Here is a 72089-nt window from a genome sequence, read left to right as displayed (position 1 = left end):
GGGAGCCCTGCCCCTCCTTATATATGTTGAAGGGGCGGTTTACATGACTAGTCCTAGTTGGATTAGGATTACTCTATTACAAGTGAAATCCTAGTCTTGCTTCCTTTGTAGGAGAATATTCCTTATGTCTTCCTCTTAAACCGGCCCACCATTAACATGAACCGGCCTTCTGGGCCTTGGGCCTTGTCATCCGTCTGATTCGCCCGCCGGGTCACCAGTGAGTCATAATGACTAGGCGGGTTGCTTGTAAACCGCCAGGTCAGGGCGGGTCGCCAGTGAATCGCCAAGTGTAAGCGGGGTCTCAAATAAACCGCCAAGTCCGGCCGGGTTATACTTCCAGCCGGTTTACGCCGCGGGGTATATCTCCGACATTAGCCCCCAGTTCAATTTGGATTTATCCATGTTAAACCGATCCTGTAAAACAAACACAAGAACAAATTTGACAGAATATGCTCCGGGTTAAGAATTCTTGTAATCCGGCACCTGATCATCCTTAATTCCTTGTCATTTCCTTCTTGTAGAAAATCTAGGTCAATAAACCAGCTTCATACTCAATTTGCTGACATTGGTTTCTCACAGAGAAATATTGTGAAGAATAATCCACTTGAGTCGGCTTCCAAAGCGCCGGTTTAAAAAATATTGGTCTTCAAATACTCATCTGATATTCAGCCGGCTTGAAGATGTAAAACTTACCGGTTTATCATTACCAAAATTGCCGAGTTATATAACAGACGATGCTGGGTCATAATTGTTGTTGACACCGGGTCATGTAATTGATCTTCCTGATTTGCTCAAAACTGATAATTTGAAGATGTTCCTCCTTATATATGCATAATACCTGTAGCCCCCAAGTCTTAAGAGGAGAACATAGTGATAGCTTAAGACTTGCTCCAATATAAGTGTTGCAACCTTTGAAGAAATCCGGTTTGTTCATCTCAATCATTAGTCATAAACTGAATATTCCACACATGTAGCCCCCAAGTACCGGGTTGTCATGCTTGCAGCAACCTGAGACTTGTAATTGTCTTATGCTCAACCAGTGTAGCCCCCAAGGGCCGGGTCATTATGCAATAAGGAGCAGGGACTTTATAAATATGATCATGCAGATTTTAACAGCAACGTGTAGCCTCCAAGGGCCGGCTCATTAAGACAATATTGAGATGGGACTTTATATATACTTCTTGGAAAAGAACATCATATGATGTAACCCCCATCATGGGGCTTGAACCCACGTCCACAAGGTTAAGAACTTTGTGCTTTACCAACTGAGCAGTGGACCCTTCAATATAATGGATTAAGACTTGTGTACCTTGAATTGTTGACAGGAGCAATTGGTAGCCCCAAGGGCCGGTTCATTATGATGTGATGAGCCGGGTCTTCAATAAGGCCAATAAAAATGACTTTGCATTAGCCCCCAAGTGTCATGGTGCATGCTTGCAGCGAGATGAGACTTGCATATTTGATATAATATCAACTTGAATAATGTAGCCCCCAAGTGCCGGGTCGTAAGCCTGCAGTGACTCAGGACTATTCCCTTCATTGTAGAGTAAATCATATCCATTGATAAAATAATAGCCATTGCTCTAAAGCGACTTTGAAAACCTCAGTCATAATACTGGTTATTGATAACCATAGTAGAAATCCAGCCATGTTGGCTATTAAAGATTTGAATAATATACCCAATGATTTATAAGCGCATGATTCCAATGGCGCAATCCAAATATATACTGGCGACTTATAGTCGAAAGCCAGGCCGGGTTAATAAACACAGGATAAATTATCATCATACTGGCGACTTATAGTCGAAAGCCAGGCCGGGTTAATAAACACCGGTGATTTATAATCATACTTTATTCAACCTGTTTCTGCATACAACAAGTTTAAAGTGTCCGGGCGGTTTTCCGCCGGACGGGTCATAATGCCCAACATATAACCCGGGTTTATAACCAAGGCTGCACTTAAGAATAATCAAATATGAAATATATCATACCTTTGACATTGAATCACATCGTTGGTTTACCAACTTTTTATAGTAAGAGTGATAACCCCAATCTTGAGTAATGATAACTCCTTCCATATTGTGCCGGTTTATGATAAAACCGTACCGGGTTGTGATAAACACCGGATTAACCATATATAATACTGGCGACTTATAGTCGAAACCAGACCGGGCTGATAGTCTCCGGATTGTAACTTGATCATGCACTGACAACTTGTAATTGACAACTTAACCGGATTGATGAACACCGGTTTGAAAACATCACAAATCTTGTCAAAAGAAAGAAAAGCTTAGCAAAAGGCAAATAAAAACCGTTGTAGTCGAGGCTTTTCACGGGCTGCCATGCCCTAAATTCGATAGCAAAGAATCCCCAAGCAACATTGTGAGCTGTGCTCAGTGGGTGCCTATGTTTGAGCTGTTGTTTTACAATACTCTCTTTGGCCCCGGATTAATGTGGCTTTGAGCCGATCAAGAGGTGTGACTGTGGTTCGGATAAGACCAAGCCCCCAAGTGATGCTGTGGCATTGCGCCGATCAAGAGGTGTCGCTATGGTTCGGGTACGACCAAGCCCCCAAGTGATGCTGTGGCATTGCGCCGATCAAGAGGTGTAGCTATGGTTCGGATACGACCAAGCCCCCAAGTGATGCTGTGGCATTGCGTCGATCAAGAGGTGTAGCTATGGTTCGGATACGACCAAGCGCCCAAGTGATGCTGTGGCATTGCGTCGATCAAGAGGTGTAGCTATGGTTCGGATACGACCAAGCCCCCAAGTGATGTTGTGGCATTGCGCCGATCAAGAGGTGTGACTGTGGTTCGGATACGACCAAGCCCCCAAGTGATGTTGTGGCATTGCGCCGATCAAGAGGTGTAGCTATGGTTCGGATACGACCAAGCCCCCAAGTGATATTGTAGAAAGCTTTGATAAGCTAAATCAAGGGGTAAACCGGACGCCGCTTTATGAACAGAAACCCCCATGTAACCACACATGATAAGCCAATAAGGCAGGATACCCATGTTTGAACCGCGCATCATGGCTGCAGGTCCTCTTCGGCAACCTTTAACTTTTTGCAAGAGATAAATTCTTCTTGAACCGGGATTTTGAACCGGATATTGAGGGCTTCAAAGCTTTGTGGGAGGCACCTTTCCCTTGAACCGGATTTTAAACCGGAAACTTCATTTTCAGCCGGAAATTTTCTGACGGCTTTTAAACTCGAACTTGCGAGAAGTTAATTCCTTTCTGAATCGGACATTCTTAAACCGAATTTGAGAGCTTCAGAGCTTTGTGGGAGACAGATCTCCCTTGAACCGGATTGTAAACCAGATATTTGAGAGCTTCAGCGAGACTGACTTCCCTTGAACCGGATTTTAAACCGGAATCCTTCTGATGACCCGAAACTTCTTCATTGAGCCGGGATTTTGTAACTGTCATATACTTTCTAAGCCGGAAATTTTCTGACGGCCTTTAAATTTTCATCAATATAACAGTAGCCTCCGGGACCGGGTTATCTTTCCCTCCATCGTCCTGGGGTTCTTAAATTTGCTTAAACTGGCAAGATTTGCTGAGCCATGTCATCGTAGCCCCCGAGTCTCAAAGGTGACTCGAGGAGTTGGCTTGAGACTCTCCATATTTGACCGTGATATAAACCGGCATAAGTTGTATATCATTGGTGTTGATAGCACGATGTGAATCCACAGAAGGTTGAGGTGACTGCGGCGGGTTATAAATGATCCCGTATGAGCTGTGTCAGCAACTCGGCCAATGGTTCCTTCCAACTGGCGATTTGAAGTTAACCAAACTGTAGTGGCGGCGACTTGTGCGCCTGCCCATTGAGCCACCCAGTGCAGATGGCGGTTGATAGTATGTGATAATTTGCCTCCATTTTGTTGAAAGAAAACCGGGCTACCCAAGCTGTGACTTGCTCATACTCAATAAACAGCTCATGCAGACAGGTGTGGCCCGGTATGTTGATATAGACCAGGCCGCGAGAGACGGATGACAAAGACGACCGCAGCATCAGAGGCGGTTCGGACAAATGAGTCGGCCGCGCCATTGTAAGCCGGCGCGGACGGGTGAGTTAACCACATCATGTTGATGTAAACTGGTCTGCAGAATGGCGGCTTGCAGATATATTCATCGAGCTTGATGTTGTGGTCAGATGCTAGCGCATTATAATGGTGGTGCGAGCTATACATCCATGACACGACCATAGTTTTTGCGATGGACAATTGTCCTGCATCAAAAAACATCGCAACCCAAAGTAATTGCTCTTTTTTAAAGAAAGCAATATATAATATAAAAATATAATGGATGGATTTCACCTGATATGTTTAGGCCAGTAGTTATCCTCCTCATTGTAAGCCGGTGTGGACGTGTGAACCGGCCGCGAAAGCGGATGGGCGAGTCGTCCGTGGCGTTGTAAACCGGTCCGGTCGCAAGAGACGGCCACGGAGTTGGAAGCTAGTGTGGGAGTCCGTTGAATAACAGCGACCACCTGTGCCGAATGATGTTGGCACGCCTCCATCTCCGCGGTATAATGTCATTTTGTAATGAATAATTCTCCTGCATATAAAATGCAGCAGGGCAAAGTAGTTTTGCTTGGATGAATTAATATGTACTTAAAAATAAATAGGGTAAATAGCACCTGGTATTGTTCGCACGTATGTGAGTGCGGCCATTAGCGCGCACTTGATCTCCATGTATGTGTGCAAAAACGGACGGCGAAGCCACCGGTGCGAGCGTCGCAGGTGCATGGGCGCCAGAGAGAATCCGGGCGCGGCCAAACCGAGGAGGCGCAGGCGAGTCCGAAGCGCACCGGCGGGTCGACGAGGCGAGGCCCGGCAGCGGAGACACGTTGGCGTGGTACGGCCGCAGCTATGGCAGAGTCGAGTCTTCGTTCTTTTCCGGGTCATAGTTGCTCTAACCAGTCCAGCTGCTCCCTTCTTCTCTGTATTTCTTCTGACCAAATGGTTTCGGCCAAGTTTACTTTTGCCATTATCAGCAGCTGTAGTACTCCTTTTGTGTGTGTGTGTGTGTGTGTCTAGCTCAGATAATGAATCTTGTAGCTTGTTTTCTCTGCGTGAGGGCTTGCTCCCTTTGGCATGATTTTGCTGTTTGAAAAATTCACGCATGCACAGCAACTTGCTAGTGGCGTCCCCAGCTGCAGCCTTGGGATTTGAATCACCAGGTCCTGCCACTTGCACTGGTTACCTTCACATGTTTGGTAGATCAACGAATTGCTTTGTTGGCTGCCTCCATCTTCTGTTTTATGACGTCCAAATCATCGGCAGTAAGTTGCCACATATTGCTGAGGCGGAGCAAGGTCAATTTGGCCGTAATGGCTTGTGATGACCGCGGCAGCAGGTGCAGGTGGCGCCGCGGGGTACGACCGTTGACCTCACCGGCGGCGCCGGCTCAACATGCGGCGGCAGGAGCGGCGGCTCGGTGACTCCAACGAGGCGTGGGCAGAAGACCGCGAAGACAGGGCCAGCGAAGACGGCAGCAACAGCCGAGGCGCCTCGGCCGAGGGGCACCTGCTAGACGATGAGTACCTTGCGGGCGGCAGCGGAGGCGGTTCAACGTTGGAGGCGCGAGGCTGCTCTCCACAAGGATAAAACGGCGGTGGAGGCTGAAGGTGCTGCGTGGCTCAACAGGGCAGCTCGGAACGGAAACAGGCAAAGCAGGCGGCAACCCGAAAGGGATATCGAGGCAGACTAGCGGATGTATAGGCGGCTTGAGGCTGCTGGGTCGAGGGCGAGGCGTAGGTGAGCCCGCTTTGGCCGGGGTGGCTCGACGGCAACCCGGTCGGGCCGGCTCACAACACTCGGAGGCCGGCGGTTTGGGAGGCTCGGCGGCCAGCGGCTCAAAGTAGCAGCGGCGGCACCCGCGGGTCGACGATGATGGCAGGCCGCTTGGCACAGGGTCGACGGAGGCAGAAGGTGATCCAGCACAGCGGCGGTTCAGAAGTGCAGTAGTGGCGACGGCAAGGCCCAGGCCAGCCGTAATAGCTCGGAGGCGCGGTGATAACTTGATGCGGCGCGTGGACCGAGGCCGACTCCGTGCGACCGAGATCTCCTCCGGGTCGTGCTTGGTTTGACCCATCAGTTTGACTAGTGCCTTCACACGTCATAGTGGATGATGGAGTAGTAGTTGATGACTTGATTTTGGTCTCACGCACAAAGCAGCCGCGGCAGATTGATGTTTGCCTCAGGACTTGATTCCCTCGTGAGCACCCGCTACTGCGGACGCTACGTACAGAACGGCAGCTGCAACGCGGCAGAACAACAGGGACGACTGTGGCTGCGGTAGCTCCGTGGAACCTGTGGTCGGATGGATCGCTTGAACTCCCGTCGACCTCGGAGTAGTAACGTGGCCGACAAAATCACCTCGTGCCAAAGATCTTGTCTCGGACTCGGCGGATTGAGATGATGCGACGGCGACGCACACAGCCCTAATTTTCCTTTGAACACAAATCTCACAAATTGCACGTCTTCCAAATCGGTTCTTCTTCATCCGGAAACACGTGAACTCCTCGAAGCCTTGGAAAAAATCCCTCCAAGAACTCAACACCACCGTGCGCGAGCCCCACGGTGGGCACCAACTGTCGTGGTTTTGTCACGGCAGATGTCCTTAGTGTCAGGACTTAGTCGCGAGGCCAACGCATCTATGTGGTAGCTTGAGAGGGGTTGAGCGGAATCGAGAGACGCAACACAAAACAAGGATTTAGACAGCTTCGGGCCCCGGGAAACATCATCCAGTAATAGCCCTACATGCTGTTTGAGGCTAGGTCTCATTATGATCACGAGGGAGTCGCCGGTAAACCGGCTCTTTGTGTCTAGCCCTAGAGATTGTTTCTTCTTGCTCCTCCCCCTTTGGGGAGCCCTGCCCCTCCTTATATATGTTGAAGGGGCGGTTTACATGACTATTCCTAGTTGGATTAGGATTACTCTATTACAAGTGGAATCCTAGTCTTGCTTCATTTGTAGGAGAATATTCCTTATGTCTTCCTCTTAAACCGGCCCACTATTAACATGAACCAGCCTTCTGGGCCTTGGGCCTTGTCATCCGTCTGATCCACCCGCCGGGTCACCAGTGAGTCATAATGACTAGGCGGGTTGCTTGTAAACCGCCAGGTCAGGGCGGGTCGCCAGTGAATCGCCAAGTGTAAGCGGGGTCTCAAATAAACCGCCAAGTCCGGCCGGGTTATACTTCCAGCCGGTTTACGCCGCGGGGTATATCCCCGACAATAGTCAACACCTTGAACTTGTCGAAAACCTTTTGCGACAATTCTAGCTTTGTAGATAGTAACACTACTATCAGCGTCCGTCTTCCTCTTGAAGATCCATTTAATCTCAATGGCTCGCCGATCATTGGGCAAGTCAACCAAAGTCCATACTTTGTTCTCATACATGGATCTCATCTCAGATTTCATGGCCTCAAGCCATTTCGTGGAATCTGGGCTCATCATCGCTTCCTCATAGTTCATAGGTTTATCATGGTCTAGTAACATGACTTCCAGTACATGATTACCGTACCACTCTGGTGCGGATCGTGCTCTGGTTGATCTACGAAGTTCTGTAGTAACTTGATCCGAAGTTTTATGATCATCATCATTAACTTCCTCACTAATTGGTGTACGCATCACTGGAACTGATTTCTGTGATGAATTACTCTCCAATTCGGGAGAAGGTACAATTACCTCATCAAGTTCTACTTTCCTCCCACTCACTTCTTTCGAGAGAAACTCCTTCACTATAAAGGATCCATTCTCAGCAACGAATATCTTGCCTTCGGATCTGTGATAGAAGGTGTACCCAACATTTTCTTTTGGGTATCCTATGAAGACCCACTTCTCCGATTTGGGTTTGAGCTTATCAGGTTGAAACCTTTTCACATAAGCATCGCAGCCCCAAACTTTAAGAAACGACAACTTTGGTTTCTTGTCAAACCACAGTTCATACGGTGTCGTCTCAACGGATTTAGATGGTGCCCTTTTTAACATGAATGCAGCTGTTTGTAATGCATAACCCCAAAACTATAGTGGTAAATCGGTAAGAAACATCATAGATTGCACTATATCCAATAAAGTACGGTTATGACGTTCAGACACACCATTATGCTGTGGTGTTCCAGGTGGCACGAATTTGTGAAACTATTCCACATTGTTTTAATTGAAGACCAAACTTGTAACTCAAATATTTGTCTCCGCGATCAGATCATAGAAACCTTATTTTCTTGTCACGATGATTTTCCACTTCACTCTGAAATTCTTTGAACTTTTCAAATGTTTTAGACTTATGTTTTATCAAGTAGATATACCCATATCTGCTCAAATCATCTGTGAAGGTCAGAAAATAAAGATACCCGCCGCGAGCCTCAACACTCATCGGATCGCATACATCAGTATGTATTGTTTCCAATAAGTCAGTTGCTCGCTCCATTGTTACGGAGAACGGAGTCTTAGTCATCTTGCCCATAAGGCATGGTTCGCAAGCATCAAGTGATTCATAATCAAGTGATTCCAAAAGCCCATTAGCATGGACTTTCTTCATGCGCTTTACACCAATATGACCTAAACGGCAGTGCCACAAATAAGTTGCACTATCATTATTAACTTTGCATCTTTTGGCTTCAATATTATGAAAATGTGTATCACCACGATCGAGATCCAACAAACCATTTTCATTGGGTGTATGACCATAGAAGGTTTTATTCATGTAAACAGAACAACAATTATTCTCTAACTTAGATGAATAACCGTATTGCAATAAACATGATCCAATCATATTCATGCTCTACGCAAACACTAAATAACATTTATTTTAGGTTCAACACTAATCCCGAAAGTATAGGGAGTGTGCGATGATGATCATATCAATCTTGGAACCACTTCCAATACACATCGTCACTTCACCCTTAACTAGTCTCTGTTCATTCTGCAACTCTCGTTTCGAGTTACTACTCTTAGCAACTGAACCAGTATCAAATACCGAGGGGTTGCTATAAACACTAGTAAAGTACACATCAATAACATGTATATCAAATATAGCTTTGTTCACTTTGCCATCATTCTTATCCACCAAATACTTGGGGCAGTTCCGCTTCCAGTGACCAGTCCCTTTGCAGTAGAAGCACTTAGTCTCAGGCTTAGGTCCAGACTTGGGCTTCTTCACTTGAGCAGCAACTTGCTTGCCGTTCTACATGAAGTTCCCTTTCTTTCCCTTTGCCTTTTTTTAAACTAGTGTTCTTGTTAATCATCAACACTTGATGCTCTTTCTTGATTTCTGATTTCATCATCATGAAAAGCTCGGGAATCGTTTACGTTATCCCTTGCATACTATAGTTCATCACGAAGTTCTACTAACTTGGTGATGTGACTAGAGAATTCTGTCAATCACTATCTTATCTGGAAGATTAACTCCCACTTGATTCAAGCGATTGTAGTACCCAGACAATCTGAGCACATGCTCACTGCTTGAGCTATTCTCCTCCATCTTTTAGCTATAGAACTTGTTGGAGACTTCATATCTCTCAACTCGGGTATTTGCTTGAAATATTAACTTCAACTCCTGGAACATCTCATATGGTCCATGATGTTCAAAACATCTTTGAAGTCCCGATTCTAAGCCGTTAAGCATGGTGCACTAAACTATCAAGTAGTCATCATATTGAGCTAGCCAAACGTTCATAACGTCTGCATCTGCTCCTGCAATAGGTCTGTCACCTAGCGGTGCATCAAGGACATAATTCTTCTGTGCAGCAATGAGGATAAACCTCAAATCACGGATCCAATCCGCATCATTGCTACTAACATCTTTCAACTTAGTTTTCTCTAGGAACATATAAAAATTAAACGGGGAGCAACATCGCGAGCTATTGATCTACAACATAGATATGCTAATACTACCAGGACTAAGTTCATGATAAATTAAAGTTCAATTAATCATATTACTTAAGAACTCCCACTTAGATAGACATCCCTCTAATCATCTAAGTGATCACGTGATCCATATCAACTAAACCATGTCCGATCATCATGTGAGATGGAGTAGTTTCAATGGTGAACATCATTTATGTTGATCATATCTACTATATGATTCACGCTCGACCTTTCGGTCTCAGTGTTCCGAGGCCATATCTGTTATATGCTAGGCTCGTCAAGTTTAACCTGAGTATTCCGCGTGTGCAACTGTTTTGCACCCATTGTATTTGAACGTAGAGCCTATCACACCCGATCATCACGTGGTGTCTCAGCACGAAGAACTTTCGCAACGGTGCATACTCAGGGAGAACACTTATACCTTGATAATTTAGTGAGAGATCATCTTATAATGCTACCGTCAATCAAAGCAAGATAAGATGTATAAAAGATAAACATCACATGCAATCATAATATGTGACATGATATGACCATCATCATCTTGTGCCTTTGATCTCCATCTCCAAAGCATCGTCATGATCTCCATCGTCACCGGCATGACACCATGATCTCCATCATCTTGATCTATATCAATGTGTCGTCACATGGTCGTCTCGCCGACTATTGATCTTGCAACTATTGCTATCGCATAGCGATAAAGTAAAGCAATTATTTGGCGCTTGCATCTTATGCAATAAAGAGACAACCATAAAACTTTTGCCAGTTGCCGATAACTTCAACAAAAACATGATCATCTCATACAACAACTTATATCTCATCACGTCTTGACCATATCACATCACAACATGCCCTGCAAAAACAAGTTAGACGTCCTCTACTTTGTTGTTGCAAGTTTTACGTGGCTGCTACGGGCTGAACAAGAACCGTTCTTATCTACGCATCAAAACCACAATGATAGTTCGTCAAGTTAATGCTGTTTTAACCTTCTCAAGGACCGGGCATAGCCACACTCGGTTAACCTAAAGTTGGAGAAACAGACACCCGCCAGCCACCTGTGTGCAAAGCACGTCGGTAGAACCAGTCTCGCGTAAGCGTACGCGTAATGTCGGTCCGGGCCGCTTCATCCAACAATACCGCCGAACCAGAGTATGACATGCTGGTAAGCAGTATGACTTGTTTCGCCCACAACTCACTTGTGTTCTACTCGTGCATATGACATCTACGCATAAAACCTGGCTCTGATGCCACTATTGGGGAACGTAGTAATTTCAAAAAAATTCCTACGCACACGCAAGATCATGGTGATGCATAGCAACGAGAGGGGAGAGTGTGTCCACGTACCCTCGTAGACCGAAAGCGGAAGCGTTGGCACAACGCGGTTGATGTAGTCGTACGTCTTCACGATCCGACCGATCAAGTACCGAACGCACGGCACCCCCGAGTTCTGCACACGTTCAACTCGATGACATCCCTCGAACTCCGATCCAGCCGAGCTTTGAGGGAGAGTTCCGTCAGCACGATGGCGTGGTGACGATGATGATGTTCTACCGACGCAGGGCTTCGCCTAAGCACCGCTATGATATAATCGAGGTGGATTATGGTGGAGGGGGGCACCGCACACGGCTAAGAGATCAAGAGATCAATTGTTGTGTCTATGGGGTGCCCCCTGCCCGTATATAAAGGAGTGGAGGAGGGGGAGGGCCGGCCCTCTCTATGGCGCGCCCTAGGAAAGGGGAGAGAGAAGAGAAGGAAAGAGGGGGCGCAGCCCCTCCCCCTAGTCCAATTCGGACTAGGCCTTGGGGGGCGCGCAGCCTCTCCTCTCTCTTTCCCCTAAAGCCCAATAAGGCCCATATACTCCCCGGCGAATTCCCGTAACTCTCCGGTACTCCGAAAAATACCCGAATCACTCGGAACCTTTCCAATGTCCGAATATAGTCGTCCAATATATCGATCTTTATGTCTCGACCATTTCGAGACTCCTCGTCATGTACCCAATCTCATCTGGGACTCCGAACTACCTTCGGTACATCAAAACACATAAACTCATAATATAACCGTCATCGAACTTTAAGCATGCGGACCCTACGGGTTCGAGAACAATGTAGACATGACCGAGACACGTCTCCAGTCAATAACCAATAGCGGAACCTGGATGCTCATATTGGCTCCCACATATTCTACGAAGATCTTTATCGATCAAACCGCATAACAACATACGTTGTTCCCTTTATCATCGGTATGTTACTTGCCCGAGATTTGATCGTCGGTATCTCAATACCTAGTTCAATCTCGTTACCGGAAAGTCTCTTTACTCATTCCGTAATACATCATCCCGCAACTAACTCATTAGTTACAATGCTTGCAAGGCTTATAGTGATGTGCATTACTGAGTGGGCCCAGAGATACCTCTCCAACAATCGGAGTGACAAATCCTAATCTCGAAATATGCCAACCCAACAAGTACCTTCGAAGACACCTGTAGAGCACCTTTATAATCACCCAGTTACGTTGTGACGTTTGGTAGCACACAAAGTGTTCCTCCGGTAAACGGGAGTTGAATAATCTCATAGTCATAGGAACATGTATAAGTCATGAAGAAAGCAGTAGCAACATACTAAACGATCGAGTGCTAAGCTAACGGAATGGGTCAAGTCAATCACATCATTCTCCTAATGATGTGATCCCGTTAATCAAATAACAACTCTTTGTCCATGGTTAGGAAACATAACCATCTTTGATTAACGAGCTAGTCAAGTAGAGGCATACTAGTGACACTTTGTTTGTCTATGTATTCACACATGTATTATGTTTCCGGTTAATACAATTCTAGCATGAATAATAAACATTTATCATGATATAAGGAAATAAATAATAACTTTATTATTGCCTCTAGGGCATATTTCCTTCAGGATAGTCCTTCACCGATGTGACATGTTGGGGAACGTAGCAGAAATTCAAAATTTTCTACGCATCACCAAGATCAATCTATGGAGTAATCTAGCAACGAGGGGAAGGGGAGTGCATCTACATACCCTTGTAGATCGCGACGCGGAAGCATTGCAAGAACGCGGATGAGGGAGTCATACTCGTAGCGATTCAGATCGCGGTTGATTCCGATCTAAGCACCGAAGAACGGTGCCTCCGCGTTCAACACACGTGCAGCCCGGTGACGTCTCCCACGCCTTGATCCAGCAAGGAGAGAGGGAGAGGTTGGGGAAGACTCCATCCAGCAGCAGCACGACGGCGTGGTGGTGATGGAGGAGCGTGGCAATCCCGCAGGGCTTCGCCAAGCACCGCGGGAGAGGAGGAGGAGGGGGAGGGGTAGGGCTGCGCCAAAAGGAGACGTTCTCGTGTGTCTTGGGCAGCCCAAACCTCAACTATATATAGGGGGGGAGGGGGCTGCGCCCCCCTCTAGGGTTCCCACCCCAAGAGGAGGCGGCCAGCCCTAGATCCCATCAAGGGGGGCGGCCAAGGGGAGGAGAGGGAGGCGCCCCACTAGATGGGCCCTAAGGCCCATCTGGACCTAGGGTTTGCCCCCTCCCACTCTCCCATGCGCCTTGGGCCTTGGTGGGGGGGGCGCACCAGCCCACTTGGGGCTGGTCCCCTCCCACACTTGGCCCACGCAGCCTTCTGGGGCTGGTGGCCCCAATTGGTGGACCCCCGGGACCCTCCCGGTGGTCCCGGTACATTACCGATTTCACCCGAAACTTTTCCGGTGAACAAAACAGGACTTCCAATATATAAATCTTTACCTCCGGACCATTCTGGAACTCCTTGTGACGTCCGGGATCTCATCCGGGACTCCGAACAACATTCGGTAACCACGTACATACTTTCCCTATAACCCTAGCGTCATCGAACCTTAAGCGTGTAGACCCTACGGGTTCGGGAACCATGCAGACATGACCGAGACGTTCTTCGGTCAATAACCAACAGCGGGATCTGGATACCCATGTTGGCTCCCACATGTTCCACGATGATCTCATCGGATGAACCACAATGTCGGGGATTCAATCAATCCCGTATTCAATTCCCTTTGTCTATCGATATGTTACTTGCCCGAGATTCGATCGTTGGTATCCCTATACCTTGTTCAATCTCGTTACCGGCAAGTCTCTTTACTCGTTCCGTAACTCACATCATCCCGTGATCAACTCCTTGGTCACACTGTGCACATTATGATGATGTCCTACCGAGTGGGCCCAGAGATACCTCTCCGTTTACACGGAGTGACAAACCCAGTCTCGATTCGTGCCAACCCAACAGACACTTTCGGAGATACCTGTAGTGCACCTTTATAGTCACCCAGTTACGTTGTGACGTTTGGTACACCCAAAGCATTCCTACGGTACCCGGGAGTTGCACAATCTCATGGTCTAAGGAACTGATACTTGACATTAGAAAAGCTCTGAGCAAACGAACTACACGATCTTGTGCTAGGCTTAGGATTGGGTCTTGTCCATCACATCATTCTCCTAATGATGTGATCCCGTTATCAACGACATCCAATGTCCATGGTCAGGAAACCGTAACCATCTATTGATCAACGAGCTAGTCAACTAGAGGCTTACTAGGGACATGGTGTTGTCTATGTATCCACACATGTATCTGAGTTTCCTATCAATACAATTCTAGCATGGATAATAAACGATTATCATGAACAAGGAAATATAATAATAACCTATTTATTATTGCCTCTAGGGCATATTTCCAACAGTCTCCCACTTGCACTAGAGTCAATAATCTAGTTCACATCACCATGTGATTAACACAGACAGGTCACATCACCATGTGACCAACATCCAAAGAGTTTACTAGAGTCAACAATCTAGTTCACATCACTATGTGATTAACACTCAGTGAGTTCTGGTTTGATCATGTTATGCTTGTGAGAGAGGTTATTAGTCAATGGGTCTGAACCTTTCAGATCCGTGTGTGCTTTACGAATATCTATGTCATCTTGTGGATGCTACCACGCGCTACTTGGAGCCATTTCAAGTAACTGCTCTACTATACGAATCCGGTTTACTACTCAGAGTTATCCGGATTAGTGTCAAAGTTCGCATCGACGTAACCCTTTACGACGAACTCCTTTTCACCTCCATAATCGAGAAAATTCCTTAGTCCACTAGATACTAAGGATAAGTTCGACCGCTGTCATGTGATCCATTCCCGGATCACTATCGTACCCCTTGACCAACTCATGGCAAGGCACACTTCAAGTGCGGTACACAACATAGCATACTGTAGAGCCTACGTCTAAAGCATAGGGGACGACCTTCGTCCTTTCTCTCTCTTCTGCTGTGGTCAGGTCTTGAGTCTTACTCAATACTCACACCTTGTAACACAGCCAAGAACTCTTTCTTTGCTGATCTATTTTGAACTCTTTCAAAATCATGTCAAGGTGTGTGTTCTTTGAAAGTATCATCGGGCGTCTTGATCTATCTTTATAGATCTTGATGCCCAATATGTAAGCAGCTTTATCCAGGTCTTCCTTTGAAAACTCCTTTCAAACAACCCTTTATGCTTTCCAGAAATATTACATCATTTCGGATCAACAATATGTCATTCACATATACTTATCAGAAATGTTGTAGCGCTCCCACTCACTTTATTGTAAATACAAGTTTCTAACAAACTTTGTATAAACCCAAAAACTTTGATCACTCCATCAAAGCGTATATTCTGACTCCGAGATGCTTGCTCTAGTCCATGGAAGGATCGCTGGAGCTAGCATACCTTTTAGCATCCTTAGGATCGACAAAACCTTTCTGATTGTATCATATACAACCTTTCCTTACGAAAACTGGTAAGGAATCTTGTTTTGACATCCATCTGCCAGATTTCATAAATGCAGCTAATGCTAACATGATTCCGACGGACTTAAGCATCGCTACGGATGAGAAAATCTCATCGTAGTCAACTCCTTGAACTTGTGAAAATACTCTTTGCCACAATTCGAGCTTCATAGACGGTAACCTTACCGTCCACGTTCGTCTTCTTCTTAAAGATCCATTTATCTCGGATTCCATGGCTTCTAACCATTTGTCAGAATATGGGCCCACCATCGCTTCTCCATAGCTCGTAGGTTCATTGTTGTCTAGCAACATGACTTCCAAGACAGGATCACGCATTACTCTGAAGTAGTACGCATCCTCGTCGTCCTACGAGGTTTGGTAGTGACTTGATCCGAAGTTTCATGATCACCATCATAAGCTTCCACTTCAATTGGTGTAGGTGCCACAGGAACAACTTCCTGTGCCCTGCTACACACTAGTTGAAGTGACGGTTCAATAACCTTATCAAGTCTCCACCATCCTCCCACTCAATTCTTCCGAGAGAAACTTTTCCTCGAGAAAGGACTCGTTTCTAGAAGCAATTACTTTTGCTTCCAGATCTGAAATAGGAGGTATACCCAACTGTTTTGGGTATTCTATGAAGACGCATTTATCCGCTTTGGGTTCGAGCTTATCAGCCTGAAACTTTTCCACATAAGCATCGCAACCCCAAACTTTTAAGAAACGACTACTTAGGTTTCTCTGAACGGTGTCTTCTCAACGGAATTGCGTGGTGCCCCTTTTAAAGTGAATGCGGTTGTCTCTAATGCCTAACCCATAAACGATAGTGGTAATTCGATAAGAGACATCATGGTATGCGCCATATCCAATAGGGTGCAGTTATGATGTTTGGACACACCATCACTCTATGGTGTTCCAGGCGGTATTAATTGTGAAACACTTTCCACAATGTCTTAATTGTGTGCCAAACTCGTAACTCAGATATTCATCTCTATGATCATATCACAGACATTTTATCCTCTTGTCACGACGATCTTCAACTTCACTCTGAAATTACTTGAACCTTTCAATAATTCAGACTTGTGTTTCATCAAGTAAATACACTCAGCATCTACTCAAATCATCTGTGAAGTAAGAACATAACGATATCCACTGCATGCCTCAGCACTCATTGGACTGCATACATCAAAATGTATTACTTCCAATAAGTTGCTCTCTTGTTCCATCTTACTGAAAACGAGGCCTTTCAGTCATCTTGCCCATGTGGTATGATTTGCATGTCTCAAGTGATTCAAAATCAAGTGAGTACAAACGATCCATCTGCATGGAGTTTCTTCATGCATATATACCAATAGACATGGTTCGCATGTCTCAATCTTTTCAAAAACGAGTGAGTCCAAAGATCCATCTACATGGAGCTTCTTCATGCGTTCTACACCAATATGACTCAAATGGCAGTGCCACAAGTATGTGGTACTATCATTACTATTTTATATCTTTTGGCACGAACATGTGTATCACTGCGATCGAGATTCATTTTAGGTGCAAGACCACTGAAGGTATTATTCAAATAAACAGAGTAACCATTATTCTCCTTAAATGAATAACCGTATTGCGATAAACATAATCCAATCATGCTCAACGCAAACACCAAATCTCGATGGCAGAGGGAGCATGCGATGCTTGATCACATCAACCTTGGAAACACTTCCAACACATATCGTCATCTCATCTTTAGCTAGTCTCCGTTTGTTCCGCAACTTTTATTTCGAGTTACTAACACTTAGCAACCGAACCGGTATCTAATACCCTGGTGCTGCTAGGAGTACTAGTAAAGTACACATTCATATAATGTATATCCAATATACTTCTGTCGACCTTGTCTGCCTTCTCATCTACCAAGTATCTAGGGTAGTTCCGCTTCAGTCACCGTTTCCCTTATTACAGAAGCACTTAGTCTCGGGTTTGGGTTCAACCTTGGGTTTCTTCACTAGAGCAGCAACTGATTTGCTGTTTAATGAAGTATCCCTTCTTGCCCTTGCCCTTCTAGAAACTAGTGGTTTTACTAACCATCAACAATTGATGCTCCTTCTTGATTTCTACTCTCGCGGTGTCAAACATCGCGAATAGCTCAAGGATCATCATAACTATCCCTGATATGTTATAGTTCATCACGAAGCTCTACTAGCTTGGTGGCAGTGACTATGGATAACTATCACTATCTCATCTAGGAGATTAACTCCCACTCGATTCAAGTGATTGTAGTACTCAGACAATCTGAGCACATGCTCAACGATTGAGCTTTTCTCCCTTAGTTTGCAGGTTTAAGAAACTTGTCAGAGGTCTCATACCTCTTGACGTGGGCACTAGTCTGAAATCCCAATTTCAGTCTTCGGAACATCTCATATGTTCTGCGACGTTTCAAAAAACGTCTCTCGTGCCACAATTCTAAACTGTTAGCATTACTCACTGAACTATCACGTAGTCATCCAAACGTGTATGTCAGATGTTTCGCAACATCTACAGACGACGCTGAGGTTCAGCACACCGAGCGGTGCATTAAGGACATAAGCCTTCTGTGCAGCAATGAGGACAATCCTCAGTTTACAGACCCAGTCCGCATAATTGCTACTACCAACTTTCAACTAAATTTTCTCTAGGACCATATTTTAAACAGTAGAACTAAAGCGTATGACATAATTCGCAAAGACCTTTTGACTATGTTCATGATAATGAAGTTCATCTGATTATTGAAATCCCACTTAGATAAACATCCCTCTAGTCATCTAAGTGATACATGATCCGAGTCAAACTAGGCCATGTCCGATCATCACGTGAGACGGACTAGTCATCATCGGTGAACATCTCCATGTTGATCGTATCTGCTATACGACTCATGTTCGACCTTTCGGTCTCTTGTGTTCCGAGGCCATGTCTGTACATGCTAGGCTCGTCAAGTCAACCTAAGTGTTTCGCATGTGTTCCGAGGCCATGTCTGTACATGCTAGGCTCGTCAACACCCGTTGTATTCGAACGTTAGAATCTATCACACTCGATCATCACGTGGTGCTTCGAAACAACGAACCTTCGCAACGGTGCACAATTAGGGGGAACACTTCTCTTGAAATTTTATAAGGGATCATCTTACTTACTACCGTCGTTCTAAGCAAATAAGATGCATAACATGATAAACATCACATGCAATCAAATAGTGACATGATATGGCCAATATCATTTTGCTCCTTTGGTCTCCATCTTCGGGGCACCATGATCATCTTTGTCACCGGCATGACACCATGATCTCCATCATCATGGTCTCCATCATTGTGTCTTCATGAAGTTGTCATGCCAACGATTACTTCTACTTCTATGGCTAACGCGCTTAGCAATAAAGTAAAGTAATTTACATGGCGTTATTCAATGACACGCAGGTCATACAAAAATAAAGACAACTCATATGGCTCCTGCCGGTTGTCATACTCATCGACATGCAAGTCGTGATTCCTATTACAAGAATATGATCAATCTCATACATCACATATATCATTCATCACATCTTCTGGCCATATCACATCACATAGCACATGCTGCAAAAACAAGTTAGACGTCCTCTAATTGTTGTTGCAAGTTTTTTTACGTGGCTTGTATAGGTTTCTAGCAAGAACGTTTCTTACCTACGTAAAACCACAACGTGATATGCCAATTTCTATTTACCCTTCATAAGGACCCTTTTCATCGAATCCGTTCCGACTAAAGTGGGAGAGACAGACACCCGCTAGCCACCTTATGCAACTAGTGCATGTCAGTCGGTGGAACCTGTCTCACGTAAGTGTACGTGTAAGGTCGGTCCGGGCCGCTTCATCCCACAATGCCGCCGAAACAAGACAAGACTAGTAACGGCAAGAAGAATTGGCAACATCTACGCCCACAACTACTTTGTGTTCTACTCGTGCATAGAAACTACGCATAGACCTAGCTCATGATGCCACTGTTGGGGAACGTAGCAGAAATTCAAAATTTTCTACGCATCACCAAGATCAATCTATGGAGTAATCTAGCAACGAGGGGAAGGGGAGTGCATCTACATACCCTTGTAGATCGCGATGCGGAAGCGTTGCAAGAACGTGGATGAGGGAGTCGTACTCGTAGCGATTCAGATCGCGGTTGATTCCGATCTAAGCACCGAAGAACAGTGCCTCCGCGTTCAACACACGTGCAGCCCGATGACGTCTCCCACGCCTTGATCCAGCAAGGAGAGAGGGAGAGGTTGGGGAAGACTCCATCCAGCAGCAGCACGACGGCGTGGTGGTGATGGAGGAGCGTGGCAATCCCGCAGGGCTTCGCCAAGCACCGCGGGAGAGGAGGAGGAGGGAGAGGGGTAGGGCTGCGCCAAAAGGAGACGTTCTCGTGTGTCTTGGGCAGCCCAAACCTCAACTATATATAGGGGGGGAGGGGGCTGCGCCCCCCTCTAGGGTTCCCACCCCAAGAGGAGGCGGCCAGCCCTAGACCCCATCAAGGGGGGCGGCCAAGGGGAGGAGAGGGGGGCGCCCCACTAGATGGGCCCTAAGGCCCATCTGGACCTAGGGTTTGCCCCCTCCCACTCTCCCATGCGCCTTGGGCCTTGGTGGTGGGGGGGGGGGGGCGCACCAGCCCACCTGGGGCTGGTCCCCTCCCACACTTGGCCCACGCAGCCTTCTGGGGCTGGTGGCCCCACTTGGTGGACCCCCGGGACCCTCCCGGTGGTCCCGGTACATTACCGATTTCACCCGAAACTTTTCCGGTGACCAAAACAGGACTTCCCATATATAAATCTTTACCTCCGGACCATTCCGGAACTCCTCGTGACATCCGGGATCTCATCCGGGACTCCGAACAACATTCGGTAACCACGTACATAATTTCCCTATAACCCTAGCGTCATCGAACCTTAAGCGTGTAGACCCTACGGGTTCGGGAACCATGCAGACATGACCGAGACGTTCTCCGGTCAATAACCAACAGCGGGATCTGGATACCCATGTTGGCTCCCACATGTTCCACGATGATCTCATCGGATGAACCACGATGTCGGGGATTCAATCAATCCCGTATTCAATTCCCTTTGTCTATCGATATGTTACTTGCCCGAGATTCGATCGTCGGTATCCCTATACCTTGTTCAATCTCGTTACCGGCAAGTCTCTTTACTCGTTCCGTAACTCACATCATCCCGTGATCAACTCCTTGGTCACACTGTGCACATTATGATGATGTCCTACCGAGTGGGCCCAGAGATACCTCTCCGTTTACACAGAGTGACAAATCCCAGTCTCGATTCGTGCCAACCCAACAGACACTTTCGGAGATACCTGTAGTGCACCTTTATAGTCACCCAGTTACGTTGTGACGTTTGGTACACCCAAAGCATTCCTACGGTACCCGGGAGTTGCACAATCTCATGGTCTAAGGAACTGATACTTGATATTAGAAAAGCTCTGAGCAAACGAACTACACGATCTTGTGCTAGGCTTAGGATTGGGTCTTGTCCATCACATCATTCTCCTAATGATGTGATCCCGTTATCAACGACATCCAATGTCCATGGTCAGGAAACCGTAACCATCTATTGATCAACGAGCTAGTCAACTAGAGGCTTAGTAGGGACATGGTGTTGTCTATGTATCCACACATGTATCTGAGTTTCCTATCAATACAATTCTAGCATGGATAATAAACGATTATCATGAACAAGGAAATATAATAATAACCTATTTATTATTGCCTCTAGGGCATATTTCCAACATGACAGTCCCGATGAGCTCTACCCCGTGCACGCCGGCGCCTCCACCTCCACACCTGTTGCTCTTGCCGCCGGCGGTGACCTTTGGCACGCTCGCTTGGGTCACCCCAACCACACCGTCTTACGTCAAATCCTTAGGAGTTTCTCTTTCTCATGTGATAAGCTCGACGAGCACTCTTGTGAGGCTGGTCGCTTAGGCAAGCACGTTCGTCTTCCCTTTAGTGCGTCTTCTTCAGTTTCCACTTTTCCGTTTTAATTACTTCATAGTGATGTTTGGACATCTCCCGTTGCGAATAACATGGGCTATCTATACTACTTGGTGATTTTAGATGATTACTCTCATTATGTGTGGACTTTTCCCCTTGGTCGTAAATCTGATGCTTTAGCCACACTCACCGCCTTTTATTCCTATGTCACCACCCAGTTCGGTCGCCCCATACTCGCACTCCAAACTGATAACGGAAAAGAGTTTGACAACGTCGCTCTTCGCACACTTCTCGCCTCTCACGGCACCATCTTCCGTCTGACTTGCCCTTACACTTCCCAGCAGAACGGCCGCGCCGAGCGCATTCTCCCCACTCTTAATGACTGTGTTCGCACGTTACTCTTTCACTCTAACGTTCCCGCTCGGTTTTGGCCCGATGCCCTCGCTACCGCCACTCTCTTAGTTAACATTCGTCCGTGTCGCCCTCGGTGGAACTACGCCCCTCACCACCTTCTCTTCGGCACACCACCGTCCTATGATGGTCTCCGCATCTTCGGGTGCCTCTGTTATCCTAGCACCGCGTCCACCACGCCACACAAGCTCGCACCACGATCCGTCCCATGCGTCTTCCTTGGCTACCCTCCTAATACTAAAGGTTACCGGTGCTATGATCCTGTCACTCATCGTGTGTACACCTCGAGGCATGTGTACTTTGTTGAGACGGTGTTCCCTTTTTTTAGGTTCCTCCGGCTTCGGCCCCTTCGGCGCTAGCCCCCGCGCCCCCTTCGTGGAGCGATGCACGGCGACAGCCCCCGTCGGCGCCCCCGGCACGGCGCCCTATGCCGCCACCACCTGGCTTTGTGACTCCCTCCCCCGAGGTCGAGTCCACGCGGGCCCCCGGGTCCCCGTCTCCCTCATACGAGGTTGAGCCCGGCACCCCGCCCGCCACGCCTGTGATGGGCTCGACGTCAACCTCGCCCGTCGCCTCTTCCGCCGCCGAATCGGCCGACGCTGCTGCCGCTGCGGCCTCCGCCGCCGCACCGGGTGCCCCTGCCGCCGCGGCACCCGTCGGCCCTCCTGCCCCGTCACTTGGCGTGACTACCCGCGCCCGAGCAGGAGTGCTTCGGCCCAGTACGCGCTACTCCGCCGACGAGTATGTGTGCACCGCCTCGACGTCAACGCCATCACTCGTCCCCACCTCCGCTCGTGCTGCCCTCCAGGATCCCCACTGGCTAGCTGCGATGCAGGAGGATTTCGATGCCTTACGGCACAACCGCACGTGGCAGCTTGTTCCGCGACCCCCTCGTGCCAACATCATCTCTGGCAAGTGGGTGTTTCGCCACAAGACTCGCCCAGACGGTTCTCTCGAGCGCTACAAGGCTCGATGGGTGGTTCGTGGTTTTCGGCAGCGCGCGAGCGTGGACTTCACTGACACTTTCGCCCCGGTTGTGAAACCGGGCACGATCCGCGCCGTCCTTCAGCTGGCCGTCTCGCGCGCCTGGCCTGTGCATCAGTTGGACGTTTCCAACGCCTTCTTGCACGGTCATCTCGCCGAGCAGGTGTTCTGTGAGCAGCCTACTGGTTTCGTCGATGCCGAGCACCCCGACTTCGTGTGCTTGCTCTCCCGCTCTCTGTACGGGTTGAAGCAGGCGCCTCGGGCTTGGTACCAGCGTATCGCAGCCTTCCTGCAGTCTCTGGGCTTTCGGTCCACTCGCTCCGATGCCTCACTTTTTGTGTCTCATCAGGGAGCTGACACTGCATATCTGCTGCTCTACGTCGACGACATCATCCTCACGGCGTCTAACCCGATCTCCTTCAGCGGCTGACTGCTCGTCTTCGTGATGAGTTCGCCCTCAAGGACTTGGGGCCCCTGCACTACTTTCTCGGCATCGAGGTGATCCGTCGGGCTGACGGTTTCTTTCTGCATCAGCAGAAGTACGCCCACGAGCTCCTTGAGCGTGCCGGTATGCTTAACTGCAAGCCAGCGCCCACCCCCGTCAACACGAAGGCGAAGGTCTCTGCTCTGGAGGGGTCTCTCGCGTCCGATGAAGCATTTTTATCGCTCTATTGTCGGTGCTTTACAGTACTTGACGCTGAGAACCCGAACACGGCCGAAGGGCAACCTGGTACCTCGTGGCCGCCGAGGATTGTCTTCACGAGGTCTGATAGTACGTTGTTGAAAGGCGCCCCAGGCCGCTCCGGAGTCCGACGGCCTGATTGGAAACTGCAGAGGACGGGAGGTAGGCCCGTGCAGTTGGCAATAATGACCCGGGGGGATATGGAAGTCGGCCGGTAACCCCAGCATAACCTCATATAATCTCTCAAATCTTTCTGGTCTTGGAGCGTCCAACTCCCTGCCGGTTCGTGCGCACCGCCGCTATTCATCTCCCGCAGCCGCAGGTCATAGAGCCTCAGGCCTGCCCCCCGATACCAGACGAGCAGCCGGTTTTGTCTAGAGTCCCACGCTCCTACCAACCAGTGGGACCTCAAAGTCGTCGGTGCCAAGTAACGCAGCACGCACCGGCGCTCCCAATCGAGGCTTGCCGTGAGCAGCCAGAGCACGAACTCGTGGCTTTCGTCCATGTGCATCGCGACGCAGAGGCGCCCCCGTACTTCCATAGGCCGCGGGGAGCTGGACGGAGCTTATCGTCTCACTGTCAACGTCGAGAGCTAGCACACTCAGATGCATGTCGTCGAGCACGTAGAGCATGCCGTCGATGCACAACGAGAAGGTGTCCTTGCAGCCTACATTAGGGAACACAGTCCGCGCTTCTCCACCTGTATTAGAGGTGGTAGCTGGGTTAAGCACGACGCACGCAAAGAACCTGTGGTGGTACAGCCCCTCCACCTGGAGCGCCACCAGGCCGTGGCGGTCGCTGGTGAGCAGTCCCTGCGCAAGGAGGCCGGACAGGTGGAAGGCGTGCTGGAGCGGCCTCTGCTCGCCCTCGCCCTCGCCCGCCTACTCGTGGATGTAAGCGATGTTTTTTTCTTTTTTTGAAATGGGATGTAAGCGATGTTGAAGTCGGGCGACGGCGGACGATGGTAGCGGATCCAGAAATCGGGGCCGTTGACCAACTTGCGCCAACGTCTCGAGAGCACGGCACAGCGTGCAGCCGAGTGGGCGGGCAGGCGGGAGAATATCTCCATCAGCAAGTCCTCGGACATCTCCTCGTAGCCGCCATGGTGAGCCGGCCGCTTCCCTTCCATCATGCCAACCTCTAGGGTTCAGGGTCGGGGGCTTTTACTACGCTTTTACTCCCTCCGTTTTTAAATATAAGTTTTTTTTAAAGATTTCACTATGGACTACATACTTTACCTCTTCAACTTGCAGAAATAAAGTGGATCCTAAACACATTTGTTGTTGAATTTACCTTCGGGAGTCAGGCAATCCAAAACAATAAGGTGTGCATCGCGATGTCCACGTAGGATTTGGACGGTTGCGCGAGGAGGTGAGAACAGGCGCGCGATTGGCTTCGTCGCTGCCCCACCGCACTGGTCGTTTCCTTCGTCCAGTAGAAAGAGAGAGGAAGGAGGTCGCCAGATACGCCCGCCCCGCTCCAACCCTCTTCTCCTCCTCACGCACGGCACCTCCTTTCTCCTCCCTCTCCCTCTCTCTCAGACCCACTGGCGGCGGAGACTGGAGGCACAACACTGCACGCGCCGGCCGGCGAGAGGAGCTGCGCTGCCGCCGGCGCACCGACTGCGTCTACTGCCTCGCCTCCCCGTTGACCTAAAGAAGGTACCCCTGCACCTCCCTCCCACTTCTCGAATCCACTCGTCCATTCATCCATCCATCCATCCATCCTCTCTGCTTCCTGGATAGTTGGATAATATGTTGAGGGGATTCGGCCTCTCTCTCTCCCTGAGCTAATGCGCTGACGAACGGCAGGGCAGTCCATTCGGTTTCGATCTGACCGGGGGCCTCCTTATCCTCTGGTCTACGATTCGAGCTGCGCTCTTGCGTGGGCACGATTTCGTCTTGGTTTCTGGCGAGCAACCGAGATCTGATGTGCTCTGCTCTGCTCGGTGCTGGAAGAAGAATTTTGTTTTTCAAGAGAACAATAAGCTTCGAGAGGAACTGTTTCGTGGGTTATACCTGTTTATGCAAACATGGTTTTACTTGTTTCATTAATTGACCCTACCTGTAAGCATTAGATTCATTAGCACAGTACAATATATCAGAGAGCCCTGAGATGTCTGTTTATTCAGAGGACACACTTGATAGGGGCGGATTCAGAAAAAAAAAACCCGATAGATAGGGAGGTGCCTTGCATATTTATAAACTAATTTGAGATTGCCATTTATATTTGGCTGCTAAATTCTTTTCTGCAGGTATATTCCCACATTGAACTAAATTATTGCTATATTCGGTTGATTCAGACATATTGTATCTTCAATGGCTTTCACTGCTGGGCAAAATCAAGCGATGGAAGGTAATATTTTTCAGTGACACTGAAGCACATTTATACTGTTATATGATGCCTCATTTTTTTCTTATCTGAATGTGTTCGCGTTCAGAAAATTATTTGTTTGTTTTTACTTTTTGAGGCATATAACAGGAGAAAGCTCTGTTGTTGAAAATCCATTAAGGAGATGGAAGATAAAATTATTTGCAATCAAATCTGATTTGCACACTAATGAATGCCAATATTATGCTAGATCTTTGAATAGTTTAGTGTCCAGTATATGAAGCGGTGAAGTGAGAGCATTGTAGTAAAGGTAGGGTAGGTATGAGTTTAGCTCAATTTGTGTGTGAAACATCCTAGCAATTACTCATTGATATATTTAGGACGGGCCTTTAGCTGCTGAGACCTGAAAATTAGAAAGCTGACAGTTTATTTGTATTAATTTGTCTGTTGCCATTTCCTGGAATTTCTTACTTTTTTAATAGGTATTATACTTTACAGATCCATGGTACATTGTGATGTTATCTGCTACTGATTTACAGGCCTTGTGGTTGTCGTTCCCATGGCTGTGCCGTTCACTTTTATGCAGGGTGAGCTCTCTTCTGTTCGTCTATTTACTTTGTCGTTCCTGGGAAAAAACCATTAATGAGAATATAATTCTTGTGCAAACTTCTTCTAAGTCCTATAAATAATTTTGAGAGCACACCAGTACACAATTAACATGCCCTCTAGAGTAGAAAAGCATCCTTCATGTTGTAACACAAACAAAATATTAGTGATCTGACAGTAGCACAGTTTTGCTGTTGAGTTATTTAATTTAGATGATTGCTGCTATATAACCTGACTGCCAAATTCTCTAGCATTTTCTGCTTTTAGATAAATTAAGAACCAAGTTACACCATTTTATTTACTTTATTGTTCGGATTATATGCAGGAATTTTGGTGTGGATTATAGATTATAAAGTTACTCTTAGTTTGTCAGCTTTGTTGATCCTAATTTATGATATTCACCGAGGATTATAGATAACTTTGCTCAGTCGTGGGTCATGGTACCGTCACCTGTTGTCGACATTTCCTCTTTCAGGTTTGATGTTAGCTTGTACAAGCTGCTGGGTTGTGATTAGATGTTATGGTTTCTCTGCTATTTAGAAAGTACACTTAACACTCATAAAGTACACTGATCTGAGCCTAACCTGAAATATTTAATCCGGCAGGTTTAAAGTTTGATGTAGGATGGGCACACAAGTTTGATGTTTGCAGTTACAGATTTTTGTCAAAGCCCGCTGAAACGAAGTTTAGTTCAGCAAACCATGTATGTTGGAAGAAAGCAAATTTCTTGCCTTCTGAATCCTCCGTAGCCACCATATTTTATTTCAGACCGAATTGTCCCAGCTCAGTGTATCTCAGTGAAGTAGCGGGTTCATGCAAGGCCTGGCCGACGGCAACGACTTTAGGGGCTGCCGTGCTCTGCATACTTCGTCTAGGTAAATTGTGCTAGCTTTCAGATTATTCATTTTCGTTTTACCCTATCAAAGATCTTCTCAGATTAGTTAACCAGGCTATGTAATTATGGTGTTGTGATTCCGAGGGCTCCGTTGGAGGATCAGCTTTGGTTCAGACTTCAGAGGCAGGTTTTGGGCATACCGCAGCACAAGCAGAGGCAGATCTCAGTCAATGCTACTGCAGTTGATGATGCCCTGAAGCTTTCTTCAGTAACTGGTATGGCCTGACGTCGGTGTGGTTTTGTGTTCAGAGAAGATGAGCTGTTGTATTCTTCTTTTATATAGTCGTTGCAGGTTCTTCCAGATCTAAATCCATAGACAAATCACTGATTGTTTGCTCTCTTGGGAGTTGTTATAATTTGCACAGCTATTTTTAAGATTCATTTTGCTTACATTCATTTAGTGAAGCTCCTGCAAAAGTCAATATTCATTTAGTATAACACAATTTTATTGGCAGTACGTGGCTTTGCATCCCAAGTTAAATGTTAAGTTTGCTTGACCTTGTGGCCTAGATGGGTATTGTTAAGCATTTTTCCCTAAAAAGGGCAATTCCTTATTCATAGGATATATTGAATTCACTGCACATTGGTACATCGCGTGAAATCTGTAATCAAATGTTACTCGTATTGCATATTGATTGTTTTCGTGCAGGCTCGTACGCTTGATTTTATTTCAAGATTTGTTGGTATTCTTCTTAGATGAGCTAGGGTCTGCATTCTTTTTTTAACAAGAGGGTATATGTATTCTGGACACGGTCTGTCCATCTAGCTCTTTCTTATATTTGAGTTATGAGCAATTGTGTGATTATATTGTTCTTTTCACCCTCCATGCACGTGTTCCGTTGAAGTAGACAACCAGTGGATCAATGTGCCTGCTTTAAGTATAGTGATGAAACTTCACACTTCCCTGCAGACTCAGCGTGCTGCTGTTCTCTAAGGTCGTTGAGTGCTGAGAACAGGCAATATAATTAGGATTTTAACGAGAAGTTGGAGGAGATAAAAACTTTCAGGAAGTGTTTAGGCGAGTTCCATGCCGAAAATAATGTTATGTGAGCAGAGAGTGCAGGCTTGTGCTCTTCTGTTGAAGAGCTTGAGCATGAGGTATGATCAGCCCTTTGATAACTCTACCTCTTCTCATTTGGAATTCTGATTTTTTGTTTGCATTTTCTCCTTTCATTCTTCCTGGATCAAGAGATTGAATCAACACATAAGTCATGAGAGCATATCTTTAGACGAGGAGAGGCGACTGGTCAAAGAAATTAAGACCCTTGAAAAAACCAGACCGAGGGTCAGTTCCAAGGCTGCTAAGCAAGCTAAAATGCAAGATATAGTGGTTGAGAGAGATGCCATACAGGATCAGGTGAAAGTAAGTATACATGCTACGACTGTCTTTAATTGTGCATTACCTCCCGAATACATAAATATTAGATGCCATTTTGATTGTTACTTCCCATTCAGATCATCATGGATGGACTTTGTCTTTAATTCTGCATTTACCTCCTGAATACATAAATTAGATGCCATTTTGATTGTTACTTTCCATTCAGATCATCATGGATGGGCTTTGTCTTTAACTCTACATTCACCTCCTTAATACATAAATATTAGATGCCATTTTAATTGTTACTTCCCATTCAAATCATCATGGATGGACTTTGTCTTTAACTCTGCATTTACCTCCTGAATACATAAATATTAGATGCCATTTTGATTGTTACTTCCCATTCAGATCATCATACATGGACTAAAGGAGGGAAAAGCAGCCAGGTCTAAGATTAAGGTCCTGGGCGATAAGGCGATGGGCGTGGAGAGCTGCTACGAGCTTGCGCAGGCGGCGTACTCAACCTCGTGCTGCACACGCTCAAGCACCTGGCGGCCGTCGTCAATGGGCTCCTCGTCCATGATTACCTGGACAACATGAACCTCGAGGAGGTTGTGAAGGGGAACATCTGTGACGCCGTTCTTTAGGTGCTCGCCCATGTCTATGTAATTATCTCTTTATTGCTTCTAAATTAATGCCAACAGATTAGCGTGCTTCTGAGATATCTTCCAAGTTACTGGTAACTACAAAAATTAGACCATATGTTGACTTCTACCTAATCATATCCTACTAATCAAAGAACTTACCCTAACAATCAAAGAGGTCATCGCATTGGCTCACTGTTTAATCAAGATGTGTATGTATGCAATTGTGATCTGTGAGGTGTCAATTGTGATCTGTGAGGTCTCCATTTACATGAGAACAAAGACATGAGATATTTACAATAACTCTAGACCTTTCCCTGCAGATAATAATAATGGTGCAATACTGCATAGGAGGAAGTTGTTTGGGCCTTTTACTGATGGATATATTTATTACTTTTGATCCTCATCAATAATCTCCAGGCCTTTGGGAGTTTGCTAGCAGTCCTGGTCAGACTTGGACCAGGGACTAGAGAGTTCCTGTTCTGCGCCTTATGCGCCCGAACACCTCGCTGGCGCACACAGCCGCACCTTGTTGGGCCGGCCCATGAAGGAGGATCGCAGCGAGGTCGAAAATTGCAAAAAAGTGCTTTCCAGGATTCGAACTCAGGTAGGTGCCTTCTTCTCTGATCTTAGTTAACCACTAGAGCCGAGGGACATTCGTGACAGAAAACAGCGAGAACACTATAAGAACAGCATGGCCGCGCTATTTATTTGCATAATAACGTCTGTTATATCACTTCGATTTTTGAATTATTCTGAAAAATGTCGTGAATTTGAAAACACTCGTCATTTTTGAAGAAAAGTTCACAAACTCAAAAACGTTCATCAATTTTGAAAAAAGTTCATGAAAAAATTTCATCCATTTTGAAAAAAGACCATCGAATTTGAAGAAAAGTTCATGAAAGTGGGAAAAACTTCATAGAATTTGAAAAAAAGTTCACTGTATTTTAAAAAAGTTCATCAAAGTTGAATAAGAGTTCATCAAATAAAAAAAAGTTCATAAAATTTGAAAACAGTTCATAAAATTTTAAAAAAGTTCATCGAATCTGAAGCAAAAGTTCTTCTATTTTGTGAGATGTAGAAAAAAAGTTCATCGAATTTGTAAAAAAGTTCATCGGATATAAAAAAAGTTCATCAAATTTGAAAAAAGGTTCATCAAGTTTGAAAAAAGTTCAACGAATTTGAAAAAAGTTCATCGTATTTGAAAAAAGTTGATAAAATTTTGTTCAAATTTGAGAAAAAGTTCATCTATTTTAAATTAAATCACGAATTTCCCGAAAGTTTGTAGAACCAGGAGGAAGAAAAAAGAAATACGAAAAAGGGAGAAAAGAAAAAGGAAACGAAGAGTACCAAGAAGAAAAGACGTGAATAGAGCGAAGTCGTCACGTGTGGTTGATTGGTGGAGTGGTTAGTGCGTAGTTCTGTGAGCTAGGACGTCTTCAGTTCAAGTCACCGCGGACACTCTTTTCTGCGTTTTGAAAACAAAGAAACAAATAGGCAGATGGGCCGGCCCAGCGCGGAGGGTGGGTGTGCGCCCGTTTGCGAGAACACCTGTAACGGGCGCTTAAGGCGCCGAATAGGAACCAGCCAGGGACTAGGCGTCCTGGATGCCTTGGCACGCTCGGCTCCACCGGTGTTGCAAGCCCAGGTGAATACCTCCCCGCTTAGGCCCTTGCTGTTGTTGTCTCGAAAGGTTGACTTAACAAAATCATCTATATATAGTTCATCGGATATTGTTGAACATCTTGATATTGTCTAAGAAAAATTGTAATGTAGCACAACAAACAATGCCCAGATTATATTAGCCATCAAAGATACTTGACTTCAAAACTTATTTTCAAAAACACCTCCCCAAATAGTTATTCTTTTGCAGAGAGATTGGGCAAGCGCTACTTGTTACGTGCCTGCTAGATATTACACAAGATGTATTTCATTAAGGTCTGCTGACCAATTAATTTTATTATTCTTATGAGATGTTGTGGTTGCCTGAATTGTTTTTCAATATACTGAAGCTTAATTACTTTCCCTAGATCAGTTGTGAAAGTGGCATCCCGGAATTTATTTGGTACTTCGGATTACATTGGATATGGTTGTGCTAACTTGACAAAACAGAGTGGCTTCATTTGTCGCGATTCTCAGTCTCCCACGGTCTTAGTTGCCTGAATCGCTGGGTTTACATGGTACTACAAATTAGTGTAGCAGATAGTGGTAGATCAGATGAGGTGCCTTTACTCGTCTGCTCCCTTGGAAATGCATGCATATCCATGTTGACGTCTGCTATCTTTGATCTTTATTCTGAACTAGATGACCCGGTGCGTCAAATGACGCAGAGACCCATTTGAAACCATGTTTATGTTGAAAAATATTTGCCTTTTTAGTAACTTTATGTTCGATCAAGGATAGAGACCATGTCAAACCCGAAGTGTTTTGAACGTGTATTTGGACAATGTGCCATTTGGCTCCATGTTACCCAAGTAAGGTGCAAGGTTCAAATTCAAGCATCAAGGGTAATGATTATAAACCTTTTGTAAGAGAAACCTTTGCATTTGTTAGTAACTTCGAGTTTTATCAAACACCGAGGGTAATAATTCTAAACCTTTTATATGAAAAATTAAGGAATACCTATGTTCAAACTATATACTTTAGCATGTGAAACTAATTCAAACCGTGCAAGTTGAAATATTTAGAGACCGATCATAAAACTGCCGGCTCCACTCTACTGCGACGCGAGGGTCGGCTTGCTGCACCTTCCCCACATCCGTCCTCCTCACGCACAGCACCACAGTGACACCAACGCTGCCTTGTTGCACCTTCCCCATGTCCGTCCTCCTCACGCACAGCAACACCGGATCCGGTGGATGCCGTCATAGAGGAGCTTTCCACCGGCAGAATGGCAAGGATGGCCGCATGTGAGGACGGGGTAGAGGCGCAGATTATAATGTAGCACAACAAACAATGCCCAGATTATATTAGCCATCAAAGATACTTGACTTCAAAACTTATTTTCAAAAACACCTCCCCAAATAGTTATTCTTTTGCAGAGAGATTGGGCAAGCGCTACTTGTTACGTGCCTGCTAGATATTACACAAGATGTATTTCATTAAGGTCTGCTGACCAATTAATTTTATTATTCTTATGAGATGTTGTGGTTGCCTGAATTGTTTTTCAATATACTGAAGCTTAATTACTTTCCCTAGATCAGTTGTGAAAGTGGCATCCCGGAATTTATTTGGTACTTCGGATTACATTGGATATGGTTGTGCTAACTTGACAAAACAGAGTGGCTTCATTTGTCGCGATTCTCAGTCTCCCACGGTCTTAGTTGCCTGAATCGCTGGGTTTACATGGTACTACAAATTAGTGTAGCAGATAGTGGTAGATCAGATGAGGTGCCTTTACTCGTCTGCTCCCTTGGAAATGCATGCATATCCATGTTGACGTCTGCTATCTTTGATCTTTATTCTGAACTAGATGACCCGGTGCGTCAAATGACGCAGAGACCCATTTGAAACCATGTTTATGTTGAAAAATATTTGCCTTTTTAGTAACTTTATGTTCGATCAAGGATAGAGACCATGTCAAACCCGAAGTGTTTTGAACGTGTATTTGGACAATGTGCCATTTGGCTCCATGTTACCCAAGTAAGGTGCAAGGTTCAAATTCAAGCATCAAGGGTAATGATTATAAACCTTTTGTAAGAGAAACCTTTGCATTTGTTAGTAACTTCGAGTTTTATCAAGCACCGAGGGTAATAATTCTAAACCTTTTATATGAAAAATTAAGGAATACCTATGTTCAAACTATATACTTTAGCATGTGAAACTAATTCAAACCGTGCAAGTTGAAATATTTAGAGACCGATCATAAAACTGCCGGCTCCACTCTACTGCGACGCGAGGGTCGGCTTGCTGCACCTTCCCCACATCCGTCCTCCTCACGCACAGCACCACAGTGACACCAACGCTGCCTTGTTGCACCTTCCCCATGTCCGTCCTCCTCACGCACAGCAACACCGGATCCGGTGGATGCCGTCATAGAGGAGCTTTCCACCGGCAGAATGGCAAGGATGGCCGCATGTGAGGACGGGGTAGAGGCGCAGCTCGGGGCCAGGGACCCCGCCGGCGTGGGCGATGGGTCCGCTCGCTTGCGCCGGAGCTCGCCCTCGCCCACCGTCGTGCGGTGCGGCTGCGACTCCAGCTCCTCCTGTTGAGCGCGGAGGCAGAGGGAGGGGACGAGGAGACGTGGGAGGAGGAGAGGCAGGGAGGAGGAGGTGGTGGAGGCGGAGGAGATGAGGCGGCCGAGAGGGAGGAGGAGCGGAGGCGGCGGCGGCGGCAGGAGATATTTTCATGGAGAGAAGGGCTAGCCAATCCCGCTCGCTGCAGTCCACCCCAAACCATGATCACCCCTGCCCACCCCGCGATCGCCTTTGCGGCGCTGCGCAACACAAGCACGCACTGATGCTCTCACCGTAGGCTGGGACCGCGCGCAAAGGCTGGCCCAGCTATCATTCTCTATGGTTGAAACACCGTGGTTGAAACACGCAACGTAAAAACAAACCAACGTCGGGATGTTTGACAGCGAGATAGAAAGTACAAATCAGGTACTAAGCAAGACACAACGGCCGGACCAGATTCATCGCCGAGCTGAATTGCCCTGGCTTTGCGGGTAGCCTAGAAGGGTTTATATGTTCGATGGAAACACTAAGCCACCTAACCCATGTTGGCGCAATTGACTCCATTGCACCTTCTTTCTTGCCATCACTTGGAACCAGCCACCAGGTCCTTCAACTTCTCTTTATGGGGGAATAAGAAAAGGACAAAAAATCAACAGCCCGGTCAATATAATAGGCTAATTGGCCAGAAGGTATTTTAAAATTTTGAATTGTCTACATTAGTATTTCTTAGACACCATATAGGAGATGAGAGAACAGAAAAAAAATTGTTAAATGAATGAAAACTATGTACCTTAGCTATCTAAGGCTTATGAAAACTGTAATCTTGAAAGAGGAAAACAACATTAGAAATCTTAATGTTCCTGGTCCTGAATAGTGTCTTTGTCTAAATATGTAGTTGATCACCCGGTGCAAAGTAAAAAACTTCTCATGATATACCGCCGGGAACCTAAAAGCAAGTGATCACACATACAGACATTCCAAGGGAAAATGCGTAAACTCACAACTCAAACAAACTACTAACAGGACCATGTATGATTTTGCAGCTTAGAATCCACATAAAACAGAACAGTGCAGGTAACCTCTACCTAAATCTCACTACTAACTTTATTCGAACATTTATTCTTAGATCATCCGTACTCCTTTTATGTACAAATCATGCAATATCTCTGTCTAAATCAATGCCAATGCATGCACATGCACAAGTCTCAACTAAACAACATATATGATATAGCATAATTATATGATCTAAAATAGATGCATGATCAGGGGAGGAAGATGGTGAAGCCAAAGATGAGCAACTCTGATTGGGGAACGACGACCGGCGAGCAGCAGCCCATAGAGATGGCCGGCTCCATTCGACCATGACACGAGCGACTCCGGAGCTCCGGCCTGGCTGCTCCTTCCCCATGCCTGTCCTACTCATCCTCCCATGCTTCTCCAGACCAAGCATGAAGACCACACTAGCGAGGCTCTCTTATGGCCGCGACCTGTGCCCGATCAAGAATCACGATATGTGGTGGCGCCGGATCGAGAACGCAGGAGACGCTGTCCTGTGGGGAAGAGAAAGAGGTTAACATGGTATAAAATAAAGTAGTCATTTTTCATGTAGTGAAACTTTAGTTTTGGGCAAGATGATCAAAAATAAAAATATAACTAATGCAACAGGAGAACCACATATGAAGTTATCATCAACTTAAGATCTTGACCATAAAATTGATTTTCTTTAGGCATTGTACCACACGCAAGATTGCCACAAATCACAATGAAATGTGTGTACGAATCTCTTGTTCGGTCCTAAAACTGGATTTGTAAGTCATGCAACTGAGCATAGACTTTTTTGTGTGCGGGAGAACTGGACATATTATGTTGATTCTGTCCTAAAATAGGAACTATGCCGATTCTTTTTTATGAATTACTGCAACTAAATTACATGAATGTTTGTTTGACATAGCCGGCTCAAACAATCATGATTGCATAAAGCTCTTAACAAAATATTCTGACGAAGCATCAGCACTTTGCGTGGGTGCATAAAAAAATTAGCAAAGAAAATCATGACCAAAGAGAATAGAGCTGATGATCATGTGAATGGAAATATATCTGCATTTTTTATTTATCTACGCTATTGATTTTGTGCTCTCCAAATAGGGCAAATTATACAGGAATCAAGAATTTGATTTGTAGAGATTTGTAGAGAATGGACTTCGATACATTCAGAATCATACAAATGTGGAAAAGGTCATTAAAAGCTTCATTTCAAATGCAATACATGGCTCAAGCCCTGGACAATTTTATTTGCAAGTGCGCCAAGCATCTATCATTTATATTCACGAATGGTTCTGGCTCTCTTCTAAAACATAATACGGTGTGAAGCATGGAAGCGTCAAAATAACCAAGAGGAATGCTATTATCTTATATGCTATAGATCCTGATAAAATGATAAAACTACGCACTTAGGAGACTTGATTGCACACTCTAACTTGCTAAAGAATATATGCTTGAAAGAAAACATTATTAGAAATGGATATAAAATCAAAATATTAAAAGAGTGTGCCATAGATAGTATGTATGACGCTCATAAATAAAGCATCCCGGTGAAATCTCTATACTTGTTCTTGATTTAGTAACATTAAATGTATAGAGATTTCATGGCTGGTTTGACGAAACTAAGGAAAATGATCCATGAAACTATAATGATGGTGAAGAATATAAAAAAAAGCATCCAAAAAAGTCAATGAGTTGATTCCAAGAAAGGGTATTGAAGACATCTTCTGAAACAGTTGGTTGTAGTACTGCAGTTCACTCTCTCATCTACCCAATTAATGCTTGATGAACCCACTGCAACTATTATAGAAAATCAATTATATTATTTTAACCAAGATTCTCTTGATACTACATGTCATTGCTTAGTACAACAGCCAAGTGTGGCGTTATGAGCTTGAAGTATAACTTGTGAAATCATTTCCTCACTAATTGTAGCCTCAAAAGAAAATTCCCATCCACCTAACATCATATGGTATATAATGTGTAGTAAGCCAACGATGATGCATATATACACTTAAAACTGTGAGTAGACAGAAGATGTATGGCGGGGAAAACCAAACTTATGCGAGAGATTGGCGACATATAGGACAGTGGTTTGCGGATCCCTGTCATCAACTGATTCTGGTGATCTCCTGCCAGGGTCAAAATCGTGTGGCAGTTCTCAAATTGGGTAGAGGGACGCAAGAAAAAAAAATTCAATCATCAACATACCAAATACCATGGCAAACTACAAAGAATATGACAGTGAAAAAATAGGGGAATTGACTCAAGGATGTACCCAGACTGGAGGTGGCTGACTGACTAACCTGTTGATGGAGTGGAAGAGGATGGCGGCTTTCGAGCGATGGTTCGGCCTGTGGTTGAGAAACTTATAGAAGTTCACCCACACACTGCCTGCTGCGTCGATGGGCACAACCTGGGGTGTCTACCACCGCCATCACACCGCCCCTTCGAGGGATAGCCCCCTCGCTTCTCCGGCAGGTGACACCATCTCCACTGGATAGACCTACACAAAGATGAGAAATAATACATTCATGAAATTTGTAGCCGTGGATTATAGGAATTGCAACATAGCGAGGGCATTGTATCTACGTTTAGCTGTCTATTTTCAACAAGAATCTACTTGTCAATTAGTAAATTTCAATTTTAGTATATTTATGAAATTATCTAAGTATAACTCTGCAATCCATGAAATTTTATATGAATCATATGTTGATAACATGCCGGGCTAACACATATGAATGGAACAACTTGGAAAAAATAAATCTGGCTAAGAAGACAAACCTATAGGAAATGCATCATTCGACCACTGGCCCTCTAATCACATTGACAATCAGCAAGCTTTACCCAAGGAACCTGCAAAGGACCTTGGAGAAAACAGGACAAAACAACATAGAGCTCAGTGTGCTACTGCGATGCGATGAGATCATTAATTAATAGAGGAATGATAAATTATCAACGGATAAGTGCCCAACAGAAATGCTCATGAGCAATATGGAAAACAATATGACATAAAAAATGTGGAAAAAATAGGGCAATGACCTGATATGGTCCATGTCGGCATGCCCATCTGTGCTTCTCATGCAAAGACCATACCTACATAGTCAGTGCTGATAATTATTTTTAATTGCAGAAGAGCCATTTTTCCACAATTATTAAGCAAATGGCGTCATGATTTCAGTAGCACACTTTTGGTTAGTGTCCATAATTTCTTAGTACATCCAGGCAGTAACACACTCTTGTTACTCACATATTTTTCAAAGTACTGTATCCAAAAAGAAACATAACCTGTAAATTTTAGCATCGAGAAGCATACAAGATAAAAAAAGAGTTGGCATATGTCCAACAAGCTTGGAATCAGAAAATGAATTAGTGATGCATATGTTTTTTCTAAGCAACTATAGCATCTGATTTCTCAATAAAGGGTGCAGGCAAAGATTTTAATTTGCACAGAATGGAGATGGGTATGTCCAACATTCATACAAAATATGAAAAAAAATAAGATGTTAAAACCCCATCTAAAATGTAATGATGCCTTTAGTATATATATCATGCAATTTTCTGAGATGAGGCCATTGCCTATCTATATAAAGATATACATGAAAACAGAAAATTAGAAACTTTGAACAGGACATTTAGTAAACTGCAGTCAAAGAAATACACATCACATAGGGGTATTTGTTTGCCTCAAGAATTAATACAAAAGGCCAAACTGAACTTTCAAATATTTGAAGCAAAAGGCAAAACTAAACTTGCAGAGACCAAGAAAACCAAACTGAATTCAGAGAGTACGGGTAAGGATAGCCACACCGTGGGGAGGAAATCTGGGGATGACAAAATGTTCAGCAATTTTCTCCCGTGGACATGGAAGCAAAGACAAATGTGGATCACATTCCTCTGGTTTGATCTCGTGCAGCATCGTCGCTGTTGCACCGCCGCTCCTGGCAGGGCATGTGAGGGGTGAGGAGGACCTAGTGAAGTAGATCGACGCGGGAGGAGGCACATGAGCAAGATGGGATCGACAGGGTAAGCTGTGGCTGCAGGCAGTTACCACTGGAGAGAGGAACCACGCTAGCACACGAAAGGAGCAGACGGGCACGGTCCTTCTCCAGTTTAGCCGTATACTTCACAGCAGACGCGGCAATAGCAACCGCAGAAGCTACCGAGTCCGTATAGACCAACACAATGGAAATTATAGTCTCTGGCCATAAACCCATACAATCCCTGTAAGAATTTTATAGCCTGCAAAGTTGCCTATTCATAGGCAGCAAGTGCCCCCGTGCCACCAACTCCCCAGAAGAGCCTCCTATCTGGCAGCAGAGAGACACCATTCGTAGGAAGCTCAAGCTCCACCCCACCTCTTTTTTTTGTCCTCCGCCATTGCATCCACTCATGACGGAGAATATATCCTCCACCACTGCAACTGGAAAGGAAACATAAATGAATTAAATGAGCATGTAAAGACAACAAAAGAAAATTGTGCCCAAAAAGAACCAAGGCCATATGCTCTGAGATGGTTCAACAAAGCAGTAGTATGGCATATTTAGGTGCTGACCAAAGATGGTTTAAAAAGTGATCCTCTTCGATGCGTATTTAGATGCTGACCAAAGATGGTTTAAAAAGAGAAATCAGTAGGAGAAAAGAAAGTAATAAACAACATTATTTTTCTTCGTGCAGATTTACCTTCTTTGTTGATTCCGCTATGGTATCCGGTCCGTAAAATCGTTTGTTTCTTTGCGTGCTTGGATCTATTAGCAGTAACAGGGACAATGTCAGATTCCATACTTGTATCCACCTCCTTCTCTTTGATAGTGATTTGCTGCAAGGAAAAAATGTCAAGGTTATTAATTTATTATAATTGGCAGCCTGTGGCTGCTTCTAGATTTTATCTAATCAGGCGGTCTTGGTGGGACTAAAAGCGTTGCAGTTCTATCTAGACACCTACAGGAATTTGTACGCTATGTTTTTTGAATAAACCAGCTGAATAGAGATACACTTAGACAGCATAATTTTTTTCTCTTAGAACAGATCACAGGATACGTAATCGTTTAACCTTTCTCACTAAGAAGAAAGAACAGAGCCATAAGGATAGGAAACGGTATAAAGAAAGTAAGCAGCATAAGAAAAGAAAGCACAAAAAAACAAGCACGCAACACCCGGTCAGTTAGCATAATGAAGCAATAAGTAATGCACAGTAACATAGTGTGACGAAACAAAAAACTGAGGCACAAAAACAAACCTTGACAGCAAGACGAAGAACTGGAGAGCTAATAGTGTTAGACTGCAAAGCAATCGAAGACAACAACATCAGGATCTGCAAAAGGAAGAAGGGGCGTACATGAGGGACAACAGCCAAGACACGGTGTTGAAAAGGAAACTCCAGAGGACTTGCACAAACCTGGGCAGGCAAAGAAGCAAACGACAAGACGATAAAAGGAGGTAAAGCACCCACAAACTCCAAGCACACGAAATAACCTACAACGGAACAGAAAGAACAGAGCAATAAGGATTCAGAATACACTAACAAGCAGAAAAAAATACCTAATGGACCCTGAGAGCATAAGGTTCATTTTACTGGATGATTAATTAACTTGCATGCATCGGTGAGCAACAAGAACAACCAATCAACCTGCGTGTATTAGCAAGCAACCAAACAAAAAGAACAGAGGCATAAGGAAGCAAAAAAAAACCTACCAGACAATGAAATGACAGGTTAAATTTATTAGATAGTTAATTAACTTGCATGCATCAGTGGACAACAAAACAGCTAATGAACCTAAAAGGAACCTGCCCTACCAGACCCTGAAACCAGAGGTTAATTTTATTGGATAGTTAATTAACTTGCATGCATGAGTGAGCACAAAAACAGTTAACTAACCTGACAATGAACTTGCATGTAGCAGTGAGCAACAGAAGTATGCCTAAGCAACAAACAAAAGACCTACTGAACCCTAGAACCGTAGGTTAATTTTATTGGGTAGTTAACTAACTTGCATCCATTGCCGAGCAACAAAACAACCCATTGCATTATGAAGAACACATACTAAACCAACGACAGCAAGTGATGCGTCAAACTTGGAAATGCACATATTAAAATAGGAGTTTATCTGCCGGATAAGAAAGCACATACATGAAAGAAGCAGCAATTGAGTTAGGCACACACGAACATTGACAAAGCAAATAAGAAGCAGGCATGCAGGACTGGTTACCGAAAACAGAGGAAACCGCACAAGCATGGATGTGAATACATAAATGAATACACACACACACACCTCTGAAAGCAATAACCGGGAACCTAAGAATCAGAACTACCCTATGCACACAAGGGTGTGCTTTTTCCAACGTAACAGTGAGGATCAACCCACAAGCAGCAGGATAGGCTTAAGAAATAAATCCAGCAAAAGCACGCTGAACCTTCTCGCTGACGACATAGACGAGCAGAGAATGAGCAAATAACCTGGACACGCAACAAAACAAGAAAAAGAGCCATGTCAGTTCATAGGCATTTTATCAAACAGAACATGAGCAAGGAAGAACCTACTGTTGGAAATATGCCCTAGAGGCAATAATAAATAGGTTATTATTATATTTCCTTGTTCATGATAATCGTTTATTATCCATGCTAGAATTGTATTGGTAGGAAACTCAGATACATGTGTGGATACATAGACAACACCATGTCCCTAGTAAGCCTCTAGTTGACTAGCTCGTTGATCAATAGATGGTTACGGTTTCCTGACCATGGACATTGGATGTCGTTGATAACGGGATCACATCATTAGGAGAATGATGTGATGGACAAGACCCAATCCTAAGCCTAGCACAAGATCGTGTAGTTCGTTTGCTCAGAGCTTTCCTAATGTCAAGTATCATTTCCTTAGACCATGAGATTGTGCAACTCCCGGATACCGTAGGAATGCTTTGGGTGTACCAAACGTCACAACATAACTGGGTGACTATAAAGGTGCACTACAGGTATCTCCGAAAGTGTCTGTTGGGTTGGCACGAATCGAGACTGGGATTTGTCACTCCGTGTAAACGGAGAGGTATCTCTGGGCCCACTCGGTAGGACATCATTATAATGTGCACAATGTGACCAAGGAGTTGATCACGGGATGATGTGAGTTACGGAACGAGTAAAGAGACTTGCCGGTAACGAGATTGAACAAGGTATCGAGATACCGACGATCGAATCTCGGGCAAGTAGCATACCGATAGACAAAGGGAATTGTATACGGGATTGATTGAATCCCCGACATCGTGGTTCATCCGATGAGATCATCGTGGAACATGTGGGAGCCAACATGGGTATCCAGATCCCGCTGTTGGTTATTGACCGGAAAACGTCTCGGTCATGTCTGCATGGTTCCCGAACCCGTAGGGTCTACACGCTTAAGGTTCGATGATGCTAGGGTTATAGGGAAAGTATGTACGTGGTTACCGAATATTGTTCGGAGTCCCGAATGAGATCCCGGACGTCACGAGGAGTTCCGGAATGGTCCGGAGGTAAAGATTTATATATGGGAAGTCCTGTTTTGGTCACCGAAAAAGTTTCGGGTGTTATCGGTAATGTACCGGGACCACCGGGAGGGTCCCGGGGGTCCACCAAGTGGGGCCACCAGCCCCAGAAGGCTGCATGGGCCAAGTGTGGGAGGGGACCAGCCCCAGGTGGGCTGGTGCGCCCCCCACCAAGGCCCAAGGCGCATGGGAGAGTGGGAGGGGGCAAACCCTAGGTCCAGATGGGCCTTAAGGCCCACCCTAGTGGCCCCCCCTCTCCTCCCCTTGGCCGCCCCCTTAGATGGGATCTAGGGCTGGCCGCCAGCCCTTGGGGTGGAAACCCTAGATGGGGCGCAGCCCCCTCCCCCCCTATATATAGTTGAGGTTTGGGGCTGCCCAAGACATGAGAACGTCTCTCTTTCGGCGCAGCCCTACCCCTCTCCCTCCTCCTCCTCTCCCGCGGTGCTTGGCGAAGCCCTGCGGGATTGCCACGCTCCTCCACCACCACCACGCCGTCGTGCTGCTGCTGGACGGAGTCTTCCCCAACCTCTCCCTCTCTCCTTGCTGGATCAAGGCGTGGGAGACGTCACCGGGCTGCACGTGTGTTGAACGCGGAGGCACCGTTCTTCGGTGCTCAGATCGGAATCAACCGCGATCTGAATCGCTACGAGTACGACTCCCTCATCCGCGTTCTTGCAACGCTTCCGCATCGCGATCTACAATGGTATGTAGATGCACTCCCCTTCCCCTCGTGTCTAGATTACTCCATAGATTGATCTTGGTGATGCGTAGAAAATTTTGAATTTCTGCTACGTTCTCCAACAGTGGTATCAGAGCTAGGTCTATGCGTAGTTTCTATGCACGAGTAGAACACAAAGTAGTTGTGGGCGTCGATTTTGTCAATTTACTTGCCGTTACTAGTCTTATCTTGATTCGGTGGCATCGTGGGATGAAGCGGCCCGGACCGACCTTACACGTACACTTACGTGAGACAGGTTCCACCGACTGACATGCACTAGTTGCATAAGGTGGCTAGCGGGTGTCTGTCTCTCCCACTTTAGTCGGATCGGATTCGATTAAAAGGGTCCTTATGAAGGGTAAATAGAAATTGGCATATCACGTTGTGGCTTTTGCGTAGGTAAGAAACGTTCTTGCTAGAATCCCATAGCAGCCACGTAAAACATGCAACAACAATTAGAGGACGTCTAACTTGTTTATGCAGGGTATGCTATGTGATGTGATATGGCCAAAAGGATGTGATGAATGATATATGTGATGTATGAGATTGATCTTGTTCTTGTAATAGGAATCACGACTTGCATGTCGATGAGTATGACAACCGGCAGGAGCCATAGGAGTTGTCTTAATTTATTGTATGACCTGCGTGTCAAAGAAAACGCCATGTAATTACTTTACTTTATTGCTAACCGTTAGCCATAGTAGTAGAAGTAATAGTTGGCGAGACAACTTCATGAAGACACGATGATGGAGATCATGGTGTCATGCCGGTGACGAAGGCGATCATGCCGCGCCTCAAAGATGGAGATCAAAGGCGCAAGATGATATTGGCCATATCACGTCACTTTATGATTTGCATGTGATGTTTGTCATGTTTACATCTTATTTTCTTAGAATGACGGTAGCATAAATAAGATGATCCCTCACTAAAATTTCAAGAGACGTGTTCCCCCTAACTGTGCACCGTTGCGAAGGTTCGTTGTTTCGAAGCACCACGTGATGATCGGGTGTGATAGATTCTAACGTTCGAATACAACGGGTGTTGACGAGCCTAGCATGTACAGACATGGCCTCGGAACACATGCGAAACACTTAGGTTGACTTGACGAGCCTAGCATGTACAGACATGGCCTCGGAACACAAGAGATCGAAAGGTCGAACATGAGTCGTATAGTAGATGCGATTAACATGGAGATGTTCACCGATGATGACTAGTCCGTCTCACGTGATGATCGGACATGGCCTAGTTTGACTCGGATCATGTATCACTTAGATGACTAGAGGGATGTCTATCTGAGTGGGAGTTCATTCATTAATCAGATGAACTTCATTATCATGAACATAGTCAAAAAGGTCTTTGCAAATTATGTCATAGCTTGCGTTTTAGTTCTACTGGTTGAGATATGTTCCTAGAGAAAATTTAGTTGAAAGTTGGTAGTAGAAATTATGCGGACTAGGTCCGTAAACTGAGGATTGTCCTCATTGCTGCACAGAAGGCTTGTGTCCTTAATGCACCGCTCGGTGTGCTGGCCTCAGCGTCGTCTGTAGATGTTACGAAACGTCTGACATACACGTTTTGATGACTACGTGATAGTTCAGTGCGTAATGCTAACGGTTTAGAATTGTGGCACCAGAGACGTTTTTGAAACGTCGCAGAACATGTGAGATGTTCCGAAGACTGAAATTGGGATTTCAGACTAGTGCCCACGTCAAGAGGTATGAGACCCCTGACAAGTTTCTTAAGCCTTCAAACTAAGGGAGAAAAGCTCAATCGTTGAGCATGTGCTCAGATTGTCTAAGTACCACAATCACTTGAATCGAGTGGGAGTTAATCTCCCAGATGAGATAGTGATGGTTCTCCATAGTCACTGCCACCAAGCTAGTAGAGCTTCGTGATGAACTATAACATATCAGGGATAGTTATGATGATCCTTGAGCTATTCGCGATGTTTGACACCGCGAAAGTAGAAATCAAGAAGGATCATCAATTGTTGATGGTTTGTAAAACCACTAGTTTCAAGAAGGGCAAGGGAAGAAGGGATACTTCATGAAACAACAAATCATTTGCTGCTCTAGTGAAGAATCCCAAGGTTGAACCCAAACCCGAGACTAAGTGCTTCTGTAATGAGGGGAACGGTCACTGAAGCGGAACTACCCTAGATACTTGGTAGATGAGAAGGCAGGCAAGGTCGACAGAAGTATATTGGATATACATTATATGAATGTGTACTTTACTAGTACTCCTAGCAGCACCAGGGTATTAGATACCGGTTCGGTTGCTAAGTGTTAGTAACTCGAAATAAAAACTGCGGAATAAACGGAGACTAGCTAAAGGTGAGATGACGATATGTGTTGGAAGTGTTTCCAAGGTTGATGTGATCAAGCATCGCATGCTCCCTCTACCATCGAGATTGGTGTTAAACCTAAATAATTGTTATTTGGTGTTTGCGATTGGATTATGTTTATCGCAATACGGTTATTCATTTAAGAAGAATAATGGTTACTCTTTTTATTTGAATAATACCTTCAATGGTCTTGCACCTAAAATAAATGGTTTATTGAATCTCGATCGTAGTGATACACATGTTCATGCCAAAAGATATAAGATAGTAATGATAGTACCGCATACTTGTGGCACTGCTATTTGAGTCATATTGGGATAAAACGCATGAAGAAGCTCCATGTTGATGGATCTTTGGACTCACTCGGTTTTTGAAAAGATTGAGACATGCGAACCATGTCTATTGGTATATATGCATGAAGAAACTCCATGCAGATGGATCGTTTGGACTCACTTGATTTTGAATCACTTGAGACATGCAAATCATACCACATGGGCAAGATGACTGAAAGGCCTCGTTTTCAGTAAGATGGAACAAGAGAGCAACTTATTGGAAAGTAATACATTTTGATGTATGCAGTCCAATGAGTGCTGAGGCATGCAGTGGATATCGTTATGTTCTTACTTCACAGATGATTTGAGTAGATGCTGAGTGTATTTACTTGATGAAACACAAGTCTGAATTATTGAAAGGTTCAAGTAATTTCAGAGTGAAGTTGAAGATCGTCGTGACAAGAGGATAAAATGTCTGTGATATGATCATAGAGATGAGTATCTGAGTTACGAGTTTGGCACACAATTAAGACATTGTGGAAAATGTTTCATAATTAATACCGCCTGGAACACCATAGTGTGATGGTGTGTCCGAACATCGTAACTGCACCCTATTGGATATGGTGCATACCATGATGTTACTTATCGAATTACCATTATCGTTTATGGGTTAGGCATTAGAGACAACCGCATTCACTTTAAAAGGGGCACCACGCAATTCCGTTGAGACGACACCGTTTAGAGAAACCTAAGATGTCGTTTCTTAAAAGTTTGGGGCTGCGAAGCTTATGTGAAAAAGTTTCAGGCTGATAAGCTCGAACCCAAAGCGGACAAATGCATCTTCATAGAATACCCAAAACAGTTGGGTATACCTCCTATTTCAGATCTGGAAGCAAAAGTAATTGCTTCTAGGAACGGGTCCTTTCTCGAGGAAAAGTTTCCCTCGAAAGAATTGAGTGGGAGGATGGTGGAGACTTGATGAGGTTATTGAACCATAACTTCGACTAGTGTGTAGCAAGGCATATGAAGTTGTTCCTGTGGCACCTACACCAATTGAAGTGGAAGCTTGTGATAGTGATCATGAAACTTCGGATCAAGTCACTACCAAACCTCGTAGTACGACGAGGATGCGTGCTACTTCAGAGTGGTACGTGATCCTGTCTGAGATATCATGTTGTTGGACAATACTGAACCTACGAGCTATGGAGAAGCGATGGTGGGCCCATATTCCGACAAATGGTTAGAAGCCATGAAATCCGAGATAAATGGATCTTTGAGAAGAAGACGGACGTGGACGGTAATGTTACCGTCTATGAAGCTCGACTTGTGGTAAAGAGTATTTCCACAAGTTCAAGGAGTTGACTACGATGAGATTTTCTCATCCGTAGCGATGCTTAAGTCCGTCGGAATCATGTTAGCATTAGCTGCATTTATGAAATCTGGCAGATGGATGTCAAAACAAGTTTCCTTACCAGTTTTCGTAAGGAAAGGTTGTATGTGATACAATCAGAAAGGTTTTGTCGATCCTAAGGATGCTAAAAGGTATGCTAGCTCCAGCGATCCTTCCATGGATTAGAGCAAGCATCTCGGAGTCAGAATATACGCTTTGATGGAGTTATCAAAGTTTTTGGGTTTATACAAAGTTTTTTAGAAACTTGTATTTACAATAAAGTGAGTGGGAGCGCTACAACATTTCTGATAAGTATATGTGAATGACATATTGTTGATCCGAAATGATGTAAAATTTCTGGAAAGCATAAAGGGTTGTTTGAAAGGAGTTTTTCAAAGGAAGATCTGGATAAAGCTGCTTACATATTGGGCATCAAGATCTATAGAGATAGATCAAGACGCCCGATGATACTTTCAAAGAACACACACCTTGACATGATTTTGAAAGAGTTCAAAATAGATTAGCAAAGAAGGAGTTCTTGGCTGTGTTACAAGGTGTGAGTATTGAGTAATACTCAAGACCTGACCACAGCAGAAGAGAGAGAAAGGACGAAGGTCGTCCCCTATGCTTTAGACGTAGGCTCTACAGTATGCTATGCTGTGTACCGCACATGAAGTGTGCCTTGCCATGAGTTGGTCAAGGGGTACAATAGTGATCCGGGAAAGGATCACATGACAGCGGTCGAACTTGTCCTTAGTATCTAGTGGACTAAGGAATTTTCTCGATTATGGAGGTGAAAAGGAGTTCGTCGTAAAGGGTTACATCGATGCGAACTTTGACACTAATCCGGATGACTCTGAGTAGTAAACCGGATTCGTATAGTAGAGCAATTATTTGAAATGGCTCCAAATAGCGTGTGGTAGCATCCACAAGATGACATAGATATTCGTAAAGCACACACGGATCTGAAAGGTTCAGACCCGTTGACTAATAACCTCTCTCACAAGCATAACATGATCAAACCAGAACTCATTGAGTGTTAATCACATAGTGATGTGAACTACTCCCTCCGTCCCATAATATAAGAGCGTTTTTTACACTATACTAGTGTAAAAAACGCTCTTATATTATGGGACGGAGGGAGTAGATTGTTGACTCTAGTAAACTCTTTGGATGTTGGTCACATGGTGATGTGACCTATGAGTGTTAATCACATGGTGATGTGGACTAGATTATTGACTCTAGTGCAAGTGGGAGACTGTTGGAAATATGCCCTAGAGGCAATAATAAATAGGTTATTATTATATTTCCTTGTTCATGATAATCGTTTATTATCCATGCTAGAATTGTATTGGTAGGAAACTCAGATACATGTGTGGATACATAGACAACACCATGTCCCTAGTAAGCCTCTAGTTGACTAGCTCGTTGATCAATAGATGGTTACGGTTTCCTGACCATGGACATTGGATGTCGTTGATAACGGGATTACATCATTAGGAGAATGATGTGATGGACAAGACCCAATCCTAAGCCTAGCACAAGATCGTGTAGTTCGTTTGCTCAGAGCTTTTCTAATGTCAAGTATCATTTCCTTAGACCATGAGATTGTGCAACTCCCGGATACCGTAGGAATGCTTTGGGTGTACCAAACGTCACAACGTAACTGGGTGACTATAAAGGTGCACTACAGGTATCTCCGAAAGTGTCTGTTGGGTTGGCACGAATCGAGACTGGGATTTGTCACTCCGTGTAAACGGAGAGGTATCTCTGGGCCCACTCGGTAGGACATCATTATAATGTGCACAATGTGACCAAGGAGTTGATCACGGGATGATGTGAGTTACGGAACGAGTAAAGAGACTTGCCGGTAACGAGATTGAACAAGGTATCGAGATACCGACGATCGAATCTCGGGCAAGTAGCATACCGATAGACAAAGGGAATTGTATACGGGATTGATTGAATCCCCGACATCGTGGTTCATCCGATGAGATCATCGTGGAACATGTGGAAGCCAACATGGGTATCCAGATCCCGCTGTTGGTTATTGACCGGAGAACGTCTCGGTCATGTCTGCATGGTTCCCGAACCCGTAGGGTCTACACGCTTAAGGTTCGATGACGCTAGGGTTATAGGGAAAGTATGTACGTGGTTACCGAATGTTGTTCGGAGTCCCGGATGAGACCCCGGACGTCACGAGGAGTTCCGGAATGGTCCGGAGGTAAAGATTTATATATGGGAAGTCCTGTTTTGGTCACTGGAAAAGTTTCGGGTGTTATCGGTAATGTACCGGGACCACCGGGAGGATCCCGGGGGTCCACCAAGTGGGGCCACCAGCCCCAGAAGGCTGCATGGGCCAAGTGTGGGAGGGGACCAGCCCCAGGTGGGCTGGTGCGCCCCCCACCAAGGCCCAAGGCGCATGGGAGAGTGGGAGGGGGAAACCCTAGGTCCAGATGGGCCTTAAGGCCCACCCTAGTGCCCCCCTCTCCTCCCCTTGGCCGCCCCCTTAGATGGGATCTAGGGCTGGCTGCCAGCCCTTGGGGTGGAAACCCTAGAGGGGGCGCAGCCCCCTCCCCCCCTATATATAGTTGAGGTTTGGGGCTGCCCAAGACATGAGAACGTCTCTCTTTCGGCGCAGCCCTACCCCTCTCCCTCCTCCTCCTTTCCCGCGGTGCTTGGCGAAGCCCTGCGGGATTGCCACGCTCCTCCACCACCACCACGCCGTCGTGCTGCTGCTGGACGGAGTCTTCCCCAACCTCTCCCTCTCTCCTTGCTGGATCAAGGCGTGGGAGACGTCACCGGGCTGCACGTGTGTTGAACGCGGAGGCACCGTTCTTCGGTGCTTAGATCTGAATCAACCGCGATCTGAATCGCTACGAGTACGACTCCCTCATCCGCGTTCTTGCAACGCTTCCGCATCACGATCTACAATGGTATGTAGATGCACTCCCCTTCCCCTCGTTGCTAGATTACTCCATAGATTGATCTTGGTGATGCGTAGAAAATTTTGAATTTCTGCTACGTTCTCCAACACCTACCTCTGCGAGCAGTGAACCATCCGAAGGACGAACAAGAGACTGATTGACCCTGCACAAAACAAGGAACTTCAGTATTTGTTTTGCCCAACTAACTTAACTTTCGTTATCAACAAGAATCAACCCCATCCAAACCCTATACGCATAACAAAAAAAGGAAAACATCAGGTTACCATTGGAAGATAAGGAAAGGAGGAAGAAAGAGCTCACCTGTGCTGGCATCTCCTCCATGAACTGGATCTGTACTCGACCTCTCCCCTGCAGGAGGTCGCCGGGGTGGGTGCTCGACCAGCCATCGTGGCCTGCCTAGCCCGTCTACGCCGTCTCCAGCATGCTGAAAAGGAGAGATTGGAGGAAGAGGAGCGGCAGTGAGGAAGAGGACAAGGGAAGAGAGAAAACGAGAAAGGGAGGGCTCATCGGCAGCAGTCAGAGGACGAGGAGGCAGCCGCCGAGGGTACGTGAGAGGAGGCGCAGAGGAGGACAGGCCCGTCGGCTGGTGTGCGTGGCTGCTGCTCTACTCCTCCTGTCGAGCCTGGATCAAAGCCGCGCTCCTCGGCTTCGGCTCGAGTTCGGGCGCTGCCATGGAAGGAGAACCGCCTGGTTCCTCTTGCCTGCATCCCGAGCTGTGGCCTCCTCGTCCACAACGCGTGGTCGGGCCATGCTAGCCGGTGCGGAGGCAAGGGAGGAGGAGGGGGTGGAGGCGGAGGTGGAGGAGACGAGGCGGGCAGGAGGGAGGGAGAAAGTGGTGGCGGCGGCGGCATGGGGAAGAGGAGGGGGACGGGAAGAGAGGAGAGAGCTGACGAGGGAGATATTTTCATCCCCATCAGTCTTCGTCGCTAATCCAATCGCACCGATACCAGGCGAAACCCACCTCGTTCTTTCGACGCAACATGAAGCGTGGTCCACCTGCCATCGACTCTTTAAGCAGCCATGAGCGTAAGAAAAAACCGACGACTGACCATTCGACGCAACATGAAGCGTGGTCCACCTGCCATCGACTCTTTAAGCAGCCAGGAGCGTAAGAAAAAACCGACGGCTGACCAGACGCCAGCATCCAAAAAAAGCACTGTTGCAACTTGGGTAACTGAATCGTGCGGTCAAAAACTGTCTGCGCGCGCGATGCCGCTAGAATGGCGGGTAGGCTAGGAGCGTTTATATGTTCCGATCAGAGATTGTGCCCATATGTATACATACGGCATCTTCATATTATTTTTTCTGACAAACTCGTCTTTCCACGGCTGGCTCAAGTTCATTTCTGGATCATCAAGCTTCCCGTGTACATCTACCACCCAAGCCATGTGAACGAGCCGATGAAGATACTCAACATTATCTGCTTCAGCTACTTTCGTAACTACTCTCTCCGTTCTTAAATATTTGTCTTTCTAGAGATTTCAACAAGTGACTACATACGAAGCAAAATGAGTGAATCTACACTTTAAAATAAGTCTATATACATCCGTATATGGTAGTCCATTTGAAATATCTAAAAAGACAAATATTTAGGAACGGAGGGAGTACAAGGTACATGCAAAAATTAAACCCTGCACAAGCGTACTTTGTTTAGTGATGTAGTGGCTAGCATTATAACATGTAATTTATGTTGAGAATCAATTTTTAAAAGAAGTTGCTGCAGTAGAGATAGCATTAGGCAGTTAAATACAAAACAAGTGCAAGTAGTTCAGCTTAAACAACTAGAATGTGGGGGGTCTCAAAATTTTCCTTGAGAAAAATCTTGATGACGAATGAAAGCAAGACCAACCTCTGCCAACATCTTTCCCCTCAGAAGATTGACAACCAACTAATATACTGATGACATATTTAACTCAACCAATTCTCTTCGTGTGCAATCATTTCATGCATTTGATTTCCCATCTGCTGTTCACTCTATTTAAACTACTTAGTTACAATTCTATGTTTCAAGTTGTGTTCGGCAACCCTCTGCTCCTTCGCTAGGGAGCGGAGCTCACGGAGCACCCTGTTAGCAGCTCACCGAAATATAACTGCATGCCGCTCCGCTCCGTAGCGGAGTTGCAGAGCGGAGAGATCCCGAACAGCTCCTTAGTTTCAGTTTATTGTCATTTGTTATGTTACGTTCGGCGGACGAAGAAATGTCGGCTGGCGTGCCTGGCGACCATTCTACCTAGATCGGAGCACGACAAGGTCGCTTGTCGCCCAACACCTCCTCCAGACGAGATCCGCTGCCACCAACCTCGTGTAGGGAGCTCTTTTTATCTTCCTTTGTATCTCTATGGGGCAGAAGGTTTAAATTTACCAATGTATGGCTCTTGTTTATGTTCCATATACATGAATGTTCATAAGCAAGATAGGTGCACACGTATAAACACTCAAGAGGTGCACCACTGAAGGACGCAAGGCATGCTGCTCCCAAACCTGGCTTTGTGTATTACCTAGATGGATTAGTGTGCGCGGGCAGTAGAGAAGCTCGGCTCCGTCCTCCTTAGGAGAGGCAAAGGTCGCTCAGCTTGCTCATGAATGTACCATCTCTCTCTATCATATGTACACACAACTAGCTCACGATCTTGGCATCTTCTTAGTTACCTATCTTTTGTTTGTTCATGATCAGCCTGCATTGTTCTATCTCGGTAACCATTAAGTATAGTCCAACATGTTGGAGCGTGCATCTTAAAAAAGATGCATATTACTTAGCAGCAACCAGCACTTACATATTGTCTAAAAACGCCTATTATTTTTGTTAATGAAAGGATCAGATACTATTGGTCGTTGGTCAGTAGATCTTTCTTAAGTTTCAGATGCGGATGAAATGCTTCTTTGTAGATGTATAGTTAAGTTGTGGGCCAATTTTTCTTTTGGTTTTTGCTAACACTTGTAAACCATCAAATAGTGTGGACTCATTTGGCTTCCGCTCGTGTTTTTTTCAGATACTTAAGATGGAGGCCTGCTCGTCGATGCTCCACTGGTTTACTGCAGTTTCAAGGGCTTAGGGAGCGCCTCCTTGTTGACAACCTCTTCCTTGCCAAGCTCGTCGTCGAGCCATCAGCAATGTCTGTTTTATTTTGAGAAGCCGTCATTCACCGGATTTAGATAGATCATCCGCGGCTGCCACTGCCGCCTGTCGGAGCTGTTAACTCAGCTTTACCCTATTTTGAACTGTGGCTCCACTTTTGGACAGAATGTACGATTATGTATGCCAGTATCAAAAACTGTGTCCCCTTCATTTTGAAGCAGCTAACATACATCTAAATGCATAGTTTAACCAGCTATACAACTGATTGCCACCTCAAACTGAATCTGCTTTCAGCTATATCTGCATGTCTGCCACCAATTAGCAAAAAAAGGCAATCCAAGGGCCGGATACCAACCTAGCACCGCAGAGGGTCCTCCTCAAGTAAATATCACGTTGTAGGCCTTGTCAAGCGTGCAATTAAGAGACGAGCATGCGAAGCAACGGTTTACCTGCTTAAATTGGTTGAGGGGCTCGTCGCTACGACCGTGGAGAGCAGACTAAATCCGCTCAGTGTCGAGAAAATTCAAGGACCATTAGTGCAGGTAGACTAGGAATGCTGCATCGTGGGCGGCGGCGGCGACTGTGCCAGCGGCCATGAGTGCCCAGTCGAGGCCGTCGGCGAAGTTGAATAGCCTCAAAAGGAGATTGCGGCGGGAGGGGGCTCGACCTCGTCCTCATTTGTGATACAGCCAGTGGAACCGAGAAAGCCCTTTTCTTCCGCAGTCGTTACAGAGTATATCCTGGAGCAATCAGGCAGAGCGGCAGCGTAAATCCTTCAGTCAATGGAAAGAACGAAATCAGAATGAGAGAAATAGTGTACCTGGCATCGGTTCCGGTATTCCTCAGGAAGCTCTTCTGCAGCCAGCAAGCCGTCGAGCATTCCAACAGAGAAACAGAGGATATGGACTTCACATTAAATTTGTTCGCTTTGCTTTTAAAAGAAATGTGGCATTAATACAGAGGAAATTGTTAACTCGAAAACAATAGCTTCTGAAATTTCTAAATTTCATGAGATAGAAGAACACAATCATCAAGGGAAATGCAGAAACAGTTTGGGCATCAAGTGGCGCAACTTACCGTCATATCTCCCAAGGATTTGCTGCAGATTGGACCCTCCCGAATCCCAACACCAGCATCTCCCCGCCGACTCGTCTTCGTATGACGACGGCAACTCTGTCAACTCCGAGACCTCGGACAGCGGCGTGAACGGCCCGTGGGCACCGGATCTCCTCTACCTGACGGCCTTGTGGCGGCTCAGGCGCAGCTGCGAGCCCCGTGCTCCTTCAGACAAGGGGAGAGGCGGTCAAGGAGGAGGGGATGGTGGTGGGTTGGAGCTCGGCTATGAGAGAGGAACGGGGAGGACAAGGCGCAGGAGAAGTGGCGGACGCGGCGGCGCCGGGGCGCGGAAGAGCGATGCGGGCGCGGGCGCGGCGGAGGTTGCGTGCAAGAGAGGCAAAGAGGAAGGAGCCTCACACTCTCTTTCTCCCCAGATCCGACGAGGCGACGGCGACGATAGAAGAGAAGAGGCGGCGGCTGCGTTGGCGTGCGGTGCGAGAGGTCGAGTGTGCAGGGAGAACGAGAGAGGTGGGTTGCGTGCGCTGCGCTCGATACCGGAGGAAATTTCCTGCACTGATTTTTATTCCTTTCATCTGCGACAGTAAATCTTTGAACGTGGCATAGGCGAGGAGGCGCCCTTACCGCGACTGTTAATGGGTTTAATGCCCACGACGCACTCATACACATGACGCGGCAGATCGCCACGACCCGGCACTAACAGCTTGGGACTACCGTGATGGATTCGGACGCGAGCCAAACTCACGCACCACCACGCACACACGCACACTCGCCATGCTTCTGCTGCGTCCCGCACGTCCCGCGCGCACCCGACGAGCCCGACCGCACCAGTGCGTCCCGCACGTCCCACGCTCCGACTGCACCAGACATCGTGGCTTATTCCAACACCTTCCGTCGCCTGGCCCCAACGTCACCGTAAAACCCTATTCCGGTCGCCTACCGGGGCACGCCACCCCACCACTCCACACCTCACCACCAACGTCGCCGCGCACGAACCACCGCCGCCGCACCGAGCCAGCCTAACTTAGCCCATATGGGGTCGGCTGCAGCTTCGCCCCAGCCGGCGTGGGTCATCCTGGGCAGCGGTTGCCAGCTTTTTGTTCTATCGAGCGAGCGAGCCAAATCGGCTAGCCTCCGTCGGCAAGGCTAGCTTTGGCTAGCGAGGTAAACCGGCAAGGGATCCAAAGGCACCAGCCTCTTTTGTAGTCAAACGTTACCGCGACCGAGGTGGTGCACCACCTTTGTGAGGTTTTCAAGATTGTGTATGAATTTGTTAGATTCATGCAAATTTTTGTACCGTGGGTGTAATTAACTCAAACACTTAAAAGAGAGTGGGTTTAAACGCAGTGATTTTGGCCACTGCAAAATCAAATCAGTGATTTTGGCCACTTCGACACGCTTATCTGCCGTGCCTGTGCACCGGACGGAGTGTTTGGTGGCAATGGCAGAGGGCCGTCTCCATGACTATGGCCGCTCCCCTCTGCTCCGTATCACCGGAACCCCAAAAGATGTCGTCCAACTACCCGCTCTGTTTGCTGCAGCCGCTACCCGACGAACCCAAAAGCCTCCTTTGCCGCGGTTTGAATGCAGTCCAAGGCTGCCACCCTCGGCTCTGCCCAGAGCACGGTCCAAAGCCAAAGGCTGCCATGTCTATCCTCCGCCGTCCGCCGTCTGACCGCCGTCGCAGTTCCGTGACGGCGTGACCCGACCTGCGCAGTTGAGCGAGCACCATCCGGTTCACTCCGCCCCGCTTGGCCCCGACGGCTAGCATAAAACCCAACCCCCGTCGCCTGCCACCACCACTTCCCCTCACCAGTCAGTCACCACCAACGCCGCGCGCGCGCACGCACGAACCACCGCACCAAGCTAGCCTGGCCGAGATGGCGTCCGCCGCCTCGCCCCCGCCGTCGTGGGTCATCCTGGGCAGCGTGCCGCGGGTGCTCTCGGCGGCCGACGCCAACGCCGACCTCCCTCCGGGTCCGGGCACCGCCGACTTCTCCCTCGCGCTGCCGGCGCCCCCGCGCGTCGCGCTCCTCACCGTCCCCCCGCGCATCTTCCCGTGCCGCACCACCCCCGAGAACTTCCCCTCCGTCCTCGCCGCCGACCCCTCCGCGGGCCTCCTCCTCCTCCACGCCGACCAGGGCCGCGCCACGGGCCCCACCATCATCGACACCCCCGGCCGCCAGGAGTTCTCCTGGCGCCCGCTCGTCGCGGGCTACTTCGTGCTCGACGCCGCCGCCGGCTCCGCCCTGCCGCTCCCCAAGCCCGAGCTCATCGCGCACCCTGGCCACCTCGGCCTCGTCGCCTCCCCGGACGGCGAGGGCTACATGGTCGCCGAGCTGCAGCCGTTCCTCGGCGGCGACACGGCCATCCTCCTGCGCTTCTCGTCGCAGGTCGGGGAGTGGGTCAGCAAGAGCGTGGGCTACCCGCTCCCGGCCCGCCAGCTCAGCCCCAACGGCGTCGTCGCCTGCTCCGGGAGGCTCTGGTGGGTCGACCTCTCCTGGTGCCTCCTCACCTGCGACCCCTTCGCCGACGCGCCGGCGCTCGACGTCGTCCCGCTCCCGGACGGCAAGGCGCTCAAGTCCAAGGAAGCCTGGGGCCTGGTCGACAAGTACCGCTGCGTGGGCGTCAGCGCCGGCAAGCTGCGGTTCGTCGACATGTACCGGAACCGCAACAGCAACGGGGCCGCACAGATCAGCGTCTGGACGCTCGCCGACTATCCGGAGTCCACGGACTGGACGCTGGAGTACGAGGCCACCTTCGCGGAGATTTGCAACGACGCCGCCTACAAGGCCACTGGTCTGCCGAGGAAGATCCCCGTGCTCGCGCTCATCCACCCCACCAACCCCGACGTGGTCTACTTCTTCCAGGACGAGCACCTGATCGGCGTCGACGTGCGTGCCCGCAAGGTCGTGGGGTGCGAGGTCTACGAGCTGGTTGAGCCGCCACGCGAAGACGTCGCTTCCCGCTTCGTTCACGCTTGGCAGCTGCCACCGGCTCTCTGCTCAGGTAACTCCATCACTCTCTGATTCTTAGTCACTGGGTTGTTAGTGTTTGGAAATGATGAGGTTCTGTGGCATTGTGAAAGGGCAAACATTTCAGTTGTTGCTGCAAATGTTGAAATTTTCAGAGGCTAGCTTGTGTTTAACTGTTTATTGATGCTCCAGGTAGTGGTTATGTTTGATAAGTGCAAGGGGCTAAAAAATGAGCTTTTAGAGTAAATTAGTCCTGTTTGAATATGGTCATGGTCTTATATGCGTGAGATGCATATATAACTTACTAGTATTTGGTGTTTAATTACTAAACATGATCTAATCCACATTATGTATTCCACCAAAAATTGACTAAGCATATGCCCTATATACTTTGTGTGTTTAAATTGATGTTTATATATGCTTGCTATGGGTTTCCATTCAAAGCTGTAAGGTCGTTAACTGCTTTGTTATTCAGTTTTTTCCCTCCCTGTATCTGTCAATAAGCTTAGTGATGTTTACACAGCTTCAGTAAATGGCATTGTATATGTTTTTCTCAGTAAATGCAAGACATTGTATTCAACACTATTCCCCTAAGTATGCCATGAGCATGTGAATAGCCCAGTCATGTAGTCTTTGTGCTATGTGCTTAGTGCTTACTAACTAGGTGTTCTCAGTTTATAAAGGGTTTTGGGAGTACATGCCTGTTGCAAATGGATGGGCCTGTTGTTAGATGCATGAGTTTGACACTTCCAGTGATTTCTAACTTAGACAGTTTTATTTATGTAACTTTGCCAACAATTTTGTTTGTAACAGCATTATGCACAGTAAGGTCCTTCCATGGATTTCATATGGCTCCTTGAGTTATAAGCTTTTTTTTTTTTTTTTGGAAAAGGGGGGACTCCCCGGCCTCTGCATCAGGAAGATGCATACGGCCACATAAATAAATAAAATAGGTTCAACAAAGTCTAAGAGTCGTAAAAGAAAACAACGTTGAGCTCACATAGACCTCGACATGAAAACAAAAAAGTTATGAAGCCACAACCGGCTGGCAGAAATAAAGGTAGGAAAACTAATTGCCTATCCTATTACATGACCGCCATCCAAACCGGTTGAATATATCCCGCGCTACCATCTCCCACCGGACAGATCCAGTAACCAAACGCTCCCTGGCCTCCGTCGGAGTGAGTAGGGACCACATACGGATCAACGCCGAAGCACGGAATACAACCTGCAAAAAATGAATAGTGTTTATTTTGTTAAAAGCCAAATCATTTCTGCAGTTCCAAATTGCCCATAACAACGCACAAACTCCTACACGAATGTGTCTAGCTGTAACGGACTCTATCCCATCCAGCCACGTTCCAAATAACGACCCGACCGAACTCGGAGGAGTAATGTTAAAAGCAATTTGCACTGAGCGCCACAAAATCCTTGCCAACAGGCACTCAAAGAATAGATGCTTAATGGTTTCATCCCGATCACAGAAACTACACCTAGTAGATCCTGTCCAATTGCGCTTAACCAAGTTGTCCTTTGTTAGAATAACCTGTTTATGGACAAACCACATAAACACTTTGATTTTCAAAGGAACTTTGACTTTCCAAACATGTTTGGAGTTAGGAATGACACTCGAGTTAATAACATCGATGTACATCGATTTAACGGTAAATTGTCCAGACCTAGTAAGTTTCCAACACAACTGATCGGGCTGATGTTGTAGCTGAACCTCCATCAGTCTACGCACCAGATGAAGCCAAGCTTCCCATCTATTACCAACAAGCACCCTCCTAAACTGAATATTAAGAGGGGTGGCCTGCATAATCGTCGCCACAAGCGCATCACGACGATTCACAATACGATACAGAGATGGGTACTGTAATGCCAAAGGTGTCTCACCAAGCCAAGTGTCCTCCCAGAAGCGAGTATCGTTACCATCTCCGACTATAAACTTTGTTCTATTAAAGAAGGTTGACTTAACTCTCATAAGCCCCTTCCAAAATGGCGAATTAGTTGGTCTCATTGTCACCTGTGACAAGGTTTTGGATTGCAGATACTTGTTACGAAGTATCTGTGCCCAATTCGCATCAGTCCCAACTGATAACTTATATAGCCATTTACTAAGCAGGCATCTGTTCTTGATCTCAAGATTCTCGATACCCAACCCCCCCTGATCCTTGGGACGACAAATAATATCCCACTTGGCGAGTCTATACTTTCTCTTAAGATCATCGCTCTGCCAAAAAAATCTTGACCGATAGAAGTCCAGCCTTTTCCTGACCCCAACTGGAACCTCAAAGAAAGATAGTACGAACATCGGCAAACTTGTGAGCACCGAATTAATAAGAATTAACCGGCCTCCATAAGACAGAAGTTTGCCCTTCCAACAACTAAGTTTCTTTTCGAACCGATCTTTGATACATTTCCACTCTCTGTTCGTGAGCTTACGATGATGAATGGGTATACCCAGGTAAGTAAAAGGTAAAGCCCCTAATTCACAACCAAACAATTGTCTATAAGCCTCTTGTTCCTCCTTGGCTCTACCAAAGCAGAACAACTCGCTTTTATGAAAGTTAATTGAGTTATAAGCTGCAGCTCCAACATTGAATATATATCGAAATGCTTCTAAACATACTCTCTGTTACGGTTGCTTCAATATATACATGCATGTTCTGATAGAAGCTGTCTGCAGGAGTCCATACGCCAGTGTTTGCTTGTTTAAACATAGAATCCTTCTCTTGTTCATAGCACTCGCGGTAGTATATAGTGGCCACATGTTTTTTTGTTTTTGTTTTCAAGACTTGAAATGGTCGGATAATATGCATAGTGAGTCGGCTGTTAGACATAAATATTGCATAGAGCAAGCATATTGAAATGAATTGCCATAAGGTATTTCCTTTTGTTGTTTCATTCAGTTCCATGAACACATATTATGTTCCTGAAGGTTCTCTGGTTGGCCTCACTATGTATATATATGCAAATTTCTAATTGATTGCTGTTAGCGCGGTTCGTCTTACATTGTTAATGTTTTGTGAGATAATGCTTGTGCCAGCTCCTTTTTTGTTCTTCTTTTCCATTCAGTTTGCATTGGTGTGACAAAGGTGTAATGAATAGGCAGAATGAATCAACTATTAGTCCTAAGCACTTGCAATCTGCCCGATATCTGTGATCCATAAAAGACCCATGAAACAAGTTGGCTGATATAATATGCTCTCTCCTTTGAAGGTCCTGCAGAGGAAACCGTCGATGCTGCAGCTGAAGAGCTGCAGCAACTGAATCTGCATGATTATCTGAAAAAGTACAAGCTCATCTGTTAGATGAAGATGAGGAATGAGAAGCAGGGTTAACTTCTTAACAGGTGACGCCAATTAAGTTGTATTACCTCTTTCTCAAAATATAAGACGTTTTGGTAGGTCATTTTAGTCTACCAAAACATCGTATATTTCGGTACGGAGGTAGTATATTTGTCCATGTACCACATTAACTGTCTCTTCCACTACTGATATCATACAGACTCTGCCGCTCAAAATTTACTTTCCTTTGTTTCAGGTAGGGGAAGTAAAACTACATCGAAGTATCAGGCTGTTGTGATGCTGAGTGACCACTGGGTTGGCAATGGCTGAATATTTCGGTGATCACTGTTTTAGATGAGACGTTAGTAGTACTGGTTTTATGATGTAGCACTATGCATGGATGATCCACCATCTTGGCTGAACTGAAGTCCAGTTCTGATGCTTCAGTTAGACCTTTGTTTTTCCTCTTGAGGGAACAAAAAGTTAAGCTCTTGTCATGCTTCTTGTTGAACGTTGCTCCGGACTACAATGTCGTGAGCGTGTCATGAAATTCATCCCTTTTTTTTTTGCAAATATGAAATTTATCCTTGTGTGTGAGATTTTTTTAGGGAAAAGGGGCCAAAAGCCGCGGCCCCATTGCATTACCAATGAAACCAGAGTATTAGAAAACCATCTATTACAAACCGTGAAGGCTAGAAGCAGTACTGCCTTGGCAGAGACTGAAAAAACACCGTTCGCAGCACACCAAAATGACAGATTCAGAGGAATATCCAAGAAGTTGTGCGTGTGAGATGAGCTTGGTTATTGTGGAGGTTTTGCCGAGTTAGCTCAGTGATTTCTGCCGAGTGAGCTTTTGGAAATATGCCTTCAGCATCTTCCACCATTGAGTTTTCTTTCGTCTTTTACAGTACAAAAAGAGGAACGAGGACATGCTTCATCGACATTTCCTATACGGCGCCCGTGGCTCCGTTGTAGGGTTAACGGGCACACACACCCTTCTCTCCGCTGGACCAACCCACCTTACTTTCTTGCTTTTTTTTCTGTTTTAAAGACACAAAAAAAATGCTCGTGTAAGCCTGGTTCAATGTTCGCTGCCATAACCAACTAGCCACCCGCCCTTGACGTATTTACATATAGCTTTTTTTGGCATGTTTACATATAGCTTTTTCCTGATTCTAAAAATAGCTTTTTCCTTCTTTTCTTCTTTTTTTTTTCTTTTTTTTGCTGGAACGGTTTTGTTCGGTTTTCCTTTTTTTTCATTGTCATTTTTCATTTATTTTGAATTTTTTCTTGGAATAGTTTTGTTCCTTTTTTTTGCTAAACGTTTTTCAAAATTGATGAACTTTTTTAAATTTGATGATCTATTCTCAAAATCGATGAACATTTTTTAAATTCAATGATTTTTTTTAATTTGATGAACCATTTTTCAAAATCGATGTACTTTTCTCAAAATTGATGATTTTAAAAAAACCAATAAACTTTTTTCAAATTCGATAAACTTCATCAGCATTTCCTATACGGCGCCCGTGGCCCCCGTTGTAGGGTTAACGGGCGCACAGCCCCTTCTCCACGCTGGACAGGCCCACCTTGCTTTCTTGCTTTTTTGTTTTCTGTTATAAAGACGCAAAAAAATGTTGGTGTAGACCTGATTCAATGTTCGCTGCCATATCCAACCAGCCACCCGCCCTTGATGGGTTTGCATATAGCTTTTTCTTGATTCTCCAAAAAAATAGCTTTTTCCTTCTTCTTCTTCTTATTTTTTTTGCTGGAACGGTTTTGTTCATCTTTTTCTTTTTTTTCCTTGTCATGTTTCATTTTTTTGAATTTTTCTTGGAATGTTTTTTTCTTTTTTTGCTAAACATTTTTTAAAATCAATGAACTTTTTTCAAATTTGATGACCTTTTTTTTTCAAAATTGACGAACTATGTTTCAAAATTGATGAAACTTTTCTAAAATTTAATAATTTCTTTTTTCAAATTTGATGCACTTATCTGAAAATCGATGAAATTTTTTCAAATTTGATAAAAAAAATATTGTTGAACTTTTTTCAAATTCGATGAATATTTTTGCAAAATTAATGAACATTTTTAGAATCAATGATTATTTTTCCAACTTTTCGTTATTTTTTAAAAATTTTGAACTATTTCAACATTGAATCAACTGCAACTTTATGGATGAGACATAGAGAAGACCATACTATCTTGGATAGGCAATCTAACACAATTGGCATACTTGAAGCTAGATGGTTATGATTTCTCTCAATCAGAGCCCTCTTGGATCGGCAGTCTGTCAAGTTTGGAAGGTTTGGTAATTTGGGATTGCAATTTCCTTGGGACTGCCAGGTTTCCGGAAGTTTTCGCGTGGGACTCCTGAAAGGATCAAGATGGACCTAGAGGGGGGGGGGGTGAATAGGTACAATTACAAATTTTAATTATTACTTAGCAATTTTAGGCAATAGTGCGGAATATGAAAGTGAGCCTAACAATTGCAAGAGTGATGCTAAGAGCTAAGCAAGATAAACAAGTAACCCAAGTATGTAAGTAAGCAAGCACAATATGATATAAGTAAGTGCTAAGGGACAAGTAACCACAAGTAGAGAGTTAGGGTTAGGAATAACCGCAACTCCGGGAGACGAGGATGTATGCCGATGTTCACTTCCTTGGAGGGAAGCTATGTCACCGTTAGAGAGGTGGATGTTACCACGAAGGAACACCAACGCCACGAAGGCTCACCCTATTCTCCCTTTGAGACAACACCACAGAGGCGTTTCTCAACCACTAGCGGTACACCTTGGGGTGGTCTCCAAACCCTCACAAACTCTTCCGGGGGTAATCACAATGGTCGATTCCTCTCCGAAAGACTCCTACCGCCTAGGAGTCTCCAACCTCCAAGAGTAACAAGAACGATGGGGAAAAGCTCAAGACTTGCTCAAATCACAAATTCCTTTGGTGCAAAGAAGGGGAAGGAGTGGATCTATCACTTGATTGGAGAACTTCTCTCAAATGTTCCCAAATCCCTTGGGGATCTAGGATTTGGTGTAGGGAAACAAGAGAGGGAGTGAGATGTGTTCTTAGAAAGCTCAAAGTGAATGGTCAACCTTATCCCGTGTGGGGGGGGGGGGGGGGAGAAGGCTATATATAGTGGACGTGGAAAAGTAACCGTTTGAGCCACTTAAGTGCACTGTAGAGGTCGGACGTCCGGACAGGACCGGACGTCCTGTGGCACAGATAGGTCCGGACGTCCGACATGCATCGGTCGTCCGGTCGCTGGAGATCCACAGGCCACGAAACAGCACACAGTGTAACGCCCACGATGCGGCTATATCTCCCACGTGTCGAGGCACGACTTAGAGGCATAACCGCATTGTGGTTTTGTCGCAAGAAGGGTCATCTTCACACAATCCCATGTAATGAACAAGAATGGGATAAAGAGTTGGCTTACAATCGCCACTTCACACAATACATAAATAAATCATACATCATTCAGAGATACACACATAGGTCCGACTACGGAACCAAAATAAAAGAAGACAACCCAACTGCTAGATCCCTGATCGTCCCAACTGGGCTCCACTACTGATCAAAAAGAACAGAAACAACACAACGAACAAGATCTTCATCGAGCTCCCACTTGAGCTCGGTTGCGTCACCTGCACTGGTATCATCGGCACCTGCAACTGTTTGGAAGTATCTGTGAGTCACGAGGACTCAGCAATCTCACACCCGCGAGATCAAGACTATTTAAGCTTATAGGAAGGAAGAGGGGTGGTGAGGTGGAGCTGCAGCAAGCACTAGCATGTATGGTGGCTAACATACGCAAATAAGAGCGAGAAGAGAAGCAAAGGAACGGTCGTGAAACTAGCAATGATCAAGAAGTGATCCTGAACTCCTACTTACGTCAAACATAACCCAGAAACCGTGTTCACTTCCCGGACTCCGCCGAAAAGAGACCATCACGGCTACACACGCGGTTGATGCGTTTTGATTAAGGTCACGTGTCAAGTTCTCTACAACCGGACATTAACAAATTCCCATCTGCCACATAACCGCGGGCACGGCTTTCGAAAGACAATACCCTGCAGGGGTGTCCCAACTTAGCCCATTATAAGCTCTCACGGTCAACGAAGGATAAACCTTCTCCCGGGAAGACCCGATCAGTCTCGGAATCCCGGTTTACAAGACATTTCGACAATGGTAAAACAAGACCAGCAAAGCCGCCCGGATGTGCCGACAAATCCCGATAGGAGCTGCACATATCTCGTTCTCAGGGCACACCGGATGAACACTACATACAACTAAAACCAGACCTCGAGTTTCCCCGAGGTGGCGCTGCAAGTGGCTCTAGTTTGGACCAGCACTCAGAGGAACACTGGCCCGGGGGTTTAAAATAAAGATGACCCTTGAGTCTGCAGAACCCAAGGGAAAAAGGCTTAGGTAGGCAAATGGTAAAACCAAGGTTGGGCCTTGCTGGAGGAGTTTTATTCAAAGCGAACTTTCAAGGGGGTCCCATAAATCACCCAACCGCGTAAGGAACGCAAAATCAAGGAACATAACACCGGTATGACGGAAACTAGGGCGGCAAGAGTGGAACCAAACACCAGGCATAAGGCCGAGCCTTCCACCCTTTACCAAGATATATAGATGCATTAATTAAATAAGAGATATTGTGATATCTCAACATAAACATAATCCAACATGGAGCAATCTTCATCTTCACCTGCAACTAGCAACGCTATAAGAAGGGGCTGAGCAAAGCGGTAACATAGCCAAACAACGGTTTGCTAGGAAGGGTGAAAAGGTTAGGGGCTGACATGGCAGTATGGGAGGCATGATATAGCAAGTGATAGGTAGCGCATCATAGCAATAGAGCGAACAACTAGCAAGCAAAGATAGAAGTGATTTCGAGGGTATGGTCATCTTGCCTGAGATCCTGCTAGGAAGAAGAACGAGTCCATGAAGAAGACAAACGAATGTAGTCGAACGAATCCTCACAACTCCGGAACGAAACCGAAGCTAACGAGAGAAGCAACCCGGAAAGAAGCAAACAACCTAGTAAACAACCACCACATACACATGGCATGATGCAAAAACAAGTATGATGCATGTCCGGTTTAAATATGCATGGCATGGCAAAGTGCAACAAACAATACTACAAGTTAAGTGGAGCTCAATATGCAACGAGTTGCATATTGAAGAAACACCACATTTAATTATTTAGTTCTCTCTCGTTATGTACTCGACCATATTAAATGTTGATTACCATGGCAAGAGGTGAAGCATAATAACTATCTATTTAGGCAAGTTTAAATGAGGCCGGAACAACAAACAATAATTCCGGAAAATCCTCATGTCATTTAGCAATTTAATACAAACACAATTTTAGACATTTTAAATGTTGTTATCATGATGCGGATGAACATATGCAAAGTATATGCAATTTTATAAAACGTGGACACGAGCATGTTATGAAGCATTTGTTACCATGGTGGAACGAAAAAGGGTGCCACGGCAACGAATCCGAAAATGGTGCCACGGCAACATATCGGTTCCGGTAGCTCACGGAGATACCGGCGCAAGGAGAATTGTGCGGATGTGTGAAACACGCAAGAGAATGGTGGGGTGCTCCCGGTTACCGGGTTCCCACGGTACGGCGGCATGGTAAGGAAACGAGTGACATCGTGCGACGAACAAGTCGGGCACGGTGCAAACGCAAGCAACTCAAACAGCACATGCTTTCGTTCCACGGACGTCGTTCTCGGCGGTTATACCTTCGAAGCGTGCATTCGGGGCGGAACGCGTTAGAAGTGGAAGTAGTTGTTCACGTGTCGTAGGGGAAGTAGTCGTACACATTTCGTAGTTGTACACACTCCGTAGATGTTCGGGGTCACGTCAAGGAACTTGACGTCCACGGGGTCTTCGAGGTCGACGGTAGTGGTACACACGTCGTTGTGGAAGTAGTGGTTCACGTTTTGAAGAGGAACTTGACGAATCCGATTTCCCCGACGGACGAGAGTAGTGGTACTTGACACAATCCACGCGAAGGGTGCTGGTTCGAGCAACGGTCTTGATGAAGGTGTACTTGGAGAACCAGGGGGTATGTCTTGGCGTGCATCAGACTGTTGGAGAACAACGTGTACAGGAGACAGAGAGATCTCTTGCGGTATTCCGGTCAACGTGAACAGGAGGCCAGAACTGGCGAAGGGAAGGGGAGGCGGCCTCGACCCGTGGACCTGGCGTTTGGCTGAATCGAGTCCACGGGAACAAGCGGGCGAGCTGCTGGAGATGGTCTCGGCCATGGCGTCCCTGTGGTAGCCGCGAGCTCATGGCCTGCAGCAGCAGCAAGGCATGGAACGGGACAGAGACGCCAGGCACTAATGGTGGTGGAGCAGGGGCTTCACGCGAACAGGGCCGCGGCGATGCTGATGGCCTCGCGGGCCATGGCAGGCGGTGGGCATGGTAGGAGGAGGGCGAGCGCTGGAGAGAGGAGGCCCGGCGCGAGGCACGCGCGTGGTGGAGGCGGGCGACGGTCGCGGCAGCGAGGAGAAGGTCGTGGCAAAGGGAGGCAAGGGCGAGGTGCGGGGCGGAGCAAAGGGGACGCGGCTCCACGACGAGGCGGCGGCGGGGATGCTCGGCGGCTGGAGGAAGGCAGAAGCAGCGGCCATGCCAGGGGCGGCGGACCAGGAAGCTTGAGAGCACGGGCGCCATGGTTTCGGGTGACGGGGCCACTTCTGGTGGCGCGGGAGTCCGGGCGGCAGAAAGATAAGGAGATGGGGATCGAGCGAGGAGGTGGGGGGATCGAGCGCTGGCGGCGCTGGAGGGAGGACGAGGGAGAGATGGAGATCGATGGGAGTGAGGAGGAGGTCGGGCTAGGGTTAGGATTAGATAGGTGGGCTGACCTGCTGGGAGGCCCAATTGGCCAGCTGGGCTTCTCTCTTCTTGATTTACAGAAAATAGAAAGAAAGAATAGAGAGAAAAGAGAAGGTTAGAGAAAGAAATGGCACGGGGTTAATTTTCTCAGACTCAGAAAAATGAGTTTAATCCAAGAAAATAGGAGTGGGCATGGATGCAAGGTTTAGATTAAAAAACATTTGAATTTAATTCAAATGGGTGAATAGGAAGTGGAGGTTTGGAAGGCCCAAAAATGTTGAGAATTTTAGAGGAGCCACAATAAATGGAGAAAGAATTGTTGGCAAAGTTTGAGGCAAGGAATTTAGATAGAAAAATGCATGGAACTTAAACTGCAGGTGTGTTATGGTGATTCCAAAGTTAATGGAATATTTATGATAGCTCCATAATATTGGGGGGATATGTTATAAAGAGAAGTCACCCTTCCCTTGATTTAAATGGATCAAAAAAATCCATACAATTTATTTAAAAGAGTTATAAAATTAATGATATGACAGCATGATGACATGATGCAATGCAGGAGATGACATGATGAAATGCAACAAACAAAAATAAATCACACGGCGAAACTCGGAATAGCTGGAAGTCTTCTGGAGCGTCGGTCTCGGGGCGTTACACACAGCCATCGGACGTCCGGAAAAGACCGGAAATCCGGACGTCCGGAAAGTGTTGGACCTCCGGAGGAAACGGACGTCCGGCGAACGGACGTCCGGAGAAGCTCGGATATCCGTAAATATCGTTCTGTGAAGAAACACCGGACGACCGTGAAGATCCGGAAGTCCGGGCAGCTGCGAGGGATCGGACGTCCGTAGAGTACCGGACGTCCGGTGAAAAACGGAGTTGGTGGGCTTTGAGCAAATCTTTCACTAGATCCAACGATCCCCTCTTAATAGCGTGGGATCCCTATACTCAAGAAACAAAGCCGCAAAGGAAGAAAAGCTAAAGCTATTTTCTTGTAACTCCGATCTTGAATGATATGCATTTGTCCCTAGTTATGATCCACACACGCCCTTGAGACTTAATCCTGAGATATACTTGATAAACATGATTAGTCCCTTGTATGCATGTTGTCATCAACATCAAAATAAGATTAAGGGCATGATTGCACTTTCAATCTCCCCCTTTTTGGTAGTTGATGACAACATACATGCACTTCTCAATAATAATAAAACCTTTGAATATCGAAAGGATTTGTTGCGGAGCTCCCCCTAACTATGTGCACCATTATAAATAAGCATGAGAGGAGCTCCCCCTTAGTGTGATACCAAAACACCCAAATCTCAAGTAACACATGATACCATAATACCATAAATAGGTTCATCACTCACATCATAGAACATAAAGCAACAATAGTCATAACAAGGTTCCTGGTACCATACATAACATGGTTCGATACAAGCTAATATCACATATAACAGTACTAAGAGGATAAGCGCTTACTCCCCCTTGGCAGCAAGTACCCAAAAGGGGCCAAGAGGAGCAACCAGAACAACATCATCGTCATCAAAACCCAGCATCATCATGGTTAGCATGAGCACCACTGCCACCGGCCTCGTCAAAGAAATCAGACCACTTAGGACCCGAAGGAAATCCAAAGTCGAAAGAGGGAGCATCAGGAAGACAGTCATCATCACTCACATCGAAAACTCCGGAGTCTCTCAGACGAGCCTTCAGAGCATTCTTGGAGGTGATCAGCCGAGTGACAACATCGTGATTTTGGGAGCAGTTAAAGGTAACAACCTTCATCAAGGCAGAGTGAGCCTTCCCAAGAAACCAAGCAATGCGACCAAATGGTGCAGATCCGGAGGGAGCAGAACGAGGAATGCTAGCAGCAGTGCGGCGCGGATGAGCAGAAGAGGAAGAGTCATTGGGAACATAATCATCTGCCATGTGTGCGGGAATGACCCATCGCTCATGCAAATGAGTGCGGACAATAGAAATGGAGCCACACTCTCAATGAATGCCTGAAGAAAGGGTGCATGAGGAAAGGCCCGCTTATGCTGGGGAGAAGCGAGGCGAATTTCATGCCACAGAAAATGAGGGACATTGATCTTCCCTTTCGGAGATGCATAAAGGCGATGCATGAGATCGATGCAGTAGCTACTGCAAGAGCCCTTGTCACCCATCTTAGGATAAATGGTGCGAATGACACATTGATAGATAATGAAGAAAGGAGAGCGCCAAATGGAGACTTCGTTAAAGCCCTTATGTTTCTCCTCATCAGTCAGTTCTGCTATGGGTTTGATAAGATCAGCACATGCATCAGTGCCCTTGGGTCTATGTTCGGGGTCATCATTGTGAATTTTGAACCCGGTTTCAGGAAAACCAAGGGCAGCAACAAATTGAGAATAGGAAGCCGAGAGCTTTGTGTCGGAGGTCATCCAAGTAACAGTGTTATTTGGACCGAAGAAACATGTGGCATAGAATTGATGAATGGCGGCTTGGTTAAAGTCATGTTGAAATGCAAATGGAGCAGCAAGATTGGACGACTCAATGAGCTCAATAGCCCCGGAATATTTCTCCGGATGATTACGAAATCAATGCACAGATGCAGAGAAAGACCCTTAGGAATGATGACAGTGGTAAATATGTCAGCTTGGACATTAGTGCGAAAACGATTGTCCCAAGAGTCATGAGCAACCGTAAATTGATCAACATCACGACGCAACTTAAGATAGGAAGCAATGGGAACCTCGTTGAACCGCTTAACATGGCGGCCGTGTGGTAAAGGAGGTTCAAGAGAGATATGACGAGCATCACCGTGAGGTTGCACCGGAGGAGGAGGCTTGAAGGTTGGCCGCCGAGTCCCGGGCTTGGGAGCAGTGGTGCGAACAGGGACAGGCTCTCCTCTCTCCATATGAGCCAGCTCATCTTCATAGCCGGAGTCCTCCGACGAGTCTTCGCTTGAAGAACGGTGAGGTAGAGGAGCATGCTTCCAAGGACGAGCCCGTTCTTGGGAATCGTCGGAATCACCGCGATGGGATGGACGAGAGGACCCAGACGGGGGCCCCTTGCGAGCAGAGTGCTTGGTCTTCACCATCCCGACCTAGAGGAGGAGGGAGACCCAAATCAACAACCCACCACCATAGATCGAAGAATTGATGGATGAGGGGAGAACAGATAGGTGCTACCTCTGAGTGAAGAACGCGGAGGAAGACATCGACCGAAACAAATCAGGCAGTGGGCCACCCCGGGGACTGGGGTGACCCGAGCGGTGTGGTGCCGGCGAGGGGCACGGGCGGCGAGCGGCCGCAGCGAGGAGCCGCGAGACAGGGGCGGCGGCGGCGGTGATCAGAGGAGGGGAGCGAACGAGGATTAGGGTAAACTGACCCGAACCGCACCCGCGCTATATATATGTGCCCAAGAAAATCCCGGATGACCGGAGTTCTACGGACGTCCGGTGCCTGGGCCAGGGGAAAAATTAACGGAAGACCGGATAGACCGGATGACCGGCCTGAGGGCAACATAAGACTTTTTACGGACGACCGGAGTTCTACGGACGTCCGGTGCCTGGGCCAGGAAAAAAATTAACGGAAGACCGGATAGACCGGACGACCGGAAGGGAGCAAACAGAAGGCTTTTACGGACGTCCGGACAATACCGGACGACCAACACATAGGAATTTGTCTGTGAAAGATAATGGAGATGATGACAAAGGTAGGAGATGATGATGACAATGATGATCTAACCCATGTGTAAGGGTACCAACGATGATTTCAGTATGGAGTAAGAAGAATTAGTATAATGTCAAGTAGTGAGTATCCTATGTCAATGAAACAACAACAACAACAAACATAGATCACACCGATCTAAGCATGTTTGAGTATACTTGATATGGCACCGCAAGAATTTGAACTTTGGGTGCATAATCACTACTCCATCATTGTAAAGCACCATAGTTAGAATAACATGGTAGCTTTGAGAGTGTTTGTTCTATTTATGCATTGCATAGGGTGAGAGTACTCATGAGTTGAGTGTCTCCCCCTAAATATATGCCTACATCAAGACAAGACATTAAGTTCATGCATGAATGGGTACTAGATTTCACATAATATTGTCAAGCTCCAAGATACCAAGTTCACGCCTAAGTTGACAAAACCTTGCTTCATCCAATGGCTTGGTGAAAATATCTGCAAGTTGCATATCTGTTCCAACATGAGCAATGGCAATATCACCCTTCTCCACATGATCTCTCAAGAAGTGATACCAAATATCAATGTGCTTGGTGCGGGTATGATCCTTGGGGTTCTCAGCAATATTGATGGCACTTTCATTATCACATAGAAGAGGCACATGTCTATAGGTGATACCGTAATCCTTTAAAGTTTGCCTCATCCATAGTAATTGAGTTGCACAACTGGCGGTTGCAATGTATTCAGCTTCTGCGGTAGAGAGGGCAATACAATTTTGTTTCTTCGAGGACCAACTTACCAAGGAGCGTCCAAGAAACTGACATGCGCCGGAGGTGGACTTACGATCCACTTTGTCTCCAGCCCAATCCGCATCCGTGTACCCAATGAGATCAAACTTAGCATCCTTGGGGTACCATAGACCCAACTTTGGGGTGTCAACAAGGTATCTAAGAATATGCTTAACCGCCTTATGATGACTTTGCCTAGGGGAAGCTTGAAATCTAGCACACATGCATACACTAAACATGATTTCTGGTCTAGATGCACAAAGATAAAGCAATGAACCAATCATAGAGCGGTAAATAGATGGGTCGAAAGGAATACCATTTGTGTCTTCAGTGAGTGCAATTTTGGTTGGCATGGGTGTCTTATATGGACTAGCATTAGACATGCCAAACTTCTCTAGGATATCCTTGAGGTATTT

At 46.2% G+C, this 72089-nt stretch overlaps 2 protein-coding genes and 3 long non-coding RNA genes across 47 annotated transcripts; 2 read left to right on the top strand and 3 right to left on the bottom strand.

Moving 5' to 3' along the window:
• Nucleotides 1-25141: 25141 nt before the first annotated feature.
• On the top strand, nt 25142-34986 carry LOC123077369 (proton pump-interactor BIP103). Of its 41 annotated transcripts, none has more exons than XR_006436571.1 (9): nt 25142-25397; nt 25991-26091; nt 26607-26654; nt 27279-27783; nt 28479-28666; nt 28758-28931; nt 29295-29533; nt 29951-30137; nt 34972-34986. XR_006436571.1 is itself a non-coding variant. In XM_044499643.1 (4 exons), exons 2-4 carry the CDS (start codon nt 28596-28598, stop codon nt 29484-29486), a joined length of 435 nt encoding a protein of 144 aa, XP_044355578.1. In that variant the 5' UTR covers nt 27442-27783; nt 28479-28595; the 3' UTR covers nt 29487-29707. The 41 variants fall into 41 exon arrangements, 1 of the variants encoding a protein (XP_044355578.1); XR_006436567.1 differs by having other exon boundaries at nt 29854-30137; XR_006436568.1 differs by lacking the exon at nt 34972-34986 and adding an exon at nt 31566-34536.
• LOC123077371 (uncharacterized) lies at nt 34694-38943 on the bottom strand. 3 transcript variants are annotated; one of them, XR_006436602.1, is made up of 6 exons: nt 38798-38943; nt 38539-38687; nt 37789-37842; nt 37531-37613; nt 37053-37252; nt 34694-35255 (listed from the first exon to the last, which is right to left on the bottom strand). It is a non-coding gene; the product is annotated as an uncharacterized lncRNA (long non-coding RNA). The 3 variants fall into 3 exon arrangements; XR_006436600.1 differs by having other exon boundaries at nt 38557-38687; XR_006436601.1 differs by having other exon boundaries at nt 37531-37602; nt 38557-38687.
• A 1266-nt stretch (nt 38944-40209) lies between these two features.
• On the bottom strand, nt 40210-50287 carry LOC123077372 (uncharacterized). Its single transcript, XR_006436603.1, has 4 exons — nt 50234-50287; nt 50027-50075; nt 41161-41203; nt 40210-40221 (listed from the first exon to the last, which is right to left on the bottom strand). It is a non-coding gene; the product is annotated as an uncharacterized lncRNA (long non-coding RNA).
• A 2495-nt stretch (nt 50288-52782) lies between these two features.
• Nucleotides 52783-54651, bottom strand: LOC123077368 (uncharacterized). Its single transcript, XR_006436559.1, has 3 exons — nt 54087-54651; nt 53830-53940; nt 52783-53749 (listed from the first exon to the last, which is right to left on the bottom strand). It is a non-coding gene; the product is annotated as an uncharacterized lncRNA (long non-coding RNA).
• Nucleotides 54652-55709: 1058 nt separating this feature from the next.
• Nucleotides 55710-60821, top strand: LOC123077367 (uncharacterized). The gene is made up of 3 exons (XM_044499642.1): nt 55710-57092; nt 60281-60413; nt 60605-60821. The coding sequence occupies exons 1-2, from the start codon at nt 55964-55966 to the stop codon at nt 60370-60372; spliced, it is 1221 nt and encodes a 406-aa protein (XP_044355577.1). The 5' UTR covers nt 55710-55963; the 3' UTR covers nt 60373-60413; nt 60605-60821.
• Nucleotides 60822-72089: the final 11268 nt, after the last annotated feature.

Source organism: Triticum aestivum, chromosome 3D (assembly GCF_018294505.1).
Source record: "Triticum aestivum cultivar Chinese Spring chromosome 3D, IWGSC CS RefSeq v2.1, whole genome shotgun sequence".
Lineage (NCBI taxonomy): Eukaryota > Viridiplantae > Streptophyta > Magnoliopsida > Poales > Poaceae > Triticum > Triticum aestivum.
The sequence above is the reverse complement of the archived record's forward strand: the minus strand, read 5'-3'. Positions and strand labels throughout refer to the sequence as shown.

Coding starts and splice junctions, on each gene's coding strand:
- LOC123077367 (XM_044499642.1), top strand. CDS start 55,964: ATGGCGTCCGCCGCCTCGCCCCCGCCGTCGTGGGTCATCCTGGGCAGC. Junction 57,093..60,280: donor GCCACCGGCTCTCTGCTCAG/GTAACTCCATCA, acceptor TCTCCTTTGAAG/GTCCTGCAGAGGAAACCGTC.
- LOC123077369 (XM_044499643.1), top strand. CDS start 28,596: ATGCCGAAAATAATGTTATGTGAGCAGAGAGTGCAGGCTTGTGCTCTT. Junction 28,667..28,759: donor TTGAAGAGCTTGAGCATGAG/GTATGATCAGCC, acceptor CTGGATCAAGAG/ATTGAATCAACACATAAGTC. Junction 28,932..29,294: donor CCATACAGGATCAGGTGAAA/GTAAGTATACAT, acceptor CTTCCCATTCAG/ATCATCATACATGGACTAAA.